Genomic DNA, 50,486 nt, shown 5'->3' on the forward strand with positions numbered 1-50,486 from the left:
TAAATAATACTAAATGTAATAAGCAGCACATTGTAGTCTATTCGGATTCGAATGTTGATCAGTATTAACTCTTGTACCACGTCTTGGAACAACTGCAACATCATCACAATCACTGTCACTGGAGTTGAACGGAGAATGTTCATCAGAATCTGGCTGACACTTAAGCACATGTTGACGATTCAAAGTCCTTGAGATAACAGCTCCATCACTAGGCTCGACGACAACCGTATTTTCAGATGATTTGACCAATCGGTAAATGGTAGAGTCTTAAGTGTCCTGGGTCTTGTTACGTCCATAAACACCACGGTTTCTGATTGAAACCGAATCTCCGACACATATTTCAGGATTAAATCGTCTCTTGTCCTGTTGTTCGTTCTTGAACGATGCACGGTCTTTCATCTGCTCCCCAGCTTTTTCATGAGCATACCGTGGACGATTCTGGTGTTCCTTCATTCATTCATCTAAAACAACTTCAGAGTCATTAGAATTATTATTACCCAACAAAAAATCAACAGCTAATTTCGAATTTCGACCAAATTATAAGGCGTATGGACTGTAACCAGTTGATGAATTCATTTAAACATTATACGAACATCTTTCGTTGGTATGGCTCGTGTAAATTTGGTGAAAATATCTGTCATCACAAAGACATTCTCTTTGCCATGTGCTGGTTCAAGTACCACCAAAGTCTATCGCTAAAATTTGTAATGGTTTGTTGGCAGTTAGTTGCCCCAATTGTCGGTCTAATACTAGGTTGTGGTGTCTTTGAAATCAAACAACGTCTACAGTTCTTGCAATAACCATTAATAAAGTTAAACAAATCATGTGTAGTGTATTCTTCTTTGGTTACTATCTCTTTGCAAATCTGTAAAATAATTTAAAGATAATTTTATTTTTTTGTCTTTGTGATTTTCAAGGTAGTGGCTTAAATTTTTTTTTATGCCTTTCAGAGGCAAACCCTCTAATGAGGAGTCTTCACCAGTTGCACCATTTTGTTTTCTTCTCCTGTGCATTTTTATTGTGTCATAACATGTAAACTGTAGTTTCTTTTTAACTGCATATAAATGTAAGTATATCATATTTTATTTTTCACTATTAGAATAATGTAGTTCTCATATTACTAGTTTTTGGTGAAATCTTTCAGGTTACGATTTTGTCCAGGAAAGCTAAAAAGAGAATATTCTATTAATTAGTGCTATTATATCTCTGCTAATTTAGCAATTAGATCAACTTTTATATCTGGTAAGGAACTATTTGAACCTTAAATTAAAGAGAAAGATAATATATAGCGTAATGTATCATAAAGTAATAAGATACACCATTGGTCAACAAATTGTCTCAAGATATTTGATATCCAGGCTTTTTTTCATAAATGCATAGGCATATACAAATGGTTAATTGCCCCAATTGCCTATATACTAGAAAACTTGATTGTATTGAAAATTCAATCGAGCACCAGCCTTCTTTTTCTATATGCAAAGTCTCCGTATTGCTACTAAGATATGAAAGTGACATGAACAGGCAATTTTAAAACCATGTGCTGTCTATTCATGACTAAACCAATCACTTACATATTGTTTAACATCTTTCCTTTGTCTAGAATCAACATATTTGATAAAGTCTCCTCTCAGTATATATGAAAATGAAGATTGGTCCATGCCTTCAATGAGAAGTTACAGTTTTCCTTTTTGAAGCTCAGTTAGATCTGAAATGCATTGTTTGATAAGATGTTTTGCAAGGCCCAGCACTATCCAATCTAAGAGACCAATTGGGATGTCACTGAAGTGGAAAATGTAAAAAGAATAAAAATGAAAATTACATAAAGATTTATATTCTTAGTTTTTTTTTGTAGATCCCACCACTGTGATAATAAGCAAAGCATAGGGACTTACAAGTATGTTTAAGTATAAATCAATCAAAAAGAAATACCAGGTAGTTATGATAGTCAATTAATCAAAAGACATATAATAGATTACATTTCTGAATTAATCAATATTTTTCTTTTATAGAGAGCTTTTACCAGCTCACACAAACTATTCAAGAAAGGTTGCACATCAGAGTTAGACTTCTGGAATCAATTCCAGAAGGTAAACCTGTCCTTAAAGAACGACAAGTGGAAGTTTTACGAAGAACAGCAATTAAAAACAAGCAAATAAATATACAGAAACTTGAATCAACAACAAAAAGAAAGATATATAGAGCTGCATTGATTAAAACCCCCAAATAGTATTTAAAACTCTAGAAAATCACAAACTAACATTAAACAGTCACAAGAAGACATCTCGCAGTCACAAAATGACATAAATAGAACAGACAATTGGTGACAGTTATACGTTCAGAAGGAAAGGAAACGAAAACCAAATGAACACGAAGCAAAACTGATACTTAAGTTAAAGGAGGCTGACGCTAAAGTCGAGGGACCGGATTTGAGTGTTGAATTAGTACAAACCGCTTAACAGGAAATCGTAAAAGGTATGCATTTAATTCTCGAGAGACAAAAGCTGTTTCACAAACAAAACCGTAATCAGCAAGATACCGGTAACAGTACGTCAAAAATGACTAAGAATTCATAGCTTATTTTCAGCGAGGTCATTGAAAATACTAATATACAACAACACAATCTAAAACATGAAATTCACCAATTGGCTATAGTGACCATTCTAAGTATGAAAAAATATCTAAAACCATATAATAATCATGTGATGTGCTCCATACGTTCTGAAAAAATATATGATATCATATGATGTTTTTTTTTGTTGTTTGTTGGGGTTTAACGTCCGATCAGCAATATTTCAGCTATATTCAGACGATGAACATGAAATTGATGATAAAATGAACATGAAATGATGATGAAATGAAAAAAGGATGGAACACAAGGACAATGGGGTCGACAAATTTTGATTGCCACTGGAAATAGGAAGAGGTGGGTAGGGTCGGGCAATTTAGCCTCCTGTGGCGGAGCCCTATGGTTCCTACTCCGGGAGAATACCACAGTAGGGTTCTCTAACGTACGAGGAACGTGGCATCTTTCCCAACACGGTGCACCACTATGGTTTGCGGTCAGGTTTTCCGTAGTATAGCCTGACAACTCCAGCATGTAACACACCAGGGGTACCCCATTCCAACACCTGGGGCACACATCCCAGTTGCTCTGTGGGCAGAGCGCCCTAGCCCCCGGCTAAGGTTCTGAGCACTATTTAGTCGCCTTTTACGACAAGCTTAGCGCTGCTGCAGGCCTATTCTTTTAACACCCGGACCTGCACGGGGCGATATCATATGATAATCATATGATCCTAATCCTATAGTAATCTATCACACTCGATTCATATGATAATCATATGGCTGAAATCATATGATTATCATGCGATAATCATATAATAATCTTATGTGGCACATTTACTAGTGCAGATGAAGTATTACAACAGCGCGGAGGGAATTGGATATTTGGCAGTTTTATGTTGTGATTATTAGTATTTATTTTTAAATGACGTACACTGCCACCAGCAGAAACAACAAACTGAGTTAAAATGTTGCATTTTACATTTGTGAAGTGAATGTAGTTAATCTTCTAAATAAAGCTATTAAAGACACCATTGAAAGCTTGAGCTGGGAATGGTCAAAATTGCTTCTTGTTGATAGAACTTTTAATAATTACAATTTACATTTGTTTGTAATTTAAACTTCATCTAACCCCAACTTCTCCCCTCCAAACAACGGTTTTATTAAAGAGATAAACAAGGGATCTATCGCCAATATTTCAGATATTGCTATCAGTAGTTTAAGTCAATAGTTCAAACACGTGAGTTTAACCTGTACATAGATTCTCTATCAAAATGATATAGATTAGGTGGTGTGTCTAAGCAACTAATTGATAACCTTCGAATTAGTCGATATCTGGTACTCAGTTACTGTTTTTATGTGTTTACGCAAGACTTCAAGTATGTCTCCGTCCAAGAATCAGGCCAAATGTATATAAGGTGTAGCACATGAAGGAAAAAAACGCAGAGATTATATTGCATTATTTAATTAATTATATCAGATAATCACCACAAATTACCGTCAAACTGTTTGTAAAATTTGCCCTTTTAATATATTGATAGTTTAAATTTAGTTGAAATGCACTATGGAAAAATGGCGGGAAAAATTTCCCGCACTTTTTCCTTATATAAGCAGTAAAAAAATATCTAGGTAACGGATGCTTCGGGATAAATTTAAAAAGTTGTTTATTTGTTTTCTGAATGTATTGAATATATCTGAGGCAAAAAAGACCATATTGAGAAATCTGATATGCCACCCATTGCCTGTTTCTTACACAAAATGGTACTTAATATTACGATTATCATGTAAAATAACATGTGTTATTTTGTTATTTCGTAATTTGACAAATAAATTAACTAGGTAACTAGCTTTTCAACTCAAGTGTAAAAGTTAAAGAACTGAACATACATCATGAAGAATTATGCATCCTGTCAACAAAAATGAATAGTGTTAGTTCTTTGTTTTGTTTTTTTTTTATTTTTGTTTTTGTTTTTTGTTTTTTTTTTTGTTTTGTATATAATAGGTTTTGGGTATAAAAATTGTGCGTGTATTTCGGTATCCGTTCTGTTGATACGTCTGGTCATTGTGGATGGTGAATGGAACGTGACTGCTTGTGTTGTTGTGACAATAGACATGATAACAATGTGTTAAGGATAAATTTAGAAGTCTACTTCTTGTTGACATTATGCCAGTGTACCAAGTGTGCTTGGGTTGTACAAACCAATATTTAACCTACATGAAAAAGGTTAAACATTTTGTGATAACCTTGTGTAGTCAAAAAAGGTCAATCATTGCTAGTTCACTAGGTTACATATTGGGCAGAAAAAAGAAACATGTTGTATTTATAGTCCATGGGCCAGATAACGAAACCCTCTCTCCTAAAGAGAATTTTGCAGACCTTTATACATGTAGGTTGATAGATATATATACATTTAAACATAAATACGCCTGTTTTCCAAAATTAAGTGCCATGTTCTCATGGAAACCCGGGTCTAAAAGCAAATTTTGTGCTTTAATTCATGTAAAAGAAATTGATAATTTTATTGATACAAACGACATCGAAAGAAGCCAAGAAATTCCATTTGAATATTAGGTTATGAAAAAATATGTAATCTTTTGAGAAAATGAATAAAATTCACAATTTTACGTTTTATCATTCGATGTGTTTAAAGAGTAATCAAGGGAACCAGGGTTATAGCGGTAATCAAAAGAATGTAATCCAGTAACAAGGCCCAGACATGGAAAACAGACATACACAACAAAGAACATATAGTAACTGAAATCATACATACAAAGTAACAAAAGCAAATGAGCAACTCGTACTCCACTAAAAACTGGGAGCATGGACCAGGTGCACCGGTAGAGTAAGCGTCCTCTGCTTTTCTAGAAACATCCGCCGAGTTACTCATAAAATGTCAAGAGGTAAACAAATAAATGGTATGTTTAGTAATTTCAACACGGAAATGATGCAAATCTAGTAAATTTATGCAAAAGCACGGTGTATATGAGAGAAAATCAGGGTTGCTTCGTCTGGTACTTTTAATGACAGGTGTACCTGTGGCAATCTAATGAACTGCAACAGATTAAGTGGAAATGGTGTTTAAAAAAACAAACAAAACAAAACAAACAAAATACACAAAATAGACAAAATCTAGTGAAAATGGTGAAATGGAAACTTATTTTAATTTCTAAAAATCGACAAAGTCGTGTTTTGTTTCATGTTCACATTTGAGGTCGATATGATTTTGTAGTGCATATACTGTAATCAGATCTTGTATTTTCTTTTCAATTTCCCTTCAGACTTTTCGTTGTTGGTCTTTTACAAGTTAAACATTGTTGTTATCATGACGATTTAGTAAGGACTGGTGTATACAAGAAGATGGAATCGATTGTTCCTTGCAGAAATGGCAACACTTGTATCTTAAATATTCTTCTACAAACTTAGAGGAGACACTTTTTCGGAAACACATATAAACAGATTACTGGATGAAAAGAACTTATGTTCTTGCTCGTGGCAACCAAAACATTTAATAAACATCCTACGTAAAATAAGCACCTATGTGGGTTATTGTGTAAATGGATCAATGGTATCTACTGACCTAGTTAGTCATGTCGAAAAACGTTAAATGTTTGCCTGCCAATAATGCATTCCGAGGACAACATTCCCGATGCATCAATATCTCATAAAACCACAAGTTTTGTTATCAAAACATCAAACCGATTTGAATTTGGCAATAGGGAATTAAAAATAATACATTTTGAGCTGAGTGCATCGGCATGAAAAGGAATAGCATAGGAAATCATCGATAGTTGGGATTATCGTGTATTTCGGTATCCGTTCTGTTGATACGTCTGGCCATTGTGGATTGTGAATGGAACGTGACTGCTTGTGTTGTTATGACAATAGACATGATAACAATGTGTTAAGGATAAATTTAGAAGTCTATTTCTTGTTGACATTATGTCAGTACTTTTACTGGTCTATCACCAAGTTTACTTGGGTTGTACAAACCAATACTTAACCTACATGAAAAAGGTTAAACATTTTGTGATAACCTGATGTAGTCAAAAAGTGTCAGTCATTGCTAGTTCACTAGGTTACATATTGGGCAGAAAAAAAGAAACATGTTGTATTTATAGTTCATGGGCCAGATAACGAAACCCTCTCTCCTAAAGGGAATTTTGCAGACCTTTATACATGTAGGTTGATAGATATATACATTTAAACATAAATACGCCTGTTTTCCAAAATTAAGTGCCATGTTCTTATGGAAACCCGGATCTAAAAGCAAATTTTGTGCTTTAATTCATGTAGAAGAAATTGACAATTTTATTGATACAAATGACATCGAAAGAAGCCAAGAAATTCCATTTGAATATTAGGTTATGAAAAAGTATATAATCTTTTGAGAAAATGAATAAAATTCACAATTTTACGTTTTATCATTCGATGTGTTTAAAGAGTAATCAAGGGAACCAGGGTTATAGTGGTAATCAAAAGAATGTAATCCAGTAACAAGGACCAGACATGGAAAACAGACATACACAACAAAGAACATATAGTAACTGAAATCATACATACAAAGTAACAAAAGCAAATGAGCAACTCGTACTCCACTAAAAACTGGGAGCATGGACCAGGTGCACCGGTAGAGTAAGCGTCCTCTGCTTTTCTAGAAACATCCGCCGAGTTGCTCATAAAAAGTCAAGAGATAAACAAATAAATGGTATTTTTAGTAATTTCAACACGGAAATGATGCAAATCTGGTAAATTTATGCAAAGCACGGTGTATATGAGAGAAAATCAGGGTTGCTTCGTCGGGTACTTTTAATGACAGGTGTACCTGTGGCAATCTAATGAACTGCAACAGATTAAGTGGAAATGGTGTTTAAAAAAACAAACAAACAAAACAAACAAAATACACAAAATAGACAAAATCTAGTGAAAATGGTGAAATGGAAACTTATTTTAATTTCTAAAAATCGACTTTTAAAGTCGTGTTTTGTTTCATGTTCACATTTGAGGTCGATATGATTTTGTAGTGCATATACTGTAATCAGATCTTGTATTTTCTTTTCAATTTCCCTTCAGACTTTTCGTTGTTGGTCTTTTACAAGTTAAACATTGTTGTTATCATGACGATTTAGTAAGGACTGGTGTATACAAGAAGATGGAATCGATTGTTCCTTGCAGAAATGGCAACACTTGTATCTTAAATATTCTTCTACAAACTTAGAGGAGACACTTTTTCGGAAACACATATAAACAGATTACTGGATGAAAAGAACTTATGTTCTTGCTCGTGGCAACCAAAACATTTAATAAACATCCTACGTAAAATAAGCACCTATGTGGGTTATTTTGTAAATGGATCAATGGTATCTACTGACCTAGTTAGTCATGTCGAAAAACGTTAAATGATTTGCCTGTCAATAATGCATTCCGAGCACAACATTCCCGATGCATCAATATCTCATAAAACCACAAGTTTTGTTATCAAAATATCAAACCGATTTGAATTTGGCAATAGTGAATCAAAAATAATATATTTTGAGCTGAGTGCATCGGCATGAAAAGGAATAGCATAGGAAATCAACGATAGTTGGGACTATAGCGTACATGTTCGTGATATTTGATATAAAAACGAAGATCCCCCCCCAGCACAAAAAAATGAGAGGGGAGTAGAACTATGACTGTGTAAATTTCACCATAAAGACTCCTTTATCCTGTTTTTTCGTGTTATACCAAGCATATGCGTATTTTATTTTTCAACATGACTCCGGTATTTTTGTTTTGGAAACCAAAAGAATCGATATACAGGGATTTCCCTCTTACAGGCCACTATTTTAGTACAACTATAATAAAACCACCTTGTCTCTTTAGTGATCACAGCCAGTATTTTTATGTTTTGTATCAGACATTATTTTTAAATTGTTAAAATGGGTTGTGTTCCATATAAATTAGAATAAACATTATCTTGTAGTCCTTATGCCTTTATAACTTCATTAAGTCTGGATAAATCGAAAATCCGAAAGTAAAAAAAACAATGAAAAAAAAACCACATATTTTATTCACTTTTCCCATTTTCATCGTTTTGTGTTCGTTTAATCGCACGATAAATGCAAGATAGAAGCGTTTGTTCATTTTTGTACTTGGATCACTTCATGGATTCAACTGTTATTTTCTTATTTTTTGCTTTTATTAATATATAAATTTTCGTTAATTATATTTTCTATTTTTTCTTTCGTCATTATTTGCTAATATTATCATTTTTCATCGTTCGTCTATCGTGCTTTTAAACGCACGCTGTGAGCGTTCTTCTATCGTGCGTTTAAACGTACGCTGGGAGCGTTCGTTTATCGTACGTTTGGTGAGCGTTTAGCGTGCGTTTAGGTATCGTGCGTGCGTGCGCGAAACCTAAACGTCTCAAGGAGTGTGTATATATTAAAGGTGTATTTCAAGGTAATATTCAGCAAATTAAGATACTAATATATTTAAGTAAATTAGTATAATGTGTCCGTTTTACAGAGTATAATAAAGTACAGCATGTCTGTGCACTTTAGGTATATAGAACAGTTGATAGAAATGCTGTCCAAAATTGACTACTAGACTTCTTCTGTGGTTAATCTTAACTATAAATAAGAAACATCTTAATTGGCAACACCACTTTATTTTTTACAACATAGCATTAATAAAGATAGACAAAAAACAAAATTTCACAACTTAGGCCTGATTAGAAACGGTTCTTACACACAAATGGTGCCTCATTCCACAAACGAATTTGATTTCAAACAGCAAACGGAAAAAACAATGTACATTGAAAATGATGACTTTCTCAACTGTTTAGCTGTTACTTGAACAGAAAGCTTACATGAACAAGAGCCTTAAGTATTTGAAAACATGAAGTCTTATCATTTGATCATTGGAACTAAACTTTTATCATTTAAAGATGTCCCTTTACTTACCTCATTGTTGCCTCCAACTCGGCCACAAAAGAACCTTTGTAGAAGGCATTGTGGTCACAACAACCATATCATGTTTCAGTACATAAGCAGATGTGGTTTCAGAAGAGTTTATAAAGGACATTAACTCCTAACAGGCATTAACAAATTTTTACAATTGCAAACATTCTAATTATTTTTATTACACTCACAATATGTCTACACAGTTTTTGAAAAATATATAATAACTGGTGTTGAAAACCTATTGATGATTGTTTTAGACGCATGAATAACAAAAAAACAAAAAACAAAAACAAAACCAAAACAAACAGTAATAAAATAACATAAAAGAGTAAATAACTCAAAAAATATTTAAACGAAAATATATCTCATTGAACTTAGTTTTCTCATTTCTGATACAATTATAAAAATAAAAACATTTTTTGCCGAAAAATGGTGTCAGAACTCTATGGTCTATTTTTAGTAATGATGGATCAAACATACGAAGCATAAACTTTGTGCAGGACACCCTAAGAAATAGTATTAGTGCTATAAAATATTATTGTATTCTGAACAGGAATTTCGGAGATGTTTGAAAATTTCTTTACCGACTACCACGACGGACTTCAGTTGATGGCAATAGCTCATATGGTCCTGTAGGCCAGGTGAGCTACATTTGTAAAAATGAAATTCACTTGATCATTTTCATTCATTGCCAACTAGCATACATGCATTTAAAACCACTTTACTCTAGGATTGAGATAAAAGATACCTAAACTATATAAACAGTAACAATAAAGCCTATGCAAAAGCCGCTTATTCATTGGTCAAGTCTCATTTACAGATCATCAAAACAGTACATAATAAGTTTATTTAATGTCTTGATTTAATCCTTGTTTCTTTTAACTCAACATCAAGTCCTGCGTTATCTTGTCCTGTGGGATCATTTTTTGATGCAAATATTGGACCACACAAAGATAAAACAACTGGAAGTAAAAGCAGAGAATGCGCTGCCCCAAATAAAATGATCAATAACATTACTTTAAAGAAGGAACGGAAAATGAAAGATTTGGAAAAACTTAGAACAACGATTCCTATAATAGAAGACATAGCCCCGTTAAAAATCGGACCACCAGCTCTTCTTAATGCTCCTTTTGCTCCATCATTTCTATCTGTTGAAGCTGTTTCCATAAAGCCATGGCAAATATGAGCACTAAAATCAACGGAGAATCCAACACTCATTATGATGTGTATCATTGTGATAGAACTTAGTGTCAAATCCCAGAAATACATAAAGCCGAACAATCCAACAAGAATCATTGTTAATGTCAATGTAACAAACAAAATCAAAACTGGGTGTGGAAGAAAAATTGCTGTAATTACAAATATTGCAGCAATGGCTATACCAAGTGTTTGCAAAGTGTTTGGCAAGATTGAAACATATTGTTCGAAAAATATGAATGCTGGTGCGTAAACAATTGCATTCGGCAATTGTGACGATGCAGTTACTTCGCGCACTTTTGTCATTAACTTGCCCTGTTCGGATGATTCTGTTATCTGATTGGTAAAGATGTAGAATCGTGACGCAGTAATCGATGTATTGGAGCTGTCAAACTTAATGTCGTTTTTAAATTGGGGCGACGTTGGAAGAAACTTCGAGCGCAGAGAAGCGATGAAATTGTGCTCCGACGAACCGTCAAATCCTGCTGATGATCGAAAGCTCTGGTACCAATTAATGGATTTAACACTGTTAATTTCTTTTATACCTTGCAAGGAGTCTTGTAGTCTTGAAACCTTTATCAAGTTGGCATTGTCAGAATATTTGATTGGTGTTGGTATTGTTACTGATATAATATAACGAGTAGAGAAATACTTCTCGTTCAGTTCGCTGTATTTGTAATAGTACGAGTCGTCAGATACAAGAGATTTCAAGACAAGACCTTGTTGAAAGTTTGTTGATCCCCAGATTGAAAATCCTAAATAGACTCCAAAAAGGAGTAAGATGATAATCTTTATCGGTTTTCTGAGAACATATTCGGACAATTTCTGGGCTGGATATTTCTCAAGGATACTTTCGACATCATCCCTTGAATTTGGTAAAATACCAGTACAGCAGCAGTTAAATACTTGGTCCTCTATCCTGGATGGGTTCTCAAGCTTCTTTTCCGTAATAGGTTGGCATGTACAGAAATGTTTTTTAGCGGCAACACGTTCTTCGTGTAAATACAAGCACGCAATATAAAATGTCACATAGTTTAAATAACTTAAAAACACGGCTACACCTAAAACAATTCAAAACAAGAAAAAAAACTGTTATCAAAGCTCACTAAAGATTATCCCCGCTCCCCGCCATATCATTATTATGATTAAAATATGACTGAAGTCTTTTAACAGGAAAGTGAGTGATGTTACTTAACTTTGAAAATGAATCTCACGAAATGACATACCTACATTATATAAAGCTTCAAAATCTGTCAAAATGCCAAGTGGCTGTGATAAGTAGTTTCAGAGATATTTCTAAAAAAAAGATGTTGGTGGACGACCAGACGGATGGGCACCACAATATACTGCTCCCAAAGTGGGAGTAAAAACATTAATTATTAGTTAGTCACATCCATGCAATATAAAATGTCAATTAGGTAAACTGTGTTTACTGCGTAAAGTCGCATCTTCGTCTTTAATCATGCACAAAACAAAACAAACGTATCACAGTAGAAAAAGCTGTTGAATTGCTTGACAAATAATATTTATTATTGCTACATTCATATATGTAAAAACTAGTTTTGGTTTTCTTATCCTTGTGGTGTAACTATAGTGTACTTGATGCAATATTATAGCCCTGCAGTAAACAAAATTTTATTTCACAATTTGTCAAATATTTCATAAATAAGACAAAACCAAAAACGCAAGGACATTTTTATGAGAGGAAAGAATAGCTAGAGGCTCCCAGTAGGTACAAACTTAAATTCGGGTAATATTTATCTGTCCTTACTCATGTGGTATATAACTATTATGATCTTAAAGTTACCTGTATACACACAAAAGTTCCTCACACTTTTGAATGATGATGAAGCACCGATGAAAAAGGCTAACAAGTCAGTGACAGTGGTAATTGTGATTCCAACACCACTTGAACGCATGGTCGCACAGATACGGGTTTCGGGGTTATGTTCTTTTTTACTGTTGTATGTTTCAGCCAAACCAGAAAGAAGAAGGAACATATCGTCTAATCCTATACCTACAGTAATTATTTAAGGAAATCAGTCAGTTCTGTAGAATTATAAAACTACATTAAAACATTATTAACCGTACCTTTTGTGTGCTTACAAGAATAATGGTAGCTTGGTGTTTACATATATTAGGATACAAATTTTTTTTTGCAAAAAAGTTGAATTATGTTGCAAATTCAAATAACATAGAGACGAAAAATGACCAAACTAAACTCACTGTCAAATAAAGTGCCAGGTGCCTGAATTTTACAAATAATTTACGTTTGATTTGCTCATGGTAACGAGAAAGGATGACAAATTGATACAAAATTGCAGTAGAATTCATATCAAAGAAAGTAATTTAGTGACTCCATTATAATATTTCCATAAGCAAATAGAAATTTTCTGAAATATTCTTATGACATATTTTTGTTCATGTCTCTGTCTGTTAAATAAAATAAACGTACCCATTATGAGAAAGGGCATTACACCAACAATACTAACAAACTCCAATCCACAAGCTGAACATAGACCAAATGCCCCTAGAATTGAAAATGTAACTCCTATAACTCCGGCTCGTCCGAGGTTTCTTCTTTCGGAAATGCAGTTACGGTTAGATGTTGCTACGGTGGCATATACTATCATCAGAAGAAATGTTAGCGAAAAAAATACAATGTCACCACTAACATTAGCATTTAATTCTTCGTCACGAGAGTTTGAATGTGCATAAAAGATGTTTGTATTGTTTCCTGTTATTGTTTTCATTTTGGTAAGAAATTTGTCCATCCATTTCTTCGACTCTGAAACTGATGTTTCTGAATTGTGTCTCAAATGAAATCGAAATTTAGCCACGGAGGCATCCCTTAAAATATTTCCAACAACAATTGTGTCACCGAAAATTCCCTCTAACGAATTTGAGCCAGTCCCAGGATATGGTATGTTGTTAGCACTGAGATGATTTGAAAACCAGCTTGAAAATATAATGTTCCCATCTACAACACATTTGTTGTTTCTGATGGCACATACATCGGAAAAACTTCTTCCGGCGTCATATTTCATTGACTCAATTTCGTGGACAACGTGTTTCATTTCTGATATAGAATTTGCCTGAAGAATTTGTTGTTTCGTCTTTGATTCAAAAATTATGTCGCCATATAGACCGGTTTCTACTTCGCTTTTAACGTAAAAATTGCTAATAGAAAAATCAGCAAAGGTTCTTTGAAGTGTCGCTCTGTCCTTTGAAGCCTGGCTGTTGCTCGGTGTATACAACTGCTCAACATCATTGTTTGACTTCAAATTAACCAATCCTATGCCGAGCAGTCCATTAATCATAAGAGGAATGAAAATGAAAAACCATGGTCGTCTACACACAAGGCTTGCGTATGCAGAAAATAAGTTTCCAATGGAATGTTCAACTTTGTTGTATAAAGCTAAGCAATTCATCGTCTTCTGTAAAAAAAAATGAATAGAGTTAAAACCACTGTAAAGCTTTTGCATGAACTAATGTTTACTTCAATGCATTTACCTATGTCATTGAATTTATACTTTTGTGTGTGTATACTAATTAAGGGGCTTTTCACATGTGAACCATCTATTTTTTTTTCTGATGTTCTTTTTTTCCCTTCTTCCAATATTTTGTGACACAACAGCCCCGCATTCTATGAAGGTATCGTGACCTTTGGAACAAAACGTAGAATTAATTTGACAAAGTAAAGAAGTATTTTGTTATCGCATGCGGAAGTTACAATGCATCGTCCTTAACTGTACTCCCAAATTGATAAACCAGATCGACATAAAAGATCTGTACAAGTTTGACGGTTTAATTGTGATAGAAATACTTTACGGCGTGACAATCAAATGACAACTACATTTTGTCTAACATGCCAAACCCAGTGGTAGATCCAGGGGGTGAAGGGGGTTTGCACCCCTCATTTTTACTGAAAAAATGTCATTTTCAAGTGTGAAACAGACAAAATATGGTAAATAATTTCCTAGCACCCTCAGAGGATCGAACCGCATATGGCACCCCACCATTTCAAAGTATCTGGACCCGCCCCTGCCGTCCCTCTGACATGAACTGAAACAACAACACTTGTGAATTTAACGCCACCGAAAACAGTCCGGCAGCGGTATACCTTTTTTGTGCTTAGTTATACACAGACTTAATGATGCCTGTCTGCATTTATTGTTCAAACAGGTGGGATATAATTACTGAGTTGATTTATAAATAAGTATACTAGACTTGTTGTTTTTTTCTATATAACGAAACTTACTGAAAGCAAAAATGGGTTACTTTTTTTAAAATAAACAGTTTAGTATAACCACTCACTATGTTCTGTAAATATAGTACCAAACAAAAACACACTTGACATTGTAAGTACATGATCTGTGTGTGTGTGTTGATGAATTTAAGTAGTCAAAATATTTTTTTACTTACTGCAACCCTGTTTAAACCCAACTGATGTTCATTTGGGACCACCCCTCAATTTTTTATCTGGATCCGCCACTAGACTACATTTACTATAAAATGATACAACAGCCAGCATTTAGTAATCGTTTCATTGAATGTTACTTTCCCCAAACAAAAACAAAAGCAAACAGAAAGAAAAACGATCGCACTTTTACAGTTAAAGAACCTAATTATATTTGAAATTTATCATGAGTTTACATTTCGACCTGCAAGTACCTATTCTTATAACGAATTTAGATAACAAATCGATCAACAATAGTAAACATTAAGTCAGTAGAAAAAATATTTTGCTTACTTTTGTACACAATGGAGGTTAGTATCTTCAAGCACTGACGCAAGGTCATCCCATTAAGGCGTATGATTTTGCCTGTCACTGCATGATTCGATTTTGTTCTTATCAATTATAAAATTTCACATGTTATCATATCGTTTCAATGTTTTCTAATATCACACAGGAGGCGATCACCATACTAACTCGACATGCACGTCTAGTCGTTTATGAAGGCATTTCCATCTTATGAGGCACGGAATTACTCAAATTTATAATTCATGTAATTATTACATGTAGTTCTATTTCAGGACCTCCTGAATTATTAATGGGTCTCCGAAATTCGTCTTTCTGAGCTCCTAAATATTTATGGATATCCTGAAATCGAATTTCATGTAGGTCCGTGAATAATTAAGGACCTCCAAAAATATTTACGGATCTCCTTAAATAATGATAATTTTGACTAATTACTGTACGGTATCAACCTTTCAATTAATCTAAATTTCGTTCGTCCATACAACCCACCTCTTATTTTTCAAATACTTAAGTCTCTTCTATCCATATATTACAGGGTCAGATGAAAATCGGACTATATCAACTTATTCAGTAAAAGATTCTAACATCAAACAGATGAACTGTCAAAAGCCCACGTCAACATACATGCTTACGGATTTTGATCCTCTTTCAGGGTTCAGGGTTAAGAAAAATATTCTAATGTTTTTTTTTTTTAGAAATTGTCCGGGAAAGAAATTACGTTACAAAAATAAACAGTTGACCAGATCCTTGAAAACATCATCAAATTTCCTCCAAATTCCTTATTTTCGTTTTCGGCCGGGGGGAGGGTTCGTCCCCTGGTCCCCTACAGGGGCTTTGACCTGGATCTACTGGGGACCTTAAGCGGTCCCCAGACCCCTTACTTATTTTACAAGGGTTTTCATCAATTATATGTTGACAAGTATGCGTCAAGCTCTTCCTACTTTAACCCAGGGTGATTCCCACTCCATGTCATGTAGAACTCTCGTCTAGGCGCGAAAAAGTACAAAATTTGGTTGGGTAAAAATCTTTAAAAAGTGAACAAAGAGCATCGTTGATGAATTTTATAATCCGTGCACAAATATAAACCTTGTACAACTAAGAAGTAGATATACATGTACATGTATACCAAATTATCACACACACTTATTCGATCACATCCAAGAGATGATATGATGAAAGACTTGCCACTGACAAGTAATGTAAAACTACAATCTGGCGATTTGTGTAAATTTAAGTAAATCAGGTACAGTGTTTAATATAATCACATGACTCTTTATTTTACATTTTACATATTTTGAAAGTCTGTGATAAGAGTGTAAAAGTACACGAATTCGAGTATCATTATCAAGCTCATCTGTCCAATGTTGACATATGGTAAATGTAATTTTATTTAAGGTGTGTCGTTCTGTTTTGTTTACCGTTATCATGTAAATATGTAAGGAGTCAATGTTTCTGAGAGAATAGACTTGTCTGTTATTGTCAAACTAAATGTACATTGTGTACATGAAGGCTTAATTAAATCACTCGTTAATTTCCCGAATCATCCGCATGTAGGGCTAATAAAGGACTACTTATATAGAAGATATTGAGTTATGTTTTATAGTGCATCTTTCGCGAAGAAGTTTCAAGAATTTTTTTTTTAATATGTACAAGCAGATTTTTAAGCAATGGTGGATTCAGAAATTCTGAAAAGGAGTTTCCACTGACTGACCTTGCGATTTTTAATTTTTACTATATAGTCAATCAAACTTTTCCAGCGTAAGGAGGGGTGGCTTGGAACTGCCAATGTAAAGTTCGAAGCCAGGATAAAATAACTCTGAAAGAGTTACATGACATATTTGCCCTTTCAATTGATTTGTATTATAAAGTGCAATTCTTTCAGAATCTTATTTTTTTTTTATCTTGTTTCAATTCATTTTTGGGGGCCTTTTACAGCTTGCGTAAAGGGATTGGTTTTTCTAATGTATGGTGACCTGTAAAATTTTAATTGTTCGATTATAATTGGCATTTGGTGACTGTCTCATTGGCAATCTGCCACATCTCCTATTTAATATGCTCATAGCTTTGTAGCTTGTTTACATGTGAGTGCTAGGACCAGGGGCCATGTCCACGAAGCTCTATTAGGAATTAGGCGTGTTTTTGAATTGTCTTAGCACATACATGTATCTTTATCCCAAGTATTTTAACTTAAAGATACGTTCTAACATTTGTACTAAAGTTAAGATACCTCGCCAGGTATTCGAAGATGATCTTAGGATACTTCTAAAACTGAAGATGACTTAAGATATCCTAATTTGAAAGAATAACAACAAACATGGCCGCTGTGTATGTTCATCTCACACAAAGAAGGGATAGCATAAGACGAAACAGAATATTCAGAGACAGAGATAACCAATTAGATTATTTGGATGATGCGGAAAATATACGCAAGTACAGTTTGTCAAGGCCTTTGATCTTTTAGCTTTGCAGATTTTTCCAAAATGACCTCACACGCCTGACCAAACGATCACAGCCATTTCCAGATTCCTTACAAAAAATGGAGGCCCTTATTTTTTATGCGACTGGAAGTTTCCAAATGATGAATGAGGACGTCCACCGCATTTCAAGAGCCAGCGTGTTTCATATCACTCGTAACGTCAAACCCAAAGTTTAAAAAGTGTTTGTATTCAACTTTCAGTTTAAAAAAAATACCCGGCTGTATATCATAAGCAACGTGACATAATCCTAAGACGGTCTTAGAATGATCATAGTTCTTTGATAGCTTCCGTTTACATCGTACGACGGGTCTGAGACATGTCTTAAGACATTCCATATTTATTTCCTAAAACAATGACTTTAAAAGACATTTTATGATACTTTCATTGACATGGTCTTTATGTTAGTTGCATGTGAATGTCATTACTTTTTATCGTGGGATTTGCACGGAAATCTTAATTGTTTTAATTAGAAATTTTATGATATATTTTCAGAAAATATATAATTGTTGGTATGACTGAACAAGGTGTGCTGATCAGTTGCTCTTGGATTTCGAACTAGCTTACAGAAAAGCGAGGTAGATACAACGAAAGACCGGTAGTGCCATGACTTCTTTCTAATTTCCCGACTGATACGAGACATTATTCAGTACAATTTGACATTTCTCACTTCCAAGTTGACATTTCTCACTTTCAGGCCGACGTTTTGCAGTTCCAACTTGACATTTCTCACTTCCATGTTAGAAGTGGGAAATGTCAATTTGGTACTGCAAAATTTAAACTTGGAAGTAAGAAATGTCAACTTAGAACTGAGAAATTTTAACTTGGAACTGAGAAATGTTACGTTGAACCTGCAAAAATGAATATGGTGAATATTTCAAAGAGACAACAACTCCACCTGGATAAAAGTATTTCGGATTGATCACAATCCTCCCCTTTCAAATCTGGCCGTGCATGTGGAAAAATATTACACTATTATACAGAACTAAAATCAGGTAAAAAAAGGTCGGAGTTCTTTGATAAAGTCTTGTTTGAATAGAAATAAAAAACCAAACAAACGAACAAGCAAAAAAAACAAAACAAAAACAAAAACAAAAAAAACTGATAATCAGTTAAACAAATACACGTTATAAAAATGTATGTCCTCGTTGTATGCAATATCAATCGCAATCGGGGTTGAGAACAACTGTACATCATAAGTCATACAATAAGAACATGACCCATCTCATCAAAGTCGTCATTAAAGGTCATATGATAATTCATTAATCGCGCCATTTTTTGCTTTGTTCTGCACACTTAGTACATTTAATATTTGTGGGGAAAACAGTAAAAGGAAGAGTTGATTTACATCAGAATTAAAAGAAAATAACACAGATAACCAAAATATATGAATTAAAAATAGTACTGTCCGTCCGTCCAGGGACAGTGATTTTTGACCTGTTATGTACTGCAAGTTTCTGATAAATGACTGTGGGAAAACAATGAAATACTGTCATGAATTAAGACAGGTGATAACAGGAGTTTATAGTAATTACTCTACACCTAACATGTACTGTCATCTCCCGTCCAAGATCGTGATAGGTGTTGATAGAAATGTGTCCGGTTGTCATAGCCTATCCTAAACTGTTACAGTTCTTGATAGGTGATGACAATTTTGTGTTGACTATCATGGACTGTCGTGGATTGTCATGTGTATTGAAAGATGATTATATTATTTTGGTTGCTGTTTATAACCGTGTTTGGTTGTCGCATTTCATGATAAACTTGAACAATATTATTATCGCCTGTTATGAACTATCCTGAACTGTTATGGGTAACCATAGGTGAGAACAATATAACTCGACCTTTTACAAAGTAACCTGTCTTGTTACAGTAAAATTTTATAACAGACCATTACAAGAGTCTTGGAACCTACTAATAATATCTACTGTCGTGGTTTGTTACAGAGAAACAGTTTACAAATGGTTGATATACAGGGAGACTCAAGATAGATCAACCCTTACTTTTATAGGTAAAACGCATAGTATATGTTTTTTTCTTTCTTCCTGTGTGAGAAAAAGACTACCTAAGTACAGTACCGTGCTATTTTTTTTTTAATTTATAAACGTTTATAACATGTAAACGATAAGCATTGAAGAATAAATATACAAACTGATCATACCTCCTTAACCATTCTTAAAGTGATGTGGGGTAGGCATTGCCTAAATCAGCGAGAACGGTGAGCTTTACCATACATGTACCGTCTGTGCGAGACTCGTAAAAAATAATAATGGACATTACAAAGAGGAGGCGACTCGGTTGAAAATGTTTGCTTCCCAAGTGCAATATTTTCATTTATGTTTAAGCAGCAAGCAAAATCAATATTTCTATTTTAAAATTTGTCTTTTTAATTAATGGGGGAGTTTTCTTCAATAAATGAATAACTTGAACACCCCACCCCCCAAAAAAAAAAATTCCAACCTTATACTCCCCTTTCCCCTCGATCTGGAAATGGTCAATAACTTTATAGCACCTCGCAATACTTTACATCTTTATCCCTTAAGGGCATCTCTAGCAGCATCCATTTCAGTTTTGACATGTCAGATCAATCTGTACAGATACCGGAAATATTACAGTTCTCCACGAATGGTGGGAATATTTTACACATATCATGTGACGTAAACAAAATTCAGACGACAGCTGCAAATTTAAAACAAGAAAATGATTGCCTTTCCTATCTTAGAAAAGTTATACTTCGATTTTGATAATATAATCGGAGTTATATTGATTTTTTCATGGCGGGTTATGTCCTTCAAAACAGCAACAGTATAACAGCGGAGATACACGTACGTGCATCCACGTGTTTCCCAAAGTTTTTAAAACCATAACATTCGCGTTTTTAAATAAGTAAACAAATTAGAAAAAGACTTGAATACTATCAGATAAGTTGAAGTTATTTTTTTTACTGAAACGTCATTTTAACCTATATTTTTTTATTTGTTTGTTTGAAGGAAATGATGGATTTTCTCCGTAAGGACAGTCACTTTTTTTACTTCCGGGACATGACTTTTTTTTTCGTAAGTATATTGGGGAACCTTACGGGAAATTTAGAAAGTACACGTAATAACCGTAGAGTTCACATCGCTTCGCTATTATTTTCAGTTTCCGTATTTGTACTCCCGTAGGCCATGCGCTTGTCTCTCTCACAATACGGTATTGGTTATATGCTTTTCGATCGTGAATTAGCATGAAGGAAAGTTACATAGACAGATCACTTAATATATTTATTTACACAGACCTAAAATTGAAATAAAATTTAATAATACACGCGAAAATTGCCTGTATCATTACTATGGAGCATGTCCATATAGTACACTGTTATAATGTATTACATAAAACAAGCTCGGAACATGCAATCCACTAAACAGATCCGTGACATCTATGGCAACATCGCCTGCACTAAGTCTAGCGCCCTAGACCACTCGGCCAGCTAGGCTATATCTACCGTTGTGACATCTATGGCAACACCACCTGCACTAAGTCCCGCGCCCTAGACCACTCGGCCAGCTAGGCTGTGACATCTGTAAGCCTAGCTGGCCGAGTGGTCTAGGGCGCGGGACCTAGTGCAGGCGGTGTTGCCATAGATGTCACAGCGATACGAGTTCGAGTCCCGCGGAGGGAACGGCCAAAAAAAATTGCTCACAAATTTGACAGTTCTAACATTCTATAAGTTAACGTTATCTTAATATATATACAGACAGACAGACAGATAGACAAACAAACAGATCCCTGAGCAATGTTTAAAAGTTTCCTAAGGACAATAGCTGAAACATAGCGCGTACATGCACATTGTTGATAAACTTGTCATTCGGCTGGAACCTCCCGACATTTGATCATACATTCCGTAATCTCAAACAGTTTTGTCCGTCTCCCGATGGAACTTAAATCCTACTGCTTTCGGAAATTTTCGTTATTCATCAGTCATAACAATTGGGATGAAACTGGGAAGTTAAGAGCCCAGAAGAGACGCACTTCAATTTTGGATAAAAATAACAGGGGGTCTCCTTTTGTAGAATTTCCGAAGATTAACATCAATGCTACCCGTATCTCCGCTAAAATGCATGAAAGCTTGGCATATGTTAAATTCAGGTTCGAAAACTAATTTCAATAAATGTCACGTGGATAATCATACCACTAAGCTCAGATGGTTCACGGTCAGACCATGCTTATTTAACCTGACAACTTCCATGTATAAGGCATTGTCGCACCCCATCAAATCCACCACCCGGATCGCGTCTGTTTTTTTTTTTTTTTTTTTTTTTTTTTAAATATTTTCAAGAGGCGGATAACAAAATATTCTAGACATGGATTGAATACAAACGTTACACCGGATGCAGCTGACTGAAATAAAAGACAACTTCGTTCACATAAAATATAGACGCTACAATATGCATTAAATATTCAAAAAAAGACGACAAAAACTGAACTTCAGACAACAGTTAGCACGACAGGACCGCTAGGCACGAATATTGTATATTGGATCTTGTTCATGCTGAACGAAGATTAAAAATGTTTAGTATACAAGTCAAGGACGGAGGGGAGCAATTTTAAGCGCAGGCATTTGTTTCATAATAACAAAAATGGTGGTAAGGAAGACGAGGTGACCATCAATCAGGGGCTTCTCTGGCTTTCAAAATTCTGCCGCCAGAAAAATCACCAGCTGCCAGTTTTATTCGCCAATTTTTAGATATTAAAGCCAAAATGGTTGCCACGAAATGCTTTTTTTTCTAAGTTTTAATATATGTCAGTATTAAGTCCAGTGATGAGTTATCTGTGTAAATTCATCAAAATAATCCCTTCATTCATGACATACATGTATCCAATATTCATTCTTGGTGCATGTACATGTTTAGAGGTTTTAAGCTCTAGTCTATGTCAGTATCTAAAACCATTAGTCACTTTTTGTATGCAAAATATTAAAGTACTACTGCATATTTTTTATTGTTTTGGTGTAGATAATGATAAAGGATAAAACACGTTATTAATGCATTTCACCCTTTTTTCCTAAATACTTTTTCTCCTTGCCACATATTATATTCTTCAACATGTGAGTGTGCAATAGAACATGTACTAAACAAATGGTCATTTTTATAAGAAGACGGACTTAGTATAAGCTATGCTTGTTTCCCAATCCTTGTCTTATTACTATTACGTTTTGTAATTTATTGTAATCAAACTATTTCTGAATAAAATATGTTTAAAAAAAATTTAAACACATCTTTCCAAAATGGATTGTTAATATTCTTTGATACTTCTAATAACTTCACAACAGTGATTTTACCCTGAAGTGTCAGCTTACATGTATAATAATACCATAGGGATTAACTATAATGAACAATCTATGCTAAGATATCCAAAGTTTGAAAATGACCAATCATGTTTTATGTCGTGGCATACCATTAAATTCGAAAACCTTTTACTACCTACCCATAGCACTTTAGTCTTCGATGTGTTCATTCTTAGTCCAGATATCAAAGCAAAATAATAACATTTTAATGAAATTTGAGAAGTGTTCATTATTTATCCCACAACTTTTTGCCCCTTGATAAAATGTTGACCCAGTTGCAAAGAGATTCACTAGAATTAAAATTTTGATGTGCTTTTTTAATGAAATCAAAATAATAACAATGTAGTGATTCTCTTAAAGATGAAACTCTACCATCTAGAAATAAAACTGTATCAACTGCATATTGGCTTAGTCAGTGTGGTTTTATTGTCAGCCACGTGTACAAATGTACTCCTTATGTTAATTTCAGCTTCATAGCTAACAGTTCAACTCCAATTATAAACAAGTAAGGTGAGAGAAGGTCACGTTGACGACATCCTCTTTCTAATTCAAAGAAATTATGAGTGTCCATTATTTATCACACTTTTTGCCCCCTGATAAAATATTAACCCAGTTGCAAAGAGATTCACTAGAATTAAAATTTTGATGTGCTTTTTTAATGAAATCCCATTCAGTTGAATCAAAAGCCTTCTCAAAATCGATGAGTAACAATAGACCTTCCTCCTTAGTTTATTCTGAATAATGCATCATGTCATTAAGTAATCTGATATTATTTCAAGACATTTGATGGGGGCAAAAAAACTCAATACCCCATTGTACTAAAAATGTACTATAAAAATTAATATCATATTTTTTGTTTTTATCAACGTTACATTATCAATGTTTCGTGTTTCATTGTTTTTGTTCTATATATGTATGTACAATGTACATGTATTTGTATTGATTGGTGTACACTATCAGCATATGTGTAATTATATCCAGATTGTACTTCTCAGTCAAACACAAGCCCAAGTATTTGAAGCATGAAGGAACTACTGTTAAATCCTTGTTTAACTTTCAGGATGAAGGCTTTGAAGTGTAGAATAAGTTCAGGGAGATGATTTAGTGACATAAGCCAGAAGGAGCACACAAGTACAATAGTCAGCTATGAAGTTACTACATTTTTCAAAGTTTTTCCGTTCTTCTAAGTATAAAAATGTAAGAATTTCAAAATGTTTTGGTAAAAATACACCATTTTCTTTAATACAGCTTTTTGGAATAATATGGAATACACCTACTTTCTCCGAATTAAAGTGTAGAGAAAAAAATAGACTAGAATTAGAAAATTATATAAGACATTTGAAGTGACTAAGCAGTCAAAAAAACACTGGACTCAACTTCTCCAAGTAGTATGGATGTACATGCAGAAAACTGTTTCGGTGTGAAACAAGTAATCATACCCACACATATTTAGCATACTGTATATGTCTGTAGTATCATCTTTCCAGAATGAATTTTGAATTCTGAAAATATGCTCCAGTGCATGTACTGAATTACAATGAACATTATATTTATATATATTAATGAAAATGATGATTTTTATTATGTTTTACATTTTTAGGCTGTACTAGTCTTTGCAGTTGAAATCCAGCCTAAATGAAGTCATTGTGATTAGGGGACAGACCAAATTAGGACTAGTATACACTGACTCTGAATAGCAATTTCAACACATGACAAAAAACCTATGGAATGTTAATGTATATCGAAATATGAACAAAACTGTTGTTTCCTTGAGTTAAAAATAACATTGAAGTTGATGATAATTAAGTAATAAGGAGCATATAAGATAAAGCATGTACATGTATCAAATGTAAATACAAGTTTTAAAAGAAGAATTTGAATGTATCTTTTATAAATTGTAAATAAATCTTGTTTGCATGTATTTTTGTCATTAATTTTCTAAAATTTTCTAAAACCGTGCAGGTCCGGGTGTTAAAAGAATAGGCCTGCAGCAGCGCTAAGCTTGTCGTTAAAGGCGACTAAATAGTGCTCAGAACCCTAGCCAGGGGCTAGGGCGCTCTGCCCACAGAACAACTGGGATGTGTGCCCCAGGTGGTGGAATGGGGTACCCCTGGCGTGTTACATGCTGGGATTGTCAGGCTATAATACGGAAAACCTGACCGCAAACCATAGTGGTGCACCGTGTTGGGAAAGATGCCACGTTCCTCGCACGTTAAAGAACTCTACTGTGGTATTCTCCCGGAGTAGGAACGATAGGGCTCCGCCACAGGAGGCTAAATTGCCCGACCCTTCCCATTTCTCCCTATTTCCAGTGGCAATCAAAATATGTCGACTCCATTATCCTTGTGTCCCATCCCTTTTTCATTTCATCATTTCATGTTCATCGTCTGAATTAGTTGAAATATTGCTGCTCGGACGTTAAACCCCGACAAACAAACAAAACAAACTAAAAAAAAATAGGGCAGAAGCCGTGTTTTCATTAAGAACAGGCTGGAGGCCAATTTGCATGCTTTAAGCACCTGTCTGGTCAGTTCAAGTAGACACTATTACATATTTATTCAATTAAAAAAGAGTCCGAAGATAATCCCATTTTCTTTTTAAAGTATGGGTTATTGTTATAAATGGTTAATACTGAACTTCTAAACTCTTCGTTTTATTTTTAAATTCACCTTCTGATAACGAAGGACATTTAAGAAAAATCAATTTAAGTCACAATTATTGAAACAAATATCCTTAGATACACGATAGTCTCCACTAACTGCATTTCTCAGTTGCTCAAGTGCTACACATTATTCCATAGATATCTCCGTGTCACGAAAAAATCGCTTAGTTTCTGGATATATAGTTCCAAAGACAGGTACATAAACATATCCATAAACAATAAAGCCTTACAATATAATTTCAACAATGGTGTCTAGTACGGGAACATTAGCCATGCATTATAAAAAAAACACAAATGGCCAAAAATAGACAATCATTATAGACCATTTGTTAATCTTTAATCTACCTACTGAACAGTAAGCCGACTCTATTTGGGACAAATGTACTTTACAAGATCCCAACTTACTAGAAAGTGTTCAAATAGAGGCGACACATATTATATCTATTCTAAGACAAACTACATCACTCCGAAAATTATACTTAGAACTTGATCATGAAAAGCTCAGTGAAAGAAGAAGTGGCAAAAAACTTGCGATTTTTTTTTTTTTTTTTTTTACAAAAATGTGTATAATTACGTCCCTTGTTATCTGTGCGATATTATCCTTGGACCTTTTTTTATTTATTTGTAGAAATTAAACAAACTGTTAAACTCAACTTCAGCATTTGAACAACCGGTAAAAATCCAAAGCTGGTATTGTTGGCTTGATAATATTTCAATATTTGTTCATAACACAAATAATAGAAACAGAGTATGGAAAATCTGACAAAAACAACAAAGAAAAAAGAAAGAAAGAAAGAAATGCAAATAATCTAGTTTGATTAATATAGAAACTAACGGCTGATTAAACTGTGTCCAAAAAAAAGCGTAGTAAGTATATGCGAGAGGTGTCAAAATAAAGTGCAAATAGACATCATAGAAACAGTGGTATATTTCAGGTACAAAAACCAGTTGTTAGGTAAGTGATCAACTGATGCCACTTTCTCGTTGGTAGTGTTTTCTGATGCACTGAATCTGATGGAGGCGGCAAGTATTAGATTGCCTCTTAAATCGGAGGTGGGCAAGTATTAGATTGCCTCTTGAATCGGAGGTGGGCAAGTATTAGATTGCCTCTTGAATCGGAGGTGGGCAAGTATTAGATTGCCTCTTGAATCGGAGGCGGGCAAGTATTAGATTGACTCTTGAATCAATATCTATTCTTCAATATAAATAAATTAGATATTTCTGTAATCCTCATATACAGATCTTTCCAAGAAATACAAAATATTTCTATGTAAAAATAAATCCTTCTCCTTAAGGTTGCACTATACAAATGGGATTTAGGTGTACCATTTCTTACACAAAACTGACCCGGTCTAATTTTGTAAAACTAAAAAATAAGAGGTGATACTTGGTGGAAATATTGATTGTGAGTAGTAGAGCAATTGTACATAAATAGATGCAATACTTGTGAAGGTGAATACGTGTGAAATGCATGCTTAAAGCTATCCGGAAAGATTCAGGTCCTCACCGGATTGGATTCTCTACCCTGTACCAACAGGCTGTTTTCTTTGTCCCTGGATTACATTCTCTTGATTACCGCTATAACCTTGGTTCCTTTGATTACTCTTTTCAAAAATGCAAAATTTCGCACGAACTTTAAGAATTAAAATCATGAACAAATTAGCAGAAAAAAGTGTACTTTTTATTTGTTTTTTACAATAATACCATGCCAACTTACTTTTTCTGGCAATTTTTAAGTGCCTGATATTTTAGAAAACCTGTTTTTTGACAATTAATTTTGGGAAGGCACCCAGAATTTGTTATGGAAACTGATGTATATTTAATATTATGTTACCATGGCTACAGATTTTCATAACAAAATAGAAAAGAGTATCTTTTATTTTTATGGATCTCCATACATGTAATATAAGGTTTTGAAAAACATGTATAATTTTTACAGGAAAAAAAATGTTGGATTTGCTTGTTGAGGTGTCTCAATATAGCTTTATTTCCACAAATTGTCATAATGTTATCTGCAGTGACCTATCTATATAGTGGAACCTAATTCAAGTATGAAAAAAAGCCACTTAAAATTTGCATAAATACCGACAAGGACACGGTTAAAAAAGTGCATGCAATCTGTGGACAGGTGGCTAAAACAAAATCTACATCTGATTTAATAACAGAATAATTATATAAGAACATATATTTGATAATAACCACTATTAAAGTAAAGCATGAAGTAAATGAAAAAAAATATAATGCTTTCGACTTTTACGTACGTATTAGTCCGAATTTCCTCTGACCCTGCAACCCTCCTCTTTTTTATTTGGATATTGATATGCAATATCCTAATAAAAAAAAGAGGAGGGTTGCATGGTCAGAGGAAATTCGGACTACGTACGTATCTACTCCACGTGTTTTAAGGTGTAATTAAGTTTCACGGGTAGCCAGGCGTATTGCCATGTGCTAGTACGTTAGATCACATAGCTTTTATACCTTGGTGATATAAATACTTCCGTGTTTTCAGAAGGGAAACACTTCTGGATAATATATACCAAGATAGTTCTTATTCATTCTTGTTCATAAAAAAAATCAAGTTTTGTGGAATTCATACACAAGAAAATATCAGCACTTGCGTCTTCTAGATCAGTATTTATTTTTATTTGCCAAATTTCACAATAAATAGCTAATTTGTTCATCAAAACCTGTCACATGTATATGATGCCCTACATACATGAAATGTACCGTTATAGATTTTTTATGTGGCAGTGACATTTTTTTATTTAAGAAAAAATATAACAAAAATAAATAAATATATAAAAATATATTGCGTGAATGTGTGTATGGTGGGGTATAATTGTTCTTAGATTAACTGAGATCTTACATATTTCCTTGGAAACTAATCGGGTCGTAAATTTTGAAGAAAAACAAAAAAAACAAAAACAAAAACAAAACAACAAAACCCAAGCCGTGTCGTGCCCTTAAAGTAAATTACTTTCTCAAAGGAATTGGACTCTTTAACCGTAATTATAAGATTTATTGTAATACTTAAAATTTTTTATTTTATACACTAATAATAAATCAAAAAATGGATGGTCACCCCCTATGTGTGTCTTGAAGTAAGCTGTTTCACTTTTCATACTGAATAATATAGCAGTATACACACATATACCCGTTTGGTAACGAAATATAGTGTATATAACGGGTATCTCGTTTACCGTTATCATGTGCCGAAATCGATAAGTACCGAAATGACAATAACATATTACCCGGCGTGCAAGTCTTCCGGAACAAGATTTAATAACACGTTAATAATTCGTTCTATTTATTGATATTAATAAATGATTTATCAACGCGTTAATAAATATTTATCAACATGTTAATAATTCATCTATTTATTGATATTAATAAATCATTTATGCACATGTTGATAAATATTTATTAACATGTTATTAAATATTTATTGATATCAATAAATGAGGAATAAATTCCACAAAAGCTTGCCATAACGGCTTGCCATACATAAACAACGATCGAGTGTTTGTGGGATGATGATCACGACGACCTCTATATATATAATTGAAAATTCAATGTAAAGTTTTAAATTTTTAAATTTGTTTCCTAATCGGGTTAGCTAATTTACATTAGCCAAACGGTTTCATTTATTAATCGTGGACTTCCTGTTCTAAAATTACATCATGTACTGTCCGAACTGTCCAGAGGTATGACAGTTTAGGACAGCTTTTCGTATTTTCTTTGTCACGACCCAGGAAAGTTTCTGGCAGGATCTGTCAGGGATTGGGTAAAATGTGTCCTGACCCAGGACAGCCTCTGTCAGACCTTGTCAGGATCTGTCAGGATTTCTGTCCTATCTTCTGTCGTAGAACAGAATTTCTGACAGATTCTGACAGAATTTAAGAGGTTAGAAGTGATCGCATCTGTTTGTATGGTTTTAGTTACTTTATATTCTTTGTTGTGTATGTCTGTTTTCCATGTTTGGTCTTTGTCCCTGGATTACATTCTTTTGATTACCGCTATAACATTGGTTCCCTTGATTACTTTCATATATATCTGGGCGTGCTAATGTATATGACATATATAGTCTTGTAACAAGCCCTGGTGCATGAATCGGAAACTGGATAATGTTCAAGGCTTACCGATCATTTCATGTAAATTTCCGGTTCTCGTACAAGCAAGGAACACACGTAGAACACACTTGTAAGATAATTTTAAAAGATGTACATCTTTATCTCGTATGAAGCAAGAACTATGACACTATGGCGGGAAACACGGCGAGGATCTGCAACATTACGTGGCGTATAACCACATATTTATGCAAATCACATGAATATTAAATATTGAAATATTGAGTGCAAGAAGTCGCTAATAAGTTCCTGAAGGAATGAAAGTATTTTATGTAAAGTGTTTGTAAATTACATGTATTTTTGTAAACAATTTTGATAAAAAATAGTTTACATATGCTAAGAGTTTTCAAGTTGTTCTATATTTTATACACATTGTACTGTTAAATACATGTAAATCCTACATGTATATATATCATGTGTACATGTACATGAATGAACAAACAAATGCACATATAGCAAACAATATGAAGTATTTAAACTAGAAAATAAATATTAGAATCATGGAATTGTTAAACTAATATGATTTCAAAGCAGAGACATAAACAATGTCTGTTTCAAAGGTAAGAATTAAAGGCAATATAAATAAAATTGGATCTTAATTGCTCCCCCTTTTTTCTATGTCACATGAAGTCATGCGACAAAGAAAATAAGGGGTGCAATTAAAATCTAATCTGAATTAGATTGGGATGAAATGAGGCCATGTAGCATATTTATCTCATTCAGTAGTTGATCTTGATCTATCAAAAAGAGAAATATCTAGTAATTATTAGATATTTATATGTAGCCAAACAAACTTTTAGAGCATAAAGAATCCCCGCTTATGACATTCCTGCTGAAAATTTTCCTAAATATGTTAAAAATGATTTGATTACATTTTGATTGTACTAGAAATTGCCCCATTCTCAAATTTTCAATCATTATCATTGTGACTGACCTGTGATTTAAATACCCTATATCACACCGCTAGGCCTAGACCTATATCGCATACTGTATATCACACTCCTAGACCTATATTACAACCCTAGACTTATATCGAATACCTAAATCACAAGCCTAGATCTATTTCGTGTACCCCTAGACCTATATTGCATACTGTACAAATGTAAATCACACCCTTAGTCATACATGTATATTGCATACACTATATCACACCGCTGGACTATATCGCACCCTTAGTCATACAAAATGATATGCACATCATGCATGTATACTGCATATCACATCTATCCATATATATGGCATACCCTATATCACTCCCCTAGACCTACATGGCATACCATATATCACATCCTTAGACTTACCGGGTATATGGCATACCATATAACACACCCTTACACCTATATGGCATACCATATATCACACCCCTAGACCTACATTGCATACCCTATATCACACTCTACACAGAACACACTTAAAGTATAATTACAATATATGTTTTGATGAACATGACATGCCAAATCTGTATCTGATAGGGTATCAATTCTCGACCTATATCACCCCGCGACCAATAGCCCTAAGTGGTTTGAGTCTTGTGTTGATACCGCATGTGATACAGATTTTGGCATGTAATATTCAGTATAGAATGTACATGTGTATTATATCCATATACATGTAAGTCATAATCGATTGTCAATATGGTTCTTTTTTAGTGCATTGTCAAGATATACATTTAGAATGCAAATCTTAAAATTAGATACAGGATTTTCATGACACATGAAGGACACAGTCAATTAGGTTAGAAATTGTAAGTCCATGAGAGTGGATTGAAAATATGATGGATATCAAGGCACCCAAAAGTAGACCTTTCCTAGCAGCTGATTTTCAGGGACATTCATACATGTACAATGTACTGGATAAGTGAAGGTATACATAAGTTTGTTCATACACTTCCAATGTACACAATGATTAAAAATTTTCAGAACTGGTGATAGGTCTACTGTAAACATTGATAGTGTAAAACAGTTTTCATATGTCTTAGCAAAATTTGCAGTTTACATTTGTATGTCTGTAAACAGAAAATTTATACTGAAAACTACAAAAAAATGTGCACTCTAACTATGGTAACTAGCATATGCAATACAGTATTAATTAAAGATTTCATACATGAAATTATGATATTTGTAATATAATAATACATGTATCAAATTTGTACTTAACAGTGTGACATTAATTGCTCATAAATAAATCAACATACAGGTATGGATCCAGATATTTTGAAATTGGGTTGGGGGGGGTCCAGACATCATTATAAATCATCAAGTAACTAGAAACCATACATGGGAGAAGCCCTACAGCAATATCATTAGTCACCTTTTCCAGTTTCTGTATTTAGAACTTTTGTCTAGTACATGAAATGGCTTTAATTTATTGTTTTAAACCCACCACTTCAAACCACTTTTAATTAACGACCTTCCTGGTAATTGGGGGATGGTGTTTTAACAATGACCACCTGTCAGTCAGGTGAAAAGTAATCTATTCTAGTCTAACTTATGTTACTTGTTATTAACATTTATTGAAACAAAGATGTGCTCATGAAGGACACTGTACTACATTTCTATAAAGTTTGTTGTGTTTTATTTAAAATAAATTTAAATTATTTTAGAGAAAGAAGTGTTTATTTTTTCTCAATCAAGATGCCTGATAGAGATATTTTAAGAATAACATTTCAGAACACTATTATACAATATATATTTATTGCATTAACTTTTTATAATGTAGGACAGAAATTATAATGTTACAGAAATACTGTTTGCAACATTTCAATCAACCAGAACTGACTAAAACCCAGAAAAAACCTTGACAATGAGAACTGCCCAACCTCTATTTTTGCCTGAATTTGCACACAATTATACGTACATGTAAGAATATTTCTCATCAAGAGGAGGTTTCTGTACTTCCATATAATGTGGCTAAAATACATGTTTATTTTCATGCATGTACATATTGTAACATCTTACAATTATCAAAGGCACTGTTATCATTTTTTCCTTGATTTCTTTTCTGTGGTAATCCCTTTTTACAGTTTCACTAGATGTAGCGAGAAGAAAACAAAAGCAAAATGGACTATTTTTTTTTTATGCTGGGACACTATTTAGACATGAAACAAAGTTCATGATTCTAAAGTGCTGCTACATGTCAACATCTCTTAATAAAAACTACAAATATGAAGTCTGATCTCGTAGCATTTATTTGTTCGCAAAACAAAGGAGTTACTTGTATTTTGATGTAATACATACTGGTGAAACAATCATGCAGAACAAAATGAAAGAAATGCACATACATTATTGATGGCAGACAGGTATAAGACACTCTCCTTAAGAACAATAATGATTCATCATAAAAGTGGTACTCATGGGGTATGGGTTCACTTTTAACCTTTTTGTTTTGGAAAGTAGAAAAGATGGATTTATATTCAAAGTGCATTTGTTAAAAAAAGACATAACATTTCCTGTATTCACTACATCTCTTTATCCGTGACTTTCCATCTTGATTGGAATCTTAAATTGCTAAAATATAAATCCTAGTCCACAGGATTCATTTCTACTTCATGCATCTCCAACCCGAAATTTCAAAGTGTGGATTTTTTCTTACTTTGAAAATCCATCTTATATTAATAGTCAGTGATTCACAGTAGAGATCATATTTTTGAAGAAATACTGGTTTAGGTGTAAAGTGTCAAGAAATTTGAGGACAATAAACGTACACAGCCAGAAATACCAAAAAAAATTAAAAAAAAAAACAATAAAAGAAACGAAGGTCCATAAATACATTAATAAACAAGCAGTATTGATATGCATTTGATTAAAACAGATGGTTCTTCACATCTCCCCATTTCCAGTGGCAATCAAAATTTGTCGACCCCATTGTCCTTGTATGCCACCCCTTTTTCGTTTCATCATTTCATGTTTATTTTATCATCAATATCATGTTCATCGTCTGAATATAGCTGAAATATTGCTGCTCGGACGTTAAACCCCAACAAACAAACAAACAAACTCTTTAAAATTACTAAGTTTTTGATCGGTTCATTTAGCTTACAATTTGGTTAAATGAATATATACGAGGTTTTCCTTGATTCAGTGCCTCAGCACTTTGATTTTTGTATATAATAAACAATTTCTCTTGATGTCTTTTCTCTGCTGTTTTCAGATTTGGTAACCGTTGTGTAAGGGAGTGGACTTAGATGTAGGGTGGAGAGTTTGTATTCCCATTTTACATCGATCTCGTGTGGGCATCAGGGTACCTTGGACTGATTCAATAACAGTACATAATAGGTAGAACAATTCTTGTCATTCTCTGTTACAATATGTACCTGTTCAAAATCGGGCGAGTTACATTGTTATCGCCTAGTAACAATCTATGACAGTCCACTGAAAAGTAACAAAAGTGAATGATCAACCCGGACTCCACTAAAAACTGGGAGCATTAGATAGATTCTGCATTCCTTTAGTTATTGGAATACGGAAGCACAATTTAAAAAAAAACGGCTCAATTATATTTGTCATGTTAGTCATTATCATGTATATTTTACATGCAAAATAAAACCAAACCCTGAGTAATCCGAGAACCTGTCTAATATACACTGAGTTATCTAAAAACCTGTCTTAACCACACACTGAATTATCTGACAAAATTTCTAAATCACACACTGAATTATCTGACAAACCTGTCTAAACCACATAATGAATTATCTGACAAACCTGCCTAAAACATACACTGAGTTATCTAAAAACCTGCCTAAAACATACACTGAGTTATCTAAAAATCTGTTTAAACCAGACACTTAGTTATCTGAAAATCTGTTTAAACCAGAGACTGAGTTATCTGAAAAACTGTCTAGACAAGACACTGAGTTATCTGAAAACCGGTCTAAACCACACACTGATTTATCTGAATACCTGTCTAGACCATATATTGGATAATCCTTAAACCTGTCTAAACGAGACACTGAGTTATCTGAAAACCGGTCTAAACCACACACTGATTTATCTGAATACCTGTCTAGACCATATATTGGATAATCCTTAAACCTGTCTAAACGAGACACTGAGTTATCTGAAAAACTGTCTAAACCACACAGTTATCTGACAAACTGTCATCATCTGTCTTAATTCATGACAGTATTTCATCGTTTTCTCACAGTCATTTACATGAAACAGAAACTTGCAGTACACAACAGATAAAACATCACTGTTCCTGGGACGGACAGTACTATTTTTAGTTCATAGATAATGTTTATGTAATTCCACTGTATCATTTTACGAAAATTCAATGAAATTTTATTAAAAAAAACAACAAAAAATAGTACACATTTTTGGTGTATTAGTTTGAAATATATACTGAAACAAAATTGTCTATTTTGTTTTTGATAATAAGCATTACAGTGGCAGACCAAGAGGGGTGCAACCGAGTGGCACCCCCTTCTTATTAGAAAATTTATTATTTAGAAAATGGCAAATAACGTCGTAGCAACCCCGTGGAACACATGCTGGCACCCCTGTGTTTCAAGGTGTCTGGATCCGCCCCTGCATTTATTGAAAAAAAAAAATGCTTATTCCCGTAGTTTACTAGTTAATCTTAGAAATCTCGTTCAGATTTTACAGGTAAAATAAAGATAAACATTGTACCTACATATAAGAAAAAAACTTTAATTGTTAAAAACAACATAACCCGGATGTTTATCTAAACCATCAGTTAAAGGTGGACAAACAAGGATGACACTACGGGAACAAGCCTCTTCGACTTCCCACCCACTCCTTAAATTGAGAAAAATGATTTGTTTGCATGAAGTCTTCATTTTTCACAAATCCGACTATTAAAAAAACTTGTTTACCCCGCTTCGCTCGGCTTAAATTCTATTTAGACCCCAACCCGAAATTCTAGATTCGTTCTTGGTTCTGTGCATTTGTGAATAGCCTGTATAGGTCAAAACAAATACTTAAAGTAAACATTTAATTACAAGAAAAGAAGAACAAAACTTGCAAGGAATTATTCTGGCACAATTTTGTGTTTACCTTGTTTGTTTGTTGGGGTTTAACGTCCGAGCAGCAATATTTCAGCTATATTCAGACGATGAACATGAATTTGATGATAAAATGAACATGAAATAATGAAATGAAAAAGGGATGGGTCACAAGGACAATGGGGTCGACAAATTTTGATTGCCACTGGAAATAGGGAGAGGTGGGTAGGGTCGGGCAATTTAGCCTCCTGTGGAGCCCTATGGTTCCTACTCCGGGAGAATACCACAGTAGGGTTCTTTAACGTGCGAGGTACGTGGCATTTTTCCCAACACGGTGCACCACTATGGTTTGCGGTCAGGTTTTCCGTATTATAGCCTGACAACCGCAGCATGTAACACGCCAGGGGTACCCCATTCCACCACCTGGGGCACACATCCCAGTTGCTCTGTGGGCAGAGCGCCCTAGCCCCCGGCTATTTAGTCGCCTTTTACGACAAGCTTAGCGCTACTGCAGGCCTATTATTTTAACACCCGGACCTGCACGGGTCCACTTGTGAAAGAGATCAATGTGACTTGGTAGACAAGTCTTACCTTCTGACTCGATCTACATGTATGAACATTTACAGTAATGTTGTTAAAAATGCGGAACTAAAAAAAAGTTCCTTGCTTCATATTACCCTTAGTATTACAAGTTAACTTCCTGTCAGACTGAAATCAGACTCTCAGTGCTTCTAAGGTCAAGGTTAAATTCGAATTTATTACCATTATGAGGACTTAGTCCTCTATAAAGGAATATGAAGGCATGCAAGACCGATATCATTTTAATGGAATCGAAAGGGTATTACTTGTTTATAATTTTATCGACTTCGTCAATTGTAAGCTCTTTGTTTCATCGTCATTCCCGAAACCCTTGTACCGGGCTTGTACATGATTGCATTCCAAAAAGTTGATTCATAAGACTATTTATTCCAGCAACTGTTTCTACACTATCTAAGATGCATACACATACATTGTGTGTACATGTATGCATTAACTCAATAGTTACCTTCATTGGAAAGCAATCCTTCATATTTTAAATTTGAACATCCCTTACATGTATATGATTAGTATTGAGTAGGCAAGGTTATATAACAAGCACCATGATCCTCACCACACTTAAAGTTATGGATAGGTCAACAACTCACTTTTTAGTGTCTGATCAATTTCAGATTCTGGTTATATTACGGTTCTCCATGCATGGTGGAAAATTTTAAACATAACTGAGTTATATTTCCTCGAGACGGGTTACGTTCTCGACAACAGTAAGTGGAAAAGCTATGGAACACTGAAGAAAGAAACGTACATGCATGTACATCCAACTTTTCAAGAACTTTTTGAACAGATCATATGCACTTTTTTAATTAGAAAAGACGCCTAACTATCAGAAAACATGCACAAGGAAGTATCTTTTACTTTATATTTTTATTTGTTTGGTTTAAGGAAATGTTAAATTTCTTCCGAAAGTACAGTCACTTTTTGTTACATCCGTAGATTGACTTTTTTGTGTCGTAATATTGTGGAACCTTAAGGGAATTTCAGATATAAGCAATAAACATAAAGCGTTGCTCGCTGTAAGTGTAATGAAATTGGGAAGTTCACACATTTCCTTTCCACAAAATCGACATCTTTTTTTGTGTTAATACATACAAGTATTTTCTTTGTGCGTATACTAATTACAGTAGTGTAGCAGAATTATATCATCGGTAAATTATTGTGCTTCTTGTACAACATTCATAATTTCTAAAATAAGTCTATTCTATTCACCACAGGCACTTGGGTCCTGGATTTTTTAAATACCCCTCCCCCAAGGAAAATCGAAAATTCATCGTTTTTAACCATTATTGGCAAGTTCTGACGAAAATTTTGTCATTTTTCACAATTTTGACCCTCCCATGAAATTCATATATACATGTGTATACCATACTTATATGAATTTCGGGTCGACATTGTGGAAATGGCAAAATTTTCCTCAGAACTTGCCATTAATTGTTAAATAAAAAAAATTCGATTTTTTTTTTGGGGGGGGAATAAAAAAAAAGAACCTTGGACTCAAGTGCCTGTGCTATTCACAAGTTCATCGAATTGAATAAAGTTTATTTAAACAATATTTTGAAAGAAGACTAGTCATTTTTGAAATTGTTAAGGTTCGTGTGTTATCATTTAAAAAGTTATTTGCATTATTCCGGTTTTACAGACGCGTTGTTTACTTCATGCGGTATTCTTCTCTTGGGAAAATATTTCAGCCTTTCTATTACAAAACTACTACATGTATGTACGTGTATTACATTTACGATTGATAGTGATTCGAAAGAGTATCAATTTGACTCATGTTCCTCGAAAAAAACCTTAAATGGAAAACATGTATACTTATAAATATTGTAAATATAGTAAACGTAAACTGAGATGAACCACTCCTCCACTTATGAACTTATGAACTCTAATATGATTTTCGAGTACGATCATGCAAAATGTGATTCATGGGTAAAAAGCCTACATATTTTTATTTTTGATATTTTGTTTGAAATGTCATAGTAAACAGAAATTAACATGTGGTTTGTCATATAACCCGTGCTCTTAGGAGATAAAAATTATATAGAATGCATGTATATTTCAAAATTCAGGGAAATAACTCTTTAAATGACACCAAAATACAATAGACTCCATTGGATTTTCAATGTTTATTTTCTCCTAAGAGCAGGCAGATTTGAATGAATAATTACACATTTCATAGTATAGACCTATAAAAGAACTTAATTACAAAAATAAAAATATGTAGCCTTTTTTGGAGTGTATCACATTTTTCATGATTCTTACAAAGACAGGTACTTAATTAGTTGCCGAAAATAAACTAATCAGAATCATCTTTATATTTTTTTGCCACTTTTATAACTTCTTAAAAATCCATTATATTAATTACAAACAACTGCTTAAACAGCAGCTGTAAACATAATAGAAAAAGGAACAGATATGGTGAAACGCAATAATTGCACCATTGTCTAACTTTTATAAAAGTAGATATTACTTACAGAGACCACCAAAAGGAAGTCAATTAGTGTAAACAGACCTTCAAGTGAACTCTGAAAGGCCCGACAACAAAATTCCACGGCACATCTTCGAAATGAACTTGAGTGACTTTTATGATACCATTAAACTGCTGAAACACTGGGGTACATTTTTATATCTGTATACATGTGTATGTTGTTTCTTTATTTGTGAAATCAAAAGTCATGTATGTCTTGTATGGCTTTCGAACAATTGAGCCACAAAAACACAGACTCTTAAGTAGGGTACAAATACTGAATGAAAACCACTAGAATATACTTTGGTGCCATATTGATTCGTAAATAGTTGATGAGTTGAAAGTGGGTGCAGGGTGGACATCAGGCCACGGACTCCCCCTTCTCATTTTGCACTTTGTGAAAAAAAAATATGTGAAAATTAATTTGGGGTGTCATTTCAGAATATTTTGCAGTTAGTTACTGGGGTAATTGAGATTGTCTGGACAAGATTTTATTCTCGTCCCTATCTGCATGCAGAGACTTTTTCACGATATAAAGGCCTGCACGGATTAAATGAAGAATGAGTAGAATCTGAAATTAAAACTGAACGTGAATTTAAGCATTTAAGCAAGGGGTCACATTGCGGCTCTTTAGCAATGCATTGTTAGATTCCAAGTGTTCTAAACCGGTGTTTTTCGTAGTCTTAAACGGAAACATGTCAATGTATCCAATAGGTCCAAGCAACAAAATAAATCTTTTGACGATCACCAACAGTTACTTGTGATTCACTTATCTTCTGTTATTACAGAAATCATTTCAAGCCTATATATTTCAGAGTGTAATGGTGAATCGTTTTTAAAATGTTGCTTAAAAAGTATACTCTATAGATTTAACACAGATAAAAAAAATAAAAGACAAAACGTTCGCCGCAGTCAAATGTCACAGTACCATGGGAGAGCATTTAATACTTTGCAAATTCTGCATCTTGTAATTAGCTTGTAAATGCTATAAAAGCAATGCAATTTTAGGGTTATTGGAAGTCAAAAAGTGTCTCTGGTTTGCCATTTTCTGATTATTATCAAGAACAAATATTCATTCACGGAAAGAGGGAGTGGCATTACCGTCCTTTATAAAAATTATGCCTCAAATAAATCAGGGTCTTTAATTGAATTTAATTCGTTTAATTCTTCAGAGTGATAAGGGTAGGTGTATGTTTGTTCCACGAAAATAACAAGAGAAAAATGACGATTATTGAATTCATAAATGTAGAATTATGTGGCAGATTTGTACTCATCCCAGATTTATCATTTAACTCAGTTATAGCAGTACACAATCATAACATGAGATCAGACAAATTGTTTAAGACAAAATAGAAAAACATATACTTACAAATGCGATGTTTACAGAATTTCATTTCCCATAGATACTATGTTATCAATACACACAAATACACGTATAAGGCAACGCACACACGCTGTATTTAAAAGGAAATATATATCGCTGATTTGATGTATTTCGTCATTGGCCGAGCTAACATTTTGCAAGAATTGTAATCTCATCAATAAATTTAACTATAAATAAAAATCGGTTAACCAGTAATATGAAGGCGTGCACTTTGTTTTCCCTGCACAACCAGGTAGGCTAGGATACTGTTATCTCTGGATTTTCCGTTCAGAAAATTTAAAATTCATTCATTTTCGTCAATATCTTTCAGAATAATATGAATATAACTGTGGTATATTTATTGTATCAGTTGTATACACTTTCCAAAATGGACTGTGTAAAACTTACTTAAAACTTAAGAAATGATTTAGAGAGATCAATCCAAAAATAGAACAAATAGAGAGAAAAAAGTTTCAGTGATTTAGATTCAGTGATGTTTTAATTACAAATGATCTACCAGACTAAGTTCTTATCATGTTCTGATCCTGGTGATGTTAATATGTTTGTTTGTTGGGGTTTAACGTCCGAGCAGCAATATTTCAGCTATATTCAGACAATGAACATGAAATGGATGACAAAATGAACATGAAATGAAAAAAAAGGATGGGTCACAAGGATAATAGGGTCGACAAATTTTGATTGCCACTTGATAAAGGGGCATGGGTAAGGTCGGGCAATTTAGCCTCCTGTGGCGGAGCGCAAAGGTTCCTACTCCTATCGAATACCACAGCAGGGTTCTTTAACGTGCGAGGAACGTGGCATCGTTCCCAACACGGTGCACCACTGTGGTTTGCGGTCAGGTTTTCCGTATTATAGCCTGACAACCCCAGCATGTAACACGCCAGGGGTACCCCATTCCACCACCTGGGGCACACATCCCAGTTGCTCTGTGGACAGAGCGCCTAGCCCCCGGCTAGGTTTCTGAGCACTATTTAGTCGCCTTTTACAACAAGCTTAGCGCTGCTGCAGGCCTATTCTTTAATAATCGAAGAATGTAGTCTGATGATATTGTTATATTTTCATATATGATAATTGATATGTTGCAAACTGTTTTAATGTTAACATTAATAAGTTTGAAATTTGTAATTTCAAACAAATCAGTTATGTCCGAGAAAAAGAGCTTCAATGGACAAAGTTCTATAAAAATCTTAGAATTGTATTTACATTTGGTCGTAAATTAAAACAACACAAAGATGACTTCGACAAAAAAATCGCTTACAGCATTTTCTAAGTTACCGGTGTGTTTATCTTCCTCTAATCCTAGTATTACAACATTTTTACATATGTATAATCATACTATACAACTTTGTCTTTTGTATGGTTCTCAATGCTGGGGAATGTTTGATACAGATTCTGCTGCATGTAAGAAAAGAAATGAATATATTCTATAAAAAGTATTTTCTTAAGGTAATACTGAAAGGTCACATATTAGACATATGAAAAACATTCTTGGTGTTAATAGAAAATTAAGCAAAATAACTGTGATGTCAGAACTTGGTAGATTTCCTATTTATTTTACTCTTATCTTATCAATGTTAAAATATTGCCGTAGATTAGAATGTTTGAGTGATGGATTATTATATGATGTCTTTATGTGTAATAAACAGCTGTCTTATTTTAATCAAAAACTTGGTTCTTCATGTCAGTTTGTGAAACAATAATTTGTGTGATAGTTTTCTTAAATACGGAAGGCAGTAAATGTTAAGAATTCCCACTCATTAAGAATTGAAACTGCCAGATATTAAAAAAAAAAACTCGTTTTAAAATATACAACTAATAAAGTTGAGGATGAGCGTCATTTCTTAATAGAATGCCCACTCTATAATAATGTGATGAATGAACTCTGTCTGTATATTTCTAGCACTTCTCAGAACTTTGATTCATTGTAACTTTTATAAATATTCAACTTTTCAGGCTGCTAACACAAGAAAAAATGTCTATAATGGAGAAAATCGGAGAATTCATCACTAGCTTTTTTGACCTACGAAAAATAGACCTTGACACATTTATTATTTGAAATCAATGTGTTTTAATTAAACGTGAATACTACTGTGTAATGCATTATTGTAATACTTGAGTACAAGTCTATGTAAGAATCATGCAAAAATCTGAAAAATGTGATGCAGCCCAAAAAGGCTACATATTTTTATTTTTGTAATTAAGCTGTTGTATGGGTCTATACTATGAACTGAGTAATTATTCATTATAATCAACCTTCTTTTAGGAGATACATTGAAAATCCAATATATTTCTACTGTATTTAAGTGTCATTTACAGAATTATTTCTCATAATTTTGAAATCTACAGTGCATTCTATATAGTTTTTATTTACTAAGAACACGGGATATATGAGAAACTGAATGTTAACTTATGTTTTCTGTGGCAATTCAAACACACCCATGAATCACATTTTGCATGATTCTTAGCTGGAGCACTACTTAATTACATCATTCTTTAATTATATGCTGTTTTTGTAACCTCCTATCGATGGGGAACATTTATACCGGGTACAAACAAACAAACGAAAAGCTAAATGATAAATTAAAGCTTCTGTAATGTTGTTAACACAAAATAGTAAACTTCAGGAACTAAAAATAAACGTCTACTACCGGCAGTTAAAAAACTCAACTAATTTTTAATCCGGAAATTAGAACAGACCCCGAATTTCAGGAAATGTGAAATAATAGACACACATGTACAACAAAGGGCCCTGTAATTTGGAACAAAAAATGTTCTATTCTGTAATCAATACATGTTTTTATAGTTTTTCACTTTAAATTATCTTCCCTTTATAGCCTTTCAGACCCTTCTATAAGTTTACATTATCTTCCATGTATCAATTTGATCCGATGGAGCAGTGTAGCGAATAGAGTCGTCACATTCAAAGACGTATAATATTTCGTTAATTTGATCCCTTATCCTACATAATAACATCTAGATGAACTGTCCCGTACTACCATACATCGTGTACTAAGTTACAACCATGTATCAATCCTACGAGGGGGAATGAAAGCTATATTTGTATGTAGCCTAGGTGGCCGAGTAGTCTAGGTTGCTGGACTTTGTGCAGGCGGTATTGCCACAGATGTCACAGCGGAATGTTCGAGTTCGAGTCCTCCGAAGGGAACGACCAAAAATATGCATCCCAAATTTGATAGTTCTGACATCGTTTGGAGTTATTCAGAACTTTCTATACGCTTACATTATCTTTCCTGTATCAATTTGATCCGATGGAGCAGTGTAATGAATAGGATAGTACAACGATACCGATAAAGATGTTAATACACTATAATAAAATATATAATGAGCAAAATTTTCAGTCAACAAATGACCTTCGCCAGTGCCTAAAATAAACTGAGTGTGTATGATAGTAAATGGTGTGTGGACTCAACCCCACACCTAAGCAGGTGAACACCTGTGACGTAAACAATTTCATTGACAGTTAACGAAGATCTTGTACATTGTGTCTTAGACGCATGTTGTGTGTTGAACTATAAAACTAAAAATATTAACAAAAACTGTAATAAGAAACAACAAAATAGGAAGAACTTAATGGTTTTTTTTTTGTTAATTCCGTAAAACACGGAGTTCTTTATCCAAAATCCCTCCCGCTTCACTCTCTGTAGATCGCTCCAGACCGTGTTTTGTTCCACGATGAATATTTTCATTTTGTTGAAATCATCGAGGCAGTGGTTTGGTTTTCTGAAGTGTTGACTCACTGGGAATAAAGGCTTTTTTGTTAAGTCGCTCCTGTGTCCGTTCAAGCGCTTGTGAAAATGCTGTTTAGATTCACCAACATATTGAAGGCCACAGATGGGACTGTGGAACAAATATATTACATTAGCACTCTTGCAGTGCACTTTTCCCCGTGACTGTGCTGGTGAATGCTGACGGGTGGTGCCTTTGGTTGCAACATTTGCACCTTTTGTCACCACAGGAGCGGCTCTCGCCTGTAGTCAAGTTGGGCTTAGATATTTCAGCCCTCACAAGCAGACTACGCAAACGGTCTGGCTGTCTGAAAGCAATCATAGGTGGTTCGGGAAAAACTGTGGATAATGTTGATTCTCTCTCGACAGAGGCCCTGTGCTCACGAATGGTATTGTGGCTGTTTTTAAGGCAGGGGTGGTATGTTAGAACACAAGAGGTTCTTTTACATTTTTGCTTTGCCGTGTACTGTAACAGACTACTTCTTTGGATACAAAGGCAGCGCTGTAGTGATCATGTACAAATCCGCCTACATTAATGAGGCCGACCGGTTTTATATCAAAAGTTTTTAACAAATTATAATATATGTTAATAAATAATTATGTAAATTCATAATGGCCTGGTAGTAGGTTGGAGGTCTGTCATATTGGTCGAGGCAATCGTATTGGTCCCGAAGCATCGCCGAGGGCCAATACGGCTGTCGAGGCCAACATGATTGACAGAAATCTATAACAGGGCCAATATGAAATTATGTACATATTTATTGACAATTTTATTAACCAACTCAACTAGATGATTTGTAGAACAGTTGTTTTCGAGTCTTACCAAGGACATGTATGTTTATTTGCATTAATCAGTCTTAAATATCCTTTTTGTATAAAATGGTAGACTTTTTTTGTGTTTCTGCAGCTTTTAGTCCTGGTGATCAAAGTTCATGAAATCCAATTCTAACTAAAAATGGCGGTGTCAAACGACCGGAAGTTATAATGCCGTATTGATCCTGGTATACATGTAGATGCCCGGTTTGAATTTATACTAATTGGTCAGTTTTTGACATATTTAAACGTTTGTTTGTTTGTTTGTTTGTTGGGGTTTAACGTCCGAGCAGCAATATTTCAGCTATATTCAGACGATGAACATGAAATGGATGATAAAATGAACATGAAATGAAAAAAAAAAGGATGGGTCACAAGGATAATAGAATCGACAAATTTTGATTGCCACTGGGAAAAGGGGGTATGGGTAAGGTCGGGCAATTTAGCCCCCTGAGGCGGAGCGCAAAGGTTCCTACTCCTGTCGAATACCACAGCAGGGTTCTTTAACGTGCGAGGTACGTGGCATCTTTCCCAAACACGGTGCACCACTATGGTTTGCGGTCAGGTTTTCCGTATTATAGCCTGACAACCCCAGCATGTAACACGCCAGGGGTACCCCATTCCACCACCTGGGGCACACATCCCAGTTGCTCTGTGGGCAGAGCGCCCTAGCCCCCGGGTAGGGTTCTGAGCACTATTTAGTCGCCTTTTACGACAAGCTTAGCGCTGCTGCAGGCCTATCCTTTTGACACCCGAACCTGCACGGGTTCATACTTAAACGTCAAAATTTCGTAACAACAGAAAAATGAACTGATAACATTCATTAAGAATGTATTTATATAGCATAATTTATCTCGTTCACAGCTTGCTTAAATGGATCTTGGGCCTACAAAATCGTTAATCTATTCTGAATTTCCTCTGACCCAGCAATCTCCCTATTTTTAATTTGGATATTTATACAAAATGACATACCAATATCCAAGCAAGCAAGAAACCAAAACAAAATCCAAAACTCAACGGATAAAGCAATGCACTTCCGGGTGTTAAAATAATAGGCCTGCAGCAGCGCTAAGCTTGTCGTAAAAGGCGACTAAATAGTGCTCAGAACCCTAGCCGGGGGCTAGGGCGCTCTGCCCACAGAGCAACTGGGATGTGTGCCCCAGGTGGTGGAATGGGATATCCCTGGCGTGTTACATGCTGGGGTTGTCAGGCTATAATAAGGAAAACCTGACCGCAAACCATAGTGGTGCACCGTGTTGGGAAAGATGCCACGTTAAAGAACCCTACTGTGGTATTCTCCCGGAGTAGGAACTATAGGCGCCGCCACAAGAGGCTAAATTGCCCGACCCTACCCACCTCTCCCTATTTCCAGTGGCAATCAAAATTTGTCGACCCCATTGTCCTTGTGTCCCATCCCTTTTTCATTTCATCTTTTCATGTTAATTTTATCATCTATTTCATGTTCATCGTCTGAATATAGCTGAAATATTGCTGCTCGGACGTTAAACCCCAACAAACAAACAAACAAACAAACATCAAGGATAAAGACCGTTACCTATGGCAAGCCAAAGTGGACAAAAATCAATATTTTGTATTAATAGGAAATTTTTTTTTTTTAAAATATTACAAAGTCACTTTTTTAATATCATAAAACATGTTTTAATATTAGAAATTCATTTTGTAATTACTGATTGCTGATTCAGTAACATTACTAATTGAATTTTCAATATTAGAAAATGAATTTGTAATATTAAAAAAATCGCTTTGCAAAGTTGCAAAATCAGTCATATGTTTTGATATTATAAAGTGATTTTCTTATATTAAAAAATCTTAATTGAATACAACAAATCCATTGTCTAATATTAAAATATCAATTTCTAATGTCCCGTGCAGGTCCGGGTGTTAAAAGAATAGGCCTGCAGCAGCACTAAGCTTGTCGTATAAGGCGACTAAATAGTGCTCAGAACCCTAGCCGGGGGCTAGGGCGCTCTGCCCACAGAGCAACTGGGATGTGTGCCCTAGGTGGTGGAATGGGGTACCCCTGGCGTGTTACATGCTGGGGTTGTCAAGCTATAATACGGAAAACCGGACCGCAAACCATAGTGGTGCACCGTGTTGGGAAAGATGCCACGTTCCTCGCACGTTAAAGAACCCTGCTGTGGTATTCGATAGGAGTAGGAACCTTTGCCCTCCGCCACAGGAGGCTAAATTGCCCGACCTTACCCATCCCCTCTTTTTCCAGTGGCAATCAAAATTTGTCGATCCTATTATCCTTGTGACCCATCCTTTTTTTTTTCATTTCATGTTCATTTTATCATCCATTTTATGTTCATTGTCTGAATATAGCTGAAATATTGCTGCTCGGACGTTAAACCCCAACAAAAAAACAAACAATTTCTAATGTTAAAAAATCATTTTTAATATTAGAAATTCAATTGAATTTTTAATATAAAAAATGATTTTGTACTATTAGAAATCAAATTAGTAAAAATCATTTTTTAATATTAGAATACACTCATTTTGTCCTCTTTGGCTTGTCATAATTACCTGTACTTCCTGCTTATATAATGAAAATACACATGTACTGTGTGAATTGGAATTGAAAGCTTGTAATACTTCATTTTACAATAATATGATATAAAGCTCTATTACCTAATTATAAGGTTTTATCTTGTTTATTAAATATACACATATTTCTCTATTTTCAAAAATTATTCAGGACAGGGCGATCTATTGCACTGTCGATGTACTCTTGCACGGTGCAATAGTCTCCTTGAGGAGTCTATTGCACTGACCCCATAATGTCCTTTATCTAAGCCTTTTGATTGGTTGAACTTTTTTTAAGCGCTTCATTGAATTGGAATTTACACACAAAAAACTCGTGTTTGAAAACGTAGATGTGACTCTCGTCTGCTAATTCGTAAACATGGAGCGGTCAATTTCCTATTCCTGGTCGAATGGTTGTCTCTTTGACATATTCCCCATTTCCATTCTTTATTATATCTCATAGACAAATTAGGTAATAAAACAGTTATTAAATGGGTTGGATGCAATAGACCAGAACATTTGTCTTTTTGTACTGAGAATGATCAAGTGTTCTATTGCGCATGATCATTCTCAGTACCTCAGGACAAATATTCTGGTCTATTGCATCCAACCCATTTAATAACTGTATACTATGTATCTTGCCATTATGATAACAGTTAGAAATCAGTTATTATATAAAAAAAAAAGAAGAGAGAGCACTACAATGAATGTTCGAAAAGACCATATCTATATTCCCCGCTGATTTTTTGGGGTGTTAAATGCATTATTCATGCTTTAGACAAATTACCCAATTTTATACATCGTGACTGGAGGCAAAATTTTTTTTTATCATGGTTGTGGTTTAAATACTTGTATTTGTCATCAGCAAATACTAGTACTCTGTGTAATGGTGTCGAATTCACTGATGCATGTATTTCATATACATGTGTATTTATAATGAAGGTTCTATCAAATTAAGTGCATTCAATTTCTCCATGGTAATAAGAAGTGATAACTGCGATTTTTAGATACAGAAGACTATACTTAGGGGATAACATTTTGATTCTGAGTGGACTGGCAGTTTTTGTAAATAGATATCTTTGACTGTATATTTTGACATAAAAGACAACTCGGACAGTAAAAAAGGACAATTTGGACTATAAAAAAGAAAACTCGGGCCAATAAAAAAAAAAAAAACAAAAAAAAAAAAAAAACGGACCATTAAAACCATAAAAAGAAGGTAACTGGAAGGTGGAAGAATGTGTTTCAAAAGCTAAATAGGTTATATTTAGGACGTCTCTGACCAATTATAATGTAAAGTAAAGCAACTAATGAGAACGGAATCCATATTAATAGGTAAAGTAATTAGTTACATATTTATTTCTATCGGGTTAATCAAATGGATACATCACACGAAATGAAAGTAAATAGTATCTGCCTAAGGTGAAGTACCCAACTGTTTCTATTGTCACACACATTTTTCATTTGAATATTGAATCTGATAATGAAAGGAAAACTTTCAAGTTCATAGTATACCATTACATTTGTTGTACTCTGCAAATTATTGCTGCTAATAAACTCCATTTAGAAATCATTTACATAAAAAGAGAACAGTACGGGGGAAAGTACTTCACCCTGCATAAACCAACTGGGATAGCATCAATTTTTACACATAGTTCGACAAGAGTGCATATAGACTTAATCACTGATAAACGTTTATCCGTAATTCCCATCTATGAGAACTTCAACCACAAATACCCTAGAAAAAGAGTCAAAGGCTTACTAGTAGTCCCCAGAACAGCAAGAAAACAACATTTCTGAATCAGCGACTGCAAACAATAAATGGCATCTACGGTACTGCATCTAGCAAGGGCAGAAATAAAATTGAGCATCGGTTACAATGTCATTGTCGGTAGACTATCGTAACAGTATACAATTCAGAACATTTGTAAATAATCGTACTAAGTTACTAATTAAGCTACCTGTAATTCCACGGTGGTTCGAGGGCACCTATTGGTCACCCTTTGTAAACACTGGTACTATATAGTGCTACGAACAGGTATTAAAAAGTGCTTTAAATTAGTTTTCGAGTTTAATGGGCCTAGAGGGTATACGGCTATACCATATGTCGATGGAAAGATATATCTTTGTATTTTTGGGACATCGTACTTATCAAAGTGAAGGACGGTTAAGTTTTCTGCTATTTTGCCATTATTACAGGGTCAAAGACCATTCGACTCCAATACACTTTGATGTGTAATTTAAGTGAAATCATGTGTTGTAGGTATCGGGAAACAGGTAACATATAAAGATCACATGTATAGAATTTTTTTTAATTCATCAAAAAAGAATTATTTAATCACTGAAAAAAGGTTGCATTCTAGTGCATTTTTAATGATACACCGTAGAATATTCTTAACCGTATCTTAATATTCTGTATTGAATAACAAATGAATAAACACAACCTTCTCGATTCGATCTGCAACATGGGCTTTGCAAAATGAGTTCTCATATATTTAAGGAGGTAGACTTAGGGTTAGGGACACAACTCTTACAAATCATTGGAACGTTTGTATTCAGCATTTTACATCAATCTCATGTAAGTATAAAATTAATTTGGACTGATTTCATTCATTTTTAATGTACGCTTGATAGGCTTTGGTGAAATTGAATATGATACAAACATATCATTGATTTCAAGAGTTATGTCCCTTACCCTAGGTCTTGCATGTTGTTCTAATGTTGTTTAATCATCGCTTTAGACTTTTCCAGTTTTCAAATTCTTAATACAGTTTAGAATGTCATCTCCAGGAATCTCATCATTTAAGATGTATTAGATTCGTTTTTACCATAGGAGTCATGTTTATCCCTTAAAAGAAGTCGTACCTTTGACGACTACAAAACAGTATCCGTTCGTACAAAAGTCAAAATAACCAAGGTGTCGA

At 34.2% G+C, this 50,486-nt stretch overlaps 1 protein-coding gene and 2 long non-coding RNA genes across 3 annotated transcripts; 2 read left to right on the plus strand and 1 right to left on the minus strand.

The window, feature by feature from the left end:
• Window positions 1-9,189: 9,189 nt before the first annotated feature.
• On the minus strand, window positions 9,190-34,382 carry LOC148596822 (patched domain-containing protein 3-like). Its single transcript, XM_088564302.1, has 4 exons — window positions 34,365-34,382; window positions 13,157-14,138; window positions 12,509-12,718; window positions 9,190-11,762 (listed from the first exon to the last, which is right to left on the minus strand). The coding sequence occupies exons 2-4, from the start codon at window positions 14,130-14,132 to the stop codon at window positions 10,354-10,356; spliced, it is 2,595 nt and encodes an 864-aa protein (XP_088420428.1). The 5' UTR covers window positions 14,133-14,138; window positions 34,365-34,382; the 3' UTR covers window positions 9,190-10,353.
• On the plus strand, window positions 17,072-25,147 carry LOC148596823 (uncharacterized). The gene is made up of 5 exons (XR_015919220.1): window positions 17,072-18,515; window positions 19,884-19,948; window positions 20,928-20,993; window positions 24,324-24,414; window positions 24,864-25,147. It is a non-coding gene; the product is annotated as an uncharacterized LOC148596823 (long non-coding RNA).
• Window positions 34,383-40,694: 6,312 nt separating the features above from the next.
• On the plus strand, window positions 40,695-42,544 carry LOC148596824 (uncharacterized). The gene is made up of 2 exons (XR_015919219.1): window positions 40,695-41,902; window positions 42,410-42,544. It is a non-coding gene; the product is annotated as an uncharacterized LOC148596824 (long non-coding RNA).
• The last annotated feature ends 7,942 nt before the right edge of the window (window positions 42,545-50,486 follow it).

Source organism: Perna viridis, chromosome 15 (genome assembly GCF_037379345.1).
Source record: "Perna viridis isolate PV_CMFRI_1.1 ecotype Kerala chromosome 15, ASM3737934v1, whole genome shotgun sequence".
Classification (NCBI taxonomy): Eukaryota; Metazoa; Mollusca; class Bivalvia; order Mytilida; family Mytilidae; genus Perna; species Perna viridis.

Excerpts from the sequence above, each read along its gene's own strand:
- LOC148596822 (XM_088564302.1), bottom strand. The coding sequence starts at position 14,132 with ATGAATTGCTTAGCTTTATACAACAAAGTTGAACATTCCATTGGAAAC. Across the intron at positions 12,719-13,156 it reads AATGCCCTTTCTCATAATGG|GTATAGGATTAGACGATATG; the intron begins GTACGTTTATTT and ends TAATTACTGTAG. Across the intron at positions 11,763-12,508 it reads GAACTTTTGTGTGTATACAG|GTGTAGCCGTGTTTTTAAGT; the intron begins GTAACTTTAAGA and ends GAATTGTTTTAG.